At 42.4% G+C, this 61,924-nt stretch overlaps 1 protein-coding gene across 2 annotated transcripts; it reads right to left on the bottom strand.

Moving 5' to 3' along the window:
- Positions 1–8,146: 8,146 nt before the first annotated feature.
- Positions 8,147–56,650, bottom strand: phf24 (PHD finger protein 24). 2 transcript variants are annotated; one of them, XM_050053518.1, is made up of 9 exons: positions 56,042–56,650; positions 38,834–39,261; positions 35,435–35,620; positions 28,623–28,701; positions 26,233–26,435; positions 23,808–23,974; positions 15,392–15,424; positions 12,338–12,415; positions 8,147–9,681 (listed from the first exon to the last, which is right to left on the bottom strand). In XM_050053518.1, exons 2-9 carry the CDS (start codon positions 39,257–39,259, stop codon positions 9,585–9,587), a joined length of 1,269 nt encoding a protein of 422 aa, XP_049909475.1. In that variant the 5' UTR covers positions 39,260–39,261; positions 56,042–56,650; the 3' UTR covers positions 8,147–9,584. The 2 variants fall into 2 exon arrangements, with proteins under 2 accessions (XP_049909475.1, XP_049909476.1); XM_050053519.1 differs by lacking the exon at positions 15,392–15,424 and having other exon boundaries at positions 56,042–56,644.
- Between the last annotated feature and the right edge of the window lie 5,274 nt (positions 56,651–61,924).

Here is a 61,924-nt window from a genome sequence, read left to right as displayed (position 1 = left end):
ATAGTCATGGTATGGTATGCTGTACATAATCATGGAAACTGTCAGTCAGTCATTCTGTCTGTCCCATGTTTTTCTACTCACTGACGTGGTCAATCTATGTGAAACTGCACATAGGCATTGAGGATTGGCATAGGTAGAAGGTGACAAAGCTACCAATGGGTATGGACTAGTTTGATAAACTGGAGCTTCTGTGCTTCGATTACCTGCTGTGAAACATGACCCTCATCCATTTTAAATGCCTATTCCTTCCTCTGAGGTCACTTTAGTAATAGTAACGCAAAAGTAATGTAAAAAGTAACTTATTACTCTACACAGAGAGTAATATTGTAAAGTCACTGATTACTTTCAAATGAAGGTAACTAGCAATACGTTATATATTGCTTCTGCTTCTGGGAGCAGTATGTTAACGGTGTTGGCTCTGTCAGCACTGTTGTGGTTGCACGTGCGGAGTCATCAACAGCTCCTCCCACAAGTCATCAACAGCCCCACCCGTTGTGGAAGGCCGCCTCGGTCTGTTTAAACTTTAAGGGTTACGCCAATATGTCTACCCTACGAGGCGGAAAATTGGGCACCTCGGATCAACTCGCCTTTCCACCTCTGTGTGTAAAACGCTCACAGCTGGCCAGCAAATCGGCCCAACATTCGCGGATAATCTGGCAGTGTAAAAGGGGCTACTGTTAGCACCGTTAGTTGCTTGCCACTGGCTCAGCCAACTCAATGCTCTATGTTTAGAGGCATGCACAGACAACCTCTAAATCATGGCTGAGCAAAACATTAGGAACACACTGTTAAATAAAACAAGAGCAACTGGGTTTAAAGGCGTAACAAAATATACAAAAATGAAACTTGAAGGAAGGTCAGTTGAACTGGTAAAATGTTATAATTGCCCCACACTGGCAGATTTGTTCATTTGTTACAGACTGTAGAAATTTGCAGTGTATTTTAAGATTTGTACAGTCAAACAAAGTGTATTTTTATAAAGATGTTAGAAAAAGAAACAGACAAAAACACATTCTTGTGCCTTCTATTTCTTTATGTGCTGCTGTTTTCATCCCTAAAAGACAGATTCTGCCTTTAATCAACCCAGAGAGTCTTTCGACTTTCAACCCTTTCCAACATTTTGTTTCAGTCGAGCACAGTGTACTGAGCCTTTGTTTGGAGACACGAAGTCTTGAGTCATCAGCTAAGTATCCCAAATGACATGAAGGCTGCATCACAGGGCTTTAAAAACAATCTTCCTCATTAGCCCCGTCATTTGTGAGGCTATTTGGGTGGGACAACCTTGGACTAATTCAGTAGCTCAAGATCCACATTTGACTCAGCATTTAATGTCGCAATTAGCCCGGTCAAGAACGCCATCATCCAATCTGTTATGAAACAATTACATAACATCCTCATCTAAACGATTTCTCTCCCACACACACACACACACATACACACACACGCTCTCTCATCCTTTGTGTCCTTTTATCTCCATTTCCTGTTTTGTCTCTGTATGACTTTCTCTGTCTCTCTACTGTGTGTGTTTTTCTGCCTCTCTCTCTCTCTGTGTTTGACCTTCAGTTTAGCATTTGGGGAGATGCTACCGCTGGACTCCATTCAGCAGTAGCATCTTCTATTCTTTGTTTTACTGACAGATAAAAAAGTAAGACACGCTTCAGGGCAGCAGAGGCTTTATAGCCACAATGTCTGATACCATTTTAAAGCTTGACGAGCCTTCAAAGCTGCAAAGCGCTGTTCAAAACACAGTTTCTGTCTCTCCCTGGCGAAGCTCTTGGTGAGAAAGTGACCTCTTGGTGGTGTGAGATACTTCTTCATTTTAATTGTTGGCAGGTTGAAAGGTCCAGTGGCCATGATGCTCTAAGAGCCACGTTCTGTCCTCTTGATGTGAGCTTGAGCAGACACTCGGCTCTTATCTGCGCTGCAATTGCCACTTGTGACCGTCCCTGTGCTCCGACCCGCTTGACATTCGTGCTGTATGTTTGAGATTGTATGGGTAAGGTTTTCAGGGAGGGCCCTTTGCCCTTTGTGGAATATATAATCTGTGCAATCGTACTCGATGAAGATGACGTTTTCTGCTCCATCCTGAATAGTGAGCAGAAGGCAGTCACACTGAGGAACTGGGTAACCAGCTGAATTTTAAGTTTAAATTCCTACTTTATTGCTGCTGTAATTGACTGTTTGCTAATCTCCACCCCCCAGAGTTACAGTTCCTATGCCTGTAGAGCTTTCCAGTCTAGCATGGTGTGCAGTATACACTTTAAAAGGTGGCAGAATTAAGGTCCAGGGTTCGGCTTTATTGACATTAAACAAAACAGGATTGTACAATGTAATGCAGACACAGAAAATGTATGAAGAAGATAGAATATTTGAAAGGTATTCGCACAACCAACTGTCTCAGATGCAAATGCATTGGAAAACCAAACTGACATCAAAGGACTAGCGGCGATGAAATGAAACTGTTGCGTCATCTACGTCGCCGCACGTCGCCCTGTGTCAGTTGCATTTGAACACACTACACGGACTACATCCGACGGCCAAGTGGCACGTACGTTCTGCGTCAGCGTGAGAGAGAGCGGAGTGAGAGAGTGATATCAGTCAGGCAGTTGAGTGAAGTGGAGCCTGAGGAGGAAGCACCGGTTAGCCCCGGTTTCACTACAGGCAGATTCACTCGCTACAGGAGCGAGGAAATAAAATCTGAACAGCCAATCAGAGTGATCTTTCACCGACTAGCTCCGCCGCCGATTCAACATGCTCAATTGGCTGAAAAGCTGCCAACGCCGAAGGTGCGGGACACACCACAAAAACTAGGCCGACAGACACTCACCGACGGCCCAACTTTGGTCGACGGCCGACCATCGGCTTGACGTCTCAGGGCCTTAATGGTGCAGCATGATCACCTAATCATTATCAGGTGTGTGACAAAGGTGTGGTCCATATAACAGATCAGTGTGCGTGGGTCTCAATATGCTTCTTGATCTCGAAGGCCCAAAGGCACTTGTTTTCTACAATCAGACTCCATTTCTTGGACATGTGGGTTGAAAAAATTTTCCGGTACACTGAGCACTACTCTCTACAGAAAAGAAACAGCCATTTGCAAGGAGTAAAATATTTCGATCTGTCACCCCACACCCCTTAAACGTGGTCTACCAAGGAGTCAGTTCCTCAGACTCAGACCTATTTGTCAAACCACAGAGGATTTCGTCAATAAATCAGTAGATATGAAACAAAGATTTTTTGGAACGGGGTTATCCAAGTGACTGTGTGGAGGAAGTCTATCAGGGAGCCTTTCAGGAACAAAGAAATGAACTGTTAAAAAAGAATTTCCAACAGAAAAAGAAGAAACACTCTATCATGTTCAGTACAACATATACCCCCATTTGCCACAGACTGGACTCTGTTATTAAAAAACACTGGCACATATTATCATCAGACCCAACAGTATCCATGGATTTAAAATAACCACCAAAGAGGATGTAATCTTTTGCTGATGCAAGCACACAGTCTTTGTTAAAACCTCTTCCAAATGGGTGTAGAGGATGTGCTCAATGGAACAATATGGTCAAAGGAAAGTATTTTACCCATCCACACTGGGAAAAATGTTTCATCAACAATGTCATCACATGTTCAACCACGCGTGTAATTTATACGATCAAACGTCCTTGTGGGTTACGCTATGTTGGTAAAACGTCACGTGCACTGAAGCAGAGAACAAGTGAACACAAGAGCTCCATAAGGAGAAATGAAAGAGATTACCAACATCCTCCAGCAAATAACCAGCAAGAACAACGTAACAATGATCCTATCACAGGAGACCCACAAGGAAAATGAGAACATCTTCAAGGTCCCGGGGTTTACCTTGGTCGGTCACATTGCTAATAAACATTGCGGCATTGCCACGTTTGTCCGCAAAGACATGGCCTGGTCAGCTGCTCCACAGAGATCACTCAGTAGCGGTACGTTTCAATGACTTAAAACAAATGTATCTCATCCTGTAGGTTTCAGGGCATTGAAAAAGTTCGGCAATTTGTGGTCTATGGTTCATTTGGCATAAGACTATACAATGTTGAAAACTGTGACAGATTTATGAAAGCTGCACCGCTGATGTGTTCATTCATGAGATCAACATGTTTTGTGAATAATCTTGTAAATAGCATTTATTATGTAAGGAGCTTGAGGTTTCTAGGTTTTTTCCTATGTTTTGTTTCCTTGCTCTTTCATATGTGGGATATGTGACATATGGTGCACAGGCTGTTGTCAATTATTGAGAAACACACCCACAGCTGAATAATTCCCTCACACCTGTGCACACCTGTGCAAAATGGGTGGGGCAGTTTCTATTTAAACTCAATGTTGGACATAATGGTGCTGAACACTCTTGATGAAGGTCCAGGACAACCGAAATGTTAGCGTTACTAAAAATTGGTTGCTTAGGAGTGTTTCATTTTAAAAAGAATACTTACATGTTGAAGCATGAGGTAAAGGGTCACAGTTCTGTGCAGGATTTTCTGTTCAAAGACTCAAATGAAAATAGAATTAAACATTAACATTGGCTATAGAGTATATAAAAGTAGCACTGAAGGCGGATATAAAAAGGAAAACTAAATTGTTTGCAAGGAAGATATATGTGCGAAGAGAAGACCAATGATAACAAAGTAGTCCAATACAGTACAGTGTTTAGAACAGAGTGTAATCTATAACACAAGATTCTGGGCTGAGGGTCATGGGAAGAGTCATTTATTCATGGTGTGTGCAGAGGATGTGGTGGAGTTAAGGAGTCTCACAGCCTTAGGAATAAAGCTGCTCTGTATTCTGGTGGTATGGTAGCAAATACTTCTTTATCACTTGCCAGGCAGCAGCAGGGAAAACAGGCTGTGGATGGGGTACGGACTGGCTTTAAGTATCCTTTGGGCTCATCCAACCGCTGGTGCTCAATAGATGGGTACCAGTGATGTTCTGGGTAGTTTTAACCACCAGCTGCAGAGCTTTTCCAGCCCTGGGTCGTGCACATCTAATGCCAGTTTATGCTTCCAGTCAGGATGCTCTGCTACAAAAGTTAACACGAACTTGGTGCAGGGATTTCGCCTTCTTAAGTTTGCTTAAGAAGTTAAGCCGTTGTTGAGCCCTTTTTTTCTTAATCACAGTGGATATGTGTGATGGTCATGACAGGCCCTTTGTGATGCTGGTTCCCAGGAATCTAAAACTGTCCTTGAAATTCTTTGTCATATCCAGAAAAAAACCCTCAGAAGCTAACAAAGCAGGTTTCTCATTACTCATGAAGACAGAGGTTTTTGTCAACTGAAATGAAGCCTGGTGCTAGCAGATTTTATTCGCTGTAGCTAGCTAGTGGATAGTGTTAAGCATCTAATTCTGTGAATTGGTTGAAAACTGTGTCTCTAATTGACCTTTGAATGTCTCCAGTTGTTTTGTTTTAGAACAAAATGCATGTAAAAGAGTCTAAAATGTGCATATGATGGCTACATACATGATATAATGCTAAAATGAGTTGGACAGCACGGAGCATGGACAACATCAAGACCATCTGTATAACCCCTCTCATCCTCTCTATGACATGTTGTAGCAGATGGGCAGCTCATTCAGCAGATTCTAATGTTATAACTCCATTAAATGGCCATTATCAGTGGCGATAAGCATCATAGATATGGGTTCATATCCCATGTGAAACCAATATTTATGCCCAACCCTGATCTTTTTTAATTCATCATCGTTTTGGCACATGGGATAGAGAAATGGAAACCTAAGTAACTGCTAACGGCCATTAAATGGGCTAATAATGGGCTTCAGGACCTGCAAGTAGGCGTAGCAGGTCCCTACTCACCCATGAGGCTTGTAACCGCTGATAACAGCCATTCAATGGAGCGATATCATTCAAGGCAGGTGGCTCATTCAGCCACTGAGTCATCCCACCCAGGTGCAAAACAGAGCGCTCCAGGCTGTCCTTTGTACCCGCTGCTATCAGACCATACAACAGCAGTGGAAACCATGGAAACAATGAACAATTGGTGCTCAAGGGATGGTCAGTTGTATGTTTTTCCTTTTCTTTTTTTTTTGCCATTTCTCTCCATATTTCTGCCTGTTTGCCAGGTTGTATTTGTTCTGTCTGTACCCTTTGCAAAAGAATATAAAATACTGAAAAAGAACAACCTCTTTTTATTACTATAGAGGGCCTCATGGCAAGTTACTTATTTATGAGATACAGAAAATAACTTTGTTTCCCCTTTAGTTACATTGCTACAGTAGCAGTAGTGGACAGCAAGTTCTACTTCTGCATGAAAGCCAACAAGTAAGGAGAAGACCTGTTTATCTTAAAGGGATAGTGCACCCAAAAATGAAAATTCAGCCATTATCTACTCACCCATATGCCGAGGGAGGCTCAGGTGAAGTTTTAGAGTCCTCGCCGATGTCTCACGGTCTCACGCAAGCACGCACACGTGAGCTCGGTGTACACAGAAGCAGTTAGAGCTACAGGCTACAATGAGGCTTAAATGAGTTTAAATGACGTTTTTCCAAACAACTTTTTATGTCGGGGCTTCAGGACACTTGGATCACTACGGACGAGCAGTATGGAGATATTTTGTGGTTTCAATTATGTGTTTTTTGGACGTTTTAATCTGGGGCTCCCAGCCTCCATTAGGTGGAGTTGTGTTGCTAGCCCCATCTCCGCAAGGGATGTGAGGACTCTAAAACTTCACCTGAACCTCCCTCGGCATATGGGTGAGTAGATAATGGCTGAATTTTCATTTTTGGGTGCACGATCCCTTTAAGAAACAGGTGACAAAAACTGAAAGGTAATTGTCTAAATATACCATCTTATTGCAAATTTTATTGGATGAAAATACTGGGCAATTAGGCCCCGTTTCCACCAAACACTTTCAGTACCTTTGAAACCAACAGTAACCCTCCAGACATGGTACCTAGACCCTAGCGTCTCCACCACAAGCAGTACTCTTAAATGTGGGCGGGGCTGTTGTCACTCACTGCTCTGTCCAGCACTCACTGTATATCCTCATAACTAGTGACACAGATGGAAGTCTGCGCCTCGTTTATCGTCCACAGAACGAGGCTGCACGCCAACATTTACACAACAAAATAAAACAGGCTGCAGTGAGAGTCTCTCTCCATGGGATATTTAAAAATAGTGGGTTTGTGCATTTAGTCCTTCTCAGGCAAGCTCAGGGGTTTAGTGTTGCCGGAGCCCACACATGCCTTTTTTTTGCTCCGAGTGAGGATTAGGATATATGCCGTTCACATAACCCGGTCGAAATTAGTATGTCTAGTTGCTTTAAGATCCACTCATTACTTAAAGTATATGTCATATAAAAACTAACGGAGTGGTCAAGTTCATTCATACATTTTCCGTAACCGCTTATCCTCTTGAGGGTGGCGGGGGGGCTGGAGCCTATCCCAGCTAACGTTGGGTAAGAGGCAGGTCACCAGACTATCACAGGGCTGACACATAGAGACAGACAACCATTCAAACTCTCATTTACACCTACGGTCAATTTAGAGTCACTAATAACTAACAGTGCCATCCAAGGTGTGTTGTTAAGGTATGTTGATTGAATTGCCTCATCAACTCATGCATTGAGTAACATTGCAAGGTAACATTCCACCTTAAAAGTCACCGGCAGTCAAGTTTTTTCTCAGACTCCAGCTGCTGCAAGAGGCAGCAAAACCAGCCACAACTCAGCCCTGAGCAGAGTGACCATCCTCTATTGACCAATCAACAGACTGCAGTGTTCACAGCTCCACCTTTTAGTACTAGATCTGTGTGCTAGGTACCCCAACAGAGGGGGGACCAAAAATGGGGACAGTACGGAACGGTTCCATTGGTACCATCCACAACTTTTCACAGTGGAAAAGTACTGAACTATACTGTAACGTACTGCTTGGTGGAAACGGGGCTTTAATCAGTTCAATTAATGCATATTGTCCAAATCAATGAATCCATACACGTTGTAATTTGCCATTAATTTGTATTCAGTGATTATTTTGTGTGTAATTTTGAACACATTTGCAATATTTTGTCATATAGTTATTGGAAAGATACTTGTATTTGTACTGTGGTATCCCTGTGGTAAATGTTTGTTGCTGGTAGAAAAGACACAAACCCAAGATTCCCAAGAAGGAGACTATATGCCATGCATTTATTTCAGCACTGCGACATATCCCTCAGACAATCAAGATTCATGTCATAACCATACTTTATTCACTTTAAGGACCCGGCATAGGCCCCTTCATTACATGGCATAAATACTACATGAAGTTCTACTTGTTACAGTATGTTTCCAGTGACTCTATGGGCAGTTTCATGTGCATTTAAATTGTTGTATAACCTGTAACATTATAGAAATTCCCACCACGTTTTCCATAACAATGTGTTTTTTTTTTCTTTTTCTTTAAACAGTGCTTCTGCATATTAACAAAGGACAAATGTTTGCACCAGATCTCCCATTGTTTTTCAGTATTTCAATTACAGTGATTATGTCGCACAGTAGTCCATCCGCATCTCATTCCCAAAGTGCAAATAATGGCACTAGAACAGGAGGGCAGATGTTTCCACCTTGTCAAAGTGCAGCTCTGAGCACAACAGGAACCAAATGTACTATATGGCAGTATATGCATGTCATTTACTGGGCTAGCTTTCATTAACATCCTTTTTCACGGTTAGTACTTCAGAAGAACATAGACTCTTGGATGAGACTGGGGAAAACAGATGATACATCAGAGGATACAGGAATAAATACAGCTTTTTTAATGCATAATAATAATTTATACTGGCATGAATAGCAGTTCCCATATAATATCATGTACGCGGATAGCTTTCATTCCCGTTTGGTATACGTTCTGATAATGGCAGCTGCAGGGTTAAATCTCCTCCCAGAAGTCTATCCACTTGTCAAACATTACCAATAATGAATTTGCATGTGCCTCTGTGTAGTGTGATTAACAGTTTTGATGGTGAATAACACAATCCCATTACAGGAGCATGGAACTATTATTAGGACACGATGGGACCCGAAGGAATGAATGTTTGAAAGAGTAACAGCCTGTCACACTAATGTACCCGCATGGAGAGGTGTGTTATGCAGCTGGAGGGCCATAGAGTGTGTGGTATTTGTCATTTAATAAAGTGAGAGCATCCTAGGAGCTTATCTGATAGTGTGCATGATGGCTAGACCCGAAGTTTTCAGAATTATCACTGACTGGCTGACGAGTTGTGGGTGAGTGGTTGTCTTCCTCGTCCTATCTCTCGCATTTGTTGTAGGCCGTCAAGTCAATGGGAGTTGGGACCTGTGACAGCTGCTGTCGCTTGCGTCGTCGGTGTGTCAATCAGCGTGTGTGTGTTGTCAAGTGTTGTGGGGTTGAGGTGACGCAGAGGAGGAGAGATCCTGTCGATGGCTTGATCCGCTGTCTCTCAGTGCTTTATCCAGTTGGCTCAGTCGCCTTCCGCGTGTCATTGTGTCACCACGTTTATCTTCCTCCGCTCATCTGTAGACTATAGGATACACCTTCTCTCTTTCTCCCTCTCTCTCTGCTGAGGTGCAGTGGAGGATCCTGGACTATAGAGGCAGACGGATGTGCATGGCAGAACTATTGGGCCGCGCAGCCACAACATAGATGGCACTCTCCCTTAAAAAGTCTGCCCAGGTCACTGGCCTGTTGGAGAAGAGAATTTTTGTTTTATTTAAATTAGTCAAACATCACTTTGTACGACTAAAATTAGTGGTATGGATAATGTTAAGGTCAAATACTGAATACAAGAAATGGAGGACAACAATGAAAAGGCTTTTGTTTGAGTTTTGTTAGTTTTCTTCCTGTCAACAAAAAGACCAAAGCCAGCAATAAATTGAATCTACTAACAAGTATGGCCTGTGTTGCCAAAGCTGGTCTTATTCCTCTGTGCCATACGGCTCCATTTTTGCCAAAAAACTATTAAAAACCCAACAGTGAGCCACACTGTTGCAGTCTGGGACATATTCCTTCATTACAATAAGCATGAGCACTGTAGTTACCTCCGCCAAGGAGGTTATGTTTTCGCCGGCGTTGGTCTGTTTGTCTGTTTGTTTGTCTGCAAAATAACTCAAAAAGTTCTGAACGGATTTTAATGAAATTTTCAGGAAAGGTTGATAATGGGACAAGGAACATATTTGGTGGTGATCGGTTGAAGCAAAGTTGATAAAATAATAAAATGGCGGGAAATCCCAGCTGCTTGGCAGAGGTCTGCGCTCTCCGAGTGCTTTTCTAGTTTAGTTTGAGTCAGTCCGACATACATCATCCCAGGGGTGCCCCCAGAAGTTCTTTACTGGGGTGGCCAGATGGGCCCACTGAAAATCTTGGGGTGGCACACCAAAACCAAAAGCATGACTGAATTTCTGGAGTTATATTATGCTGCTGTGGTATATACACAGGCTATTGAAAACTGTTACTCATTATCTGATGTGCAGTTAACATTTTGAGTTCCAACAACAATCTTGTTTTAATGTGTTGTGTATCTATACATGTGTTGGGCAGTCCATTGTTCTTCAAATTAGGCTGGTTGCCCTTTTTGCTAATATTCATTCATTCATTTATTCATCCATTTTCCATAACTGCTTATCCTGTTGGGGGACACGAAAGGGCTAGAGCCCATCCCAGCTCTCGTTTGGTAGGAGGCAGGGTACACCCTGGACAGGTCGCCAGACTATCACAGGGCTGACACATAGAGACAGACGAACATTCATGCTCACATTCACACCTATGGCCAATTTAGAGTCACTCTCGACTGTGGGAGGAAGCCGGAGTACCCAGAGATAACCCACGCTGACACAGGGGGAACATGACGGGAGCACAGAAGGGATTTGAACCCTCCTTACTACCCTCTTGCTGCAAGGCAACACACTAACCACTGAGTCGCCCGCTTTTGTACATTGATTGTTAGGAACAACACATTTGCTGGGAACATCCACCCATTTACTAACCGCTTATCCTCTTGAGGGTCGCGGGGGGGCTGGAGCCTACCTATGACATTGGGCAAAACCTTCTCAAGTTTAGGGGAGACTCTTGGGTACCCATTGAGCCCCTTTTCACTGAGATATCTTGACATGAGGGTTCAAGGGACGTCTTTGAAAATGTCCATGCCAGGTGTTGCTTTACCAAAATTCAGCCTAAATGAGGAACAATATTTAGCCCCCTTCCCAACAAGCTATGTCGACATGGTAGATACTAATGGATGCCTTGGGTTGTCTGATTTCAAAGGATACTTCTACCTTTCCACTAGCTTAAAAAATGAGCACACCGCAGCCTTTAAAAACAGAAATGCTGACCTCCTCGCCACTTAGGGCCAGTGGTGGTAGGGAGGGTGTTAGCAAGTGTATCATGAGGGTCATGGACCCACTTAGGATCGCCACTGAACATTTTTCATGGAATTTTTTTTATCAAATAAATATAGAATAACACCAGCTTTCTCTTGACCACACTGAAGATGTAATTCTGATCTATATTTTCCCCACCCCTTATAACCACACTATATATGAACATGTGCAGGTGTTATCCCACACAGGCCACATACACTTTCCAATATAATACAGTAACCATGCAGTAAAAAAATGATTCAGTAATATCATTAAGTACCCGGCCTCAGCTGTAATTTGCCTCCCGCTGCTTTGAAAATTCATTTATAAAAACAGAGTTTGTCAGACCTCTGTCTGCATGTTCTGCTAATTAGTATTCAACTTAATATGGCTCTCTTGTGTACCTCTCTTTTTTAATTGCGGCTCCCTGTAGTCGCTGCCTGAAGTGCTGGTGCATTAGCTGCAATTATTGCAAAATGTCGTAATGTGGCATGAAGAAAAGTCTCAAATGTCATGATATGCCAAACAGGATTTGTCTTCATTATCGGGTGACAGTTAGAAAGTGAGTTTCAGGTCATTTGCAGCAGCAGCCAAGCACGAAGCAGGAAGGTTGTCGCCATCCACGCCAGAATCTTCTTGGTTGTTTCATTCAAAATTAATCCCACTTTCACCGCCCACGAAAGTCTTGCTGTCTTTGTGCAGCGGGGACTACTGCGGGGACATGACAGCCATATCCAGGCTGGTCCAGTGGGAGAAGTCTAAGCTTATTCTAATAGGGTTAACAAGTTTATGTAAATTTCTCTGCTAAAGGAAGTCTGCAGGCCTGTAAAGCCTGTTAGAAGCAAGAGTCTGTGAGACGACAGCTTCACCAATTTGGTATTCGATGCAAGGCTGTAATATTGTAAGGTGTTTCTTACAATTTTTGTCCACCTCCTCACACACTCACACACTCACACACTCACTGATAATATAAGAGGACAAACCTGCTGTCATCAGTCTTGCTCCTTTCACTGCCAGAGCTGGCCGGACTGCTCTCACATATGGGGCCAACATGACTTATACTGTGTCAAAGGATAGAAACGAATTAGTTAGATAGCAGGCTACAACAACAGTCAATGAAAGGACAAGACATTTCTGTGTGCTGGGATAAAAAGAGAAGAACAAGGGGATTAATTTTAGAAAGAAAAAAGAAAATGCATCCTGTCATTCCAACTTTTAGAACAAGGGCATCACGCATGGTGAATTAACTGGAATATAAGGACATTTACTGATCCACATCAGCAAGTCTGACATTTAAAATAAAACTCATTTGGATGGTATATTGCTGAGCCCTGAGTCGGTCAATATTTATTGGTACTTAAACAAATTAGAGCTGTAGGCAGAGGCAAGCAAGCCACCATTACTACTAACAGTAATCTTAACCCCACGCGCTATCATATATGTGCAAGGATTTTACTTTACAAACACTTTTGCCAAGGAATTAGTCCGAGAGATGCTGCAGAACTGGTTGCGTGTTGGAAATTAAGTCATCAGATGGCATGAAAATCAACCAAATGTGGTCCAATTTGAACAGACGGCGAGAAGTCTTTCTGGCCTGCGCTGCAATCAGCTGCTCCGACAGGAAACTTCGACATTGTGAAAACTGGGAAGTGAAAGTCACAAGCCTCTGCGCCATTAAAATTCATTTCACTCCCATAAATCTCCATCAAATCTTCATCTTTGGATCGCAGTCTGAGCAGCATGCTGACAAGGGATGGACCAGGAGCCAGACGGTGTAGAGACAGAGTGATATGCCTACACGGGGCCAATGGTGAGCCGCCACCACGCTGATCTCTTGTAGCTTGGTGGTCTTTTACATTTCCTGGCCAAAATTCCACTCGTGGGCATGGTTACACCTGAGTGAATGCTGGCAAGTGACTATTTGTGCTGAGTGAGGGGAGTGCCTGATGTGACGGACATGGAAATGTAGCTTATTTGTACATTTTCCCTTTTCTTACCTTCCATGCCTGTCTTCCTACTCAGGCAGCATCTCTCAAGCAGGGCTGTTTGTAGTTTTCCTGTCAGCTATACTATAGTGCTACTACTACTGCAAACTCAAGGTCCCTGAGGGAGGTTGGTTGGAAAAACCTTGTGCGATTCTTTATCACCCATAGACTTACAGCACTGCGAACAGGCCTACGGAGCCACGGAGAGAATGCAGAACCTCACTGGCCAATCATGACTGTCCCCTCCACAAATACTTCTTCCAATGCTAATTTCGCTCACGTGTGACCATGCTCTGTGTATTTCAGAGTCAGCTCACCTAGCACCACTGAGCTAGCTGACGTTACAGCTCAGCTGAGGAAGACACAATTACTGTTTACATCTCACGCTGCCATGAGCACAAGCCTCTCTTCTAGGTGTGATAAATGGAACTGCTCACAACAAGGTCTGTGGGTTATCTCAAGTAATTGGGTCATGAGCTCTGGAAAGAGACATTGCTGATGAGTTTCTCAAATGTATTTTTCTGGCAGCTTTGAGCACCACAAGCCCATCTGGCTCCATTATATTTAAAACTAATATGACTAATATCTTTTTTTTTTTCTGTTAAACCCAGTTCAGACCAAAGATTTGCTTTAAGACAAGTTGAAACAGGCAACCTATTGCAATGTGCCATTCAGCAATGTTCTATAAACCTGCCGGTTCACACCAACGCAACTAGATGAGATGGTGTATCATCTCTATGCAACAACTCTCTGTACTTCTGATTTCCAGTTTTTCAGGTATATTTTGTGGCTGAATATAATTTGTAGCTTCTTAAAATATGAATGAGGATAGTGATAGTGAGATACTGGCTACAGTTGCATCTGTAGTTGTAATGAAACGGCGAATAATGATACTAGTAAGGAGCGCCAATTAGTTAGTCAATTAGAATGTGTGTGTTGGGGGGCATAAGCACATACACCGAGCAGCAGCAGCAACACACAGTGCAACACCGGCACACCATGAGGACGGAAACAGAGGTCTCGGCAAAGATGGAGCGTGAACGAGCCGTCCACTTTCATTTTGACTTGACCAGCCAGGACTTCACTTTGCCAATTGGCTGTAGAAACAGGTGACGTGCTCGACGTTCCAAAAGCAACCGCCTGCAATTTGACCAGCTGAGTTACAGGTGACACCATCAGCCGGCTTGAGTCGAGCTCAGATTGGCCAGTTCACACCTCTGCAACCTTTCTCTCCAAAACAATTTTGTCTTGTTGCGAATCTGTGGTCTAAACTGGGCCATAGAAGATTTCCACACTCAATGTGATTTATTTCTCAGGGTGGATTTTCTTTTTAATGCCAAATCATATATAAAAACATGTAGTAAGACATTGTCACTTAACATTTAACTAGAAACCAAATTGAGTGTCTTCCCCGCCTACACGAGTCAAGAGTTTGTGGTCCTCCAGAGTTAGATAGAATCTCTGCTGATAAACCTTCTGACTGATGGCTCCTTTTCACTCTCACGCTGTAGCTTGTGAAGGTCTGTAATCCCGCGATCAAAGGCAGCAGAGTTGTCTGACTCATTTGATTTTTATTTGCTCTTTAATGAGCACCAATGAGGTTGCATTTTTAGTGTTATGTGTGGACCTGATGTGCATAGCGCACACTCAGACCCCTTTGGTTTGCAGTGTCCTCTTACTTTGATAAGTGAGGCTTTTAAAGCACAGCTTTCCTAAAGAGAACAAAAGGCTTTCTTTTGATCCCTATAATTAGAGGCCAGCCTGAATCTTACCCGTGCCTCGGTATAACAAGTCCTAATCATATGAAGGGCTCACATTCTGCTCATTAAACTTCATTCAAGGGTGCATGCATCTCTGATTGCTGTATGTTCGGAAAGAGTTCCAGTTTGCCGTTAAGAGGCCTCTCTACCCCCCTTTTTTTGGAACGAGGGTTAAATTACGAATGAAACCTAAATCGAGGGATTGTCTGAGAATACTTGAGGATGGCAGAGATCTCGAGGGTGTTCAAGTGAGGAAAAGGAGACAAGCCATGCAGTGCTGAGTCACACTCACCCACAATTCATAGGAGAGCAGAGTCCCATGAGTCTGTGGGGAATGCCGCATGTTGAACAGGCGAGAGGGATGGAAATGGTACAGCATTGGAGATTTGACAGCACAAGAAGGTTATAAGCAGTACTGAGCACATGCACACGTATACATACATATACAGACCTCACACAACAATGGTGGGAAGTACATTTATTCCGGTACAACTCTAAGGTACCTGTACTCTCTGTTAATGCTGCGTTCCAAAAGGAAATGTTTTATCATTTACTTTATAAATGCATGAGTGATAAACAGTAACAATAGTACTTTTAATTTTGATACTGGCATACTTCTACTTCTACTGTTGAAAACTGACATACACACACACACACAATGTCACAAACACACAGTGAGCACAAACAACCGTGACCTCATCAGAGTCAATCAGAGCTTCCTTTCCTTTCATCACCACTCTGATGAGGTCTGTTTGTGAGTATAACACTGAAAGGAGCAGAGATATTTTCTTTAAATATCCCATGTATTGCAAAATACTGAGTGTGATTCCTTATTGCATTTTCTGCCATAAATAATATTAATCATCAAGTAGAGACTACAGAGAATGGACACCATAAGCACAAGAGCTGTACAACGCAATAACCATCCACCACAGACAGCTTTTTTTGAAGGTTATGATGTTGGATTTTCGTTCAGACTTTGTCCGAGGGGTGTTGATTCAACTCTCTGGTCATTTTTGATGCTGTACTTTGTGCTGGAGTTGCGCAGGATTGCATGATATTGTAAAACGTATCTAACATTTTGCCTCTCCTTTGATCCAGTATAAAAGCTTCACAAAGGTGGTATTTGTTGCAGGGTTGTTGTATTGGATTGTCCTATACTGTACACAGTGTTCAGGTTATTGTGTCCATACCCTTTAGCCATTTCAGCAAGTCTTCATTGATCTCAGCCAAGCAAAGCGCAGACAGCTCTGTTTTGAGTCTCCTTCAGGAGTTTTCAAAACCAGTCGCCAAAATAAATGTTTTGGCTGATTGTACGTTTCTGCAAACCACAGATATGTAATCCTTTTCGGTATTATGGATATGCAATGCCGATACTGTTGAAACTTTACATTTCTTTATGTTTTAAAAATGCAGTGGTTTACATGTGGTTTATATCAAGGCAGAAAACACTTGGTTATAGTTAGAAAAGATCATGTTTTGCCTTAAAAGTCCATAAGTGCAGGATTTAGGGGGATATTTCAACCCAGTCTCACTCCAGAGTCATTGAAATCCGGTTGCTTTGTCAGTGCTTCTGGCGTCAAACACTGACATAAAAAGCCGTCCTTTCACGTTGGGATGATACACAGCCAGTCACGTTATTGTTTAATAGCATCCGGTGGCATCATCGGGAAATGCGCTGGGATAAGAGCAAAAGTCCAAGTAGGGCCCAAGGGAGGGGTGGTGGATGGGTCCAACAACCACCTACTTTCACCCAGAAGCCCGGTAATCGCTTCCCGTAAGACTGTAAAGCCAAACCACATTTCTTCCTTAACACAACCATGTGCACATGGTGACAAAACAGAACCATGTGTGTTTGTTGTTGAAAGAAAAAAAAATAAAAGTCCCAGAACGTCAACAACCAACGCACCCAGGGTACCTTGCACATCATGTCCATATGGAAAGTCCATGACCAAACGTCGATATGTGATGAGATCAGAGTGAGAATGTGTTGGACGTTTTGGCAGAAATGGAAAATAATAAGTGTTTGTTAAGTGTATAATCACCTGAAAATAAGAGTTTTCATTACCTTAGAATGAGCCCACCATGTTGCACTGCCATCTTTCTACAGTAGCTCAGAACGGACAACCAAACACTGGCTCTAGATAGGGCCATTCTCATTTTTGCATCAGCCACTAGCAGTCTCTCCACAACGAGCACAAAAACACTGATTACTGAAACATGACACTGCTTTATTCAGTGCTTGTACCGGCTTAATTCAACAAGTCAGTTTATTTGGGAGATGAAGAGACCTTTGCAGATGATTTAGCTTGCTATAAAAACCTCTTGAATAATGAGCATGGAGGTAATCTGACTGGGAGAGGTTTCAGCTGGTTGCAATCTTCAATCCTCACCACTAGATGTCATTTAACTCTACCTTAATCTTACATACTGGACCTTACCTACCCACTTTAGTAGCCGCCAATGTTTCTAACAGTGGTCCCTGGTGGTCTATAGCTTGGCAGCCATTTCACCTATGTGATGCCATACACCATCTCTCCAACTCCGCTAAAAGCCTCTACCAAGCAATGCCACCCAAATGAAACACAATTCAAACCCCAACAACACACATTACCCTGCAATGAATTGAACTGGTTCAAACTTATTGTGATCAGACTGGTTCAAACTTATGGGGCTCGAAAGGGCACGTGGTTGCGCAATGCATTGTGGGTTGGAAGCACCATTTTTGGAGTCATTATTGTTTTGTTTACGTTGGTAAGAGAGAGAAGAAGCGAAGCGAGAAGCGAGAAACATCACAACAAAAAATGGACCAGTCTAAGGAGAATGCTGTCAGACAGTACAGAGACAAGCTGGACCCTGTTCCAAAGGCTCGGTACCTTGAAAAAATAAAGAAAATAGGTGGAGCGGATCCTTACGAGCACTAGCCTGGAAATCCAGACTCAAATCTAGAAAGATTTTCAGTCTGGCCCTCACCGATACACCCTTCCTACCCAAGGGGCGGCACTAACTGAGGCATTTCAAATGCCGCCGCACGCAATTGGGTAGCACGATGGTCAATCAGAGCAAAAAACAAGGTGACGTATTCATTGCACTAAGCCCCATTGGTTTGCTGAACAGTGGGGCTAACTGATATATTATGCTTTTGCCGTTTCACATCGGCAAACCGGCAAAAACGTCCTTCCTGGAAGTGAAGGCTTCTAGGGCAGTCTGCTGTTCCTCTCTCAAGGAAAAAGATAAGAGTAGTTGGCGTAGCGTTTCTTCCAAAGCTAAATTGAATGGATGCGGTCCTTCAGCAGCTGCCATCTTGGCTGGTTACTTTGACTCCTACGGCGCAGCACTGTTGTCATCATGTTACGCCCGCCCAGAGCCCGCCTCTGTCAGATAGACTGATCTGATTGGTTCGATAGGCGATTCAGCGGGCTCTGCTCGTCAGGGCCAGATCCCTGTGCAGTGCAAATTAGAATTTGCTAGGGGCGGGGCATCTGGATTTCCTGGTTATACGAGCACCGAAACTGGACTCAGAATTTAAATGACCTGCCGCTGTTGTGTGAAGCGAGCTAGTCCTCCATCTTGTCAACGGAATATGCTACTGTACCGGCGACGAATTTAGGAATACCAAGGGTTCATGGTCAGACAAACTTTGGGTGGGTGCAGGACCTCCGAATTTACTCGAAAGAGAAAACTGTCATCATTTCAGAGGTATGGAAACGTTACAAGCCTTGACTTCACTGTGTTTCACCTCCGTGTGGTGCTGCCTGTTTGCTTGCTCAGTTTTTGAATAATATATCTTGGTGTCTGCTGGACCAATTTGTTTCAAACAAAAATATTTTGAAGCCTGAAATCCACTCTGCATTGAAGTGAATTGAAAAATATTTCATACAGTGCCAAAATGTGCCCAAATGGCACATTTAGTGGTTCCGCCTGGACATACTTGTGTTAAAACATCTGTAAAACTGTTCAGGTTCACTTTTTTAGCATCGGCTTTTCCACAATTACTCATCAGATGTTACTTTACTAATTCCTAGATGAACTGGGCTACTATCCCATGATTCAAAGGTGGTATTTACTCTAAATAATGTGGGGGGGTTTTTAGGCGAGGATAGAAATTTGAAATTTTCTACTGTGTTCCAGATGAATTTACTCTGACACAGTAACACATATCTTGATTCTGACACTTCTGTAGTAATCTCATGGGTCTTAGCTTTCTTTTGAGACCAAGAGTATTCATACAACCCTTGTAGTTGTGACGGTATACTATATTTATTTTGGGTAAGTCATTTCGGACTGGAGGCAGAAAAAATAGGCCTAGTGATGAAGAGGTTGCTGTTAAAAGACCACGGTTTGAGTGAGTTCCAAGCAAAAGCAACCAGCTTTATCAGTCTAATATGTGACAATTTATTAATAGCAGGAATTCTGTCATACTCCGCATCAAACTGGCGGGGAACTGAGTGCCTGCTAACGACATGAGTGGCAGCACAGACTGGCTACATTCAGTCCCTTTGCAATTTCTTTATCAGTGTTGCACTGGTGTGAGCATTCATTGCACTCTGCACTGGACAATGTTTCAGAAGAAAACAATTCTTTCTGTTCCTCAGTTATCTGGTGCAGCTGAAAGCGTCTCTGCAGAGCGACAGAAAAACAACACTGCTATGCCCTTTGTCTTGTTGCAGTGAATAGAAGACTTGGAACTAAACAAAAAGTCCAGTTTGTGCTGCATGACCTTGGGGAAGTTGTTGTCAAAGCAGCAACCTGAAGGGTCGTAGCTGTGGTGTTTGATTTGGAACACTAACCAGAGGATGTGTTAAATAATAAACATAACCAGTGGGAAAACTGGAGGACATAGCTGTTAAAATATAACATTTATGTTGTGTATAATTTATGCTGCATATGTAAGCATGATATTTTTGAGCTTTTTGAGTATTTATTGTTGTTTACTTGTCTGATTCAAGAACATTATTTTTCCTTTCAGCATATTGGGTGCAAAGCAGGATGGTATGCAAATGATGTGATCAACAAATAATACATTTTATTTAAAAGCGCCTTTCTCAACAATCAAGGACACTTTACAGAGTATTAAAAACACAATTAAAGTCATAATTAAAATAAATAAAACAACAGACAAGAGTGACAGAAAGTAAAAATGGATGTGGGCAGTTAAAGGGAATATGCAATTTGGAACAGATGGGTTTTGAGTTGTGATTTGAAATGGGGTAGAGAGTCCATGTTTCTGAGGTCCAGGGGGAGAGAGTTCCAGAGTTTGGGAGCAGAGCGACTGAAAGCTCTGCTCCCCATGGTGCTGAGCCGGGCGGAGGGCACAGAGAGATGGAGGGAGGAGGACGACCTGAGGGAGCGAGAGGGGGTGGCGATGTGGAGGAGATCAGACAGGTAGGGGGGGGCGAGGTTGTGAATGGCCTTGAAAGTATACAGAAGGATTTTGTAATGGATTCTGAATTTGACTGGAAGCCAGTGAAGCTGCTGGAGGACAGGGGTGATGTGGTGAAAGGAGGGGGATCTGGTAATAATGCGGGCTGCAGAGTTTTGGACCAGTTGAAGCTTATGGAGGGATTTGTGAGGGGCACCAAGGAGGAGTGAGTTACAATAATCAATGCGGGAGGTGACGAGGCTGTGGACCAGGATAGCCGTGGTGTGAGGGGTTAGGAAGGGGCGGAGACGGTTAATGTTTCGTAGGTGGAAATATGCAGACCGGGTGATGTTATTGATGTGTGAGTGGAAAGACAGTGAGCTGTCGAGGATGACACCCAGACTCTTAACTTGAGGGGAGGGGGACACTGTAGAACTGTCAATAGTGAGGGAGAAACTGTCAGTTTTGGATAAAGTGGATTTGGTACCGACCAGGAGGAGTTCTGTTTTATCAGAGTTGAGTTTAATGGTGCAGTGGTGCAAGATTGCCTGTATTAACTTTAATTTCCTCCTTCATTTCTAAAGCTAACATAAGCTCTGCTGTTTTGCATACAAAAAAAGACATTTACCAGACAGCAGCTTCAACAGCTGCAGCAGCTGAGCCCTGCGACCTTGTGAGGTTTTATAACAACTGATTTATGTAGATGGAGATGAGATTTACTCTACCGTAGTTAAATTACCAAAGGCTACTGTACGGATGCCTCAGTGACTGACATGAAGCGTTACCCCCTTTACTGGCGTTCAGAGCACTTAAGTGAAATACACTTAGTTGATTAGTTCAGGGTGTTATTTAAGGCCTGTCTCCTTAAAGGGAATTTGTTACTGTAGATGAACAAAATAAATGGCATGCTGATGTATTAACAGTCCATCTTAGCAATACCATAACGAGCTGGAGTGACAGATTTTTGTATTTTTTTTGGCCACCTGGGGGCAGCAGAAACATCTTGTGATCACAGCTTTGACATATCGTCACCTCTTGAGTTGCTATGGTGAACTTTTTAGCGAAGTAGGTTGGTGTGAAAGTGCTATATCGTGCTTGCGTTGCGTCCATGATATAGCACTTACGATTACCATGACCTGGATGACTGAGAATCTTCACCGACAAATTTTTAGCTAATACTTGCTTTATTATCCATCCTGCAATTGCAAAGAAACATTACCATTCATTTCGAGTCGTGTTTGTGTCCACCTGAAGAATTTAAGCCCAAAATTTAGTCTCTTTAAGACCTGTTTTTGGTTTGTCCTGTCTCTTTAGCTGCTAGATGCTCCACTATATTCACCAGCTACTCCCTAACTGTGTCTGTGAGAGTGAACCAAAACAGTGATGTTGCAGCGGAAAACTCTATAAATATTAAAATAAAATAAATTGCTTGCACTGTGCAGGGCCTCAGTGTCCCCTTATTTATTACACCAAGGTGGCGGCGTTTCAAGCATTCCTGCTCTTCATCAGACTTTTTATTTGGTTTTTTTGTTTTTTTTTCAGTCTGATGAAGAGCAGCTGTGGAGACTTCACAACCTTGGTGTAATAAATAAGTGGACTTTTTAAAAAAAAAAAAAATATCTGCTTACTTTTGCCTCAGCACCTGCCCTTGTGGGTTTGTATGTGTGTATGTACTCCTATTTGCTGAAACTCAGTAAAGCCAAGGGGAGCTGCTGCAGTGATAATCCTCTGTGGGTTCAGAAATCAGGGTAAAGTAAAATCTGAGATCTGCATCTAAACACATTATACATGAACAAAATAATACTGAATTTCTGTGTCCAAAAGCCTGCTCATTGACCCAGTGGAGCAACCCTTAGCATAAGCCACATCAGTTTTGTTGTTGTTTGAATAAATAAAAAAACTTGCCATTCTTTGCAGACTAAAGTCCAGTTCAGACCAACGATTCACAAGGAGACGAAACCATTTAAGGATATCGCAGAGAAACGTTGCAGCGGTGTGAACTGGTCGGTGTGAGTTCGACTCAAGCTGGCTGATGGTGTCACCTGCAACTCAACTGGTCAAATTGCCAGCAATGTTAGCACGTAAAACTCATCACCTACCTCAACAGCCAATCAGCTTGTAGTGAAGTCCGCTGGTCAAGTCAAAATGACCGCAGACGGCATGTGCGCTTGCTGCAGCAGGTGCTCTGTCCCTGCCAAGCCCTCTGTTTCCATCCTCACAGTGTGCCAGTGTCAAACGGTGGGTTGCTGCTGCTGCTGCTCATTCTATGTGCTTATGCCCCTTCACCCCCAAATTCTCATTGGCTGATTAATTGGCGCTGCTATATGATTGTGGCATATTTATTATGAATAATCTGATGCTTGTTTTGTTTCTGTTTTTCATGTTTAGGAAGCTACAAATTATATTCAGCCACAAAATAAGTCTGAAAAGCTGGAAGTCAGAACAGAAGTACAGAGAGTTGTTGCATAGAGATGATACACCATCTCATCTAGTTGCAGAATGGCGCATTGCAAGTTTGTTTCAACTCGTCGCCAATCTTTGGTCTGAGCTGGACTTAAGAAGAACTAGGTTAATTTCCAGGCAGGGTCAGTGTCGTCTGGCATTGATTTTGATTCTGGCTCTGGTGTTTCAAACTTCTATGGTTGTTTAAGCTGCTAGATGGAACATCCATTGTAGTGCTACAATCAAAAGAAGGTACAGCTTTCCCATGAGTGGATGTGGCTTCGGCGCATTCAGCAGACATGCCCCCAGCGTCTCAGAGCAGAAGTTGTAGCTTTAAGAAAGAATAATATACGATGTGATTTGATGCTAGTAAGCCAAATCTTGGTTAATGTGATCCCAAGTTGTATGAGATATGGTGGCAAAAAAATATCAGTATCTATTCAAAGTTCTGAGTTCTGTTACATTGGCAGCCCAGATTAAAACACTAAAGTTTTCTGTTGTCCAGCACTTAAGTCTCAACTGATTTTACTGTACGATATATTGGGTAAATAAAGATGTGTGTCATCTGCAAAGCAATCGAAATGGACACTGTTACTGCGGATTATGCAGGGGAGGAATCTGTAATGAGGAAAGAACACAGCTTGTTATCCTGCTTCCAGTCTTCTTTCTGACTGTCTCTACTCCCGAAGCAGCCAAACCCTTTTTCCCTCTGCCAGCTACAGTTTGCATACAGATGAGATCCTGACTCCCCAAACTCCTGCCAGAGTTGTATATAGATGTGTGCCTTTTATCTCAGTCTAGATATGGAATTCTTTCATTTTCACAACATATTCAAACAAATTTTCCAGGTTTGATTTCTCTAACTACTGTTGGGATTCACTGACCCTCTTTTTGGCATGCTCACCTCACATTGCACGACTGCGAGTCTTTGTTGAGCTTGTGGAACCAGGACTGCTGGGCCTGGCGGCACTCCGCTCTCGTGATCACGCCGTCTTCATCCAGGTCCAGACCCAGGAACACTGACCGTGCGTTGTTTCTCTCCTTGGCAGTCAAGAGACGCACCATAGAGTTCTAGGAAAAAAATAAAATCCGAACAGTGTTTGAGATTAGGTGGCCTAGATCTACTCATTAATTTCCTTCCTCTTTTGCTTTTGACTGCTGTAATTTAGGGGCCTGGAAAAAATGTATTCTAGGGCCGATTTCTTTGGCCTCAATCATTCTCAATCACATTAGTACTCTCTGACATAATCTGCTAGGGCTGTTTTACCCCAGAGTCACACACAGTCCACAAATTTAAACTCCCAAGGCAAAACAAAGCATAATATTGAAGCTGTTGTGAAGCGACAATAAAAATGAGTAATTCAGGAGGGTGAAGGCAAGCCAACACTTTAGTAGAAATTGCCCCTGTGCCCCGCTATCAAACTAACCTCAACATAAAGTGGTGTTTGACCTGTGGATCTTCATTCACTACAAGTCTGATTAGATAGTATTTAGGCTGACCGGAGAAAGGTATGTCTTTGCCAGACACGCCGACTATGCTTGAAGATTACAATTGCTGATCTGCCCCGCAGTAAAGGAAAGAATGTAAGCACAATTACATCGGGTTATGCCATGGCCACAGAAAATTCTAGACTCTGAATTCTTGGAAGGTGTGGGATCATTTTCACTTTGAGAGAAAGTGCAACAGAAGGGACAGCCTGTGTGTGTGTGTGTGTGTGTGAGAGAGAGAGAAAAAGAAAGAGTAAGTGCTACATAATGTTATCTCCGCTGGAAAGATGCTTTAATGATAATGTTTGGCCAGATGGAGGGCTATTCTCCTTTGTTAGAGGTTGAGTATGGTCACGACTTGAGAGCGTCTTTGTTTCCTAAACTCCTTGTTCAGCCTTGTGAACCCCTTCCTGTTTAGCTTGATGCTGCCTAGCAACACGAACGTTAGATATCCTGGGGCTCAGGAACTGTGTTTCATCATGTTTAAAACAGAAAAGCCAGATTCAGGCTGGCTGTATAAGCAAACAAATAAATTATTTATTTGATTACATATGGCATCTGTTAGAGAGTGATATAAGCAGGATAATATCCTCCAAGTTTGTATGTTAGATGTTTGTAATTGGTGATGCTTGGCGCCAGATGGTTCTTAACCTCCTCTATAGTGCCTAATAGAAACTCCAGGTCCCCAAATTTCTTCCTAGTTTACTTCAGTATTGCTGTACAACACCACTGAGGAGGAAATGTCAATATGGTCCAGAGCTCCAGGCACGGGTCCACCTCAGATACTGGGACCCATCCCCATCATTAGGACCCATGGTGGAAAATCACATCATCATGTGTGAAGTTGGAAAATCACATGTGTTTACCACACTTACTTTCCAATAAAAAAGATTACACGCCACAGGGCATGCTTATTAATAAGTAAAGTAACCTACTGAATGTATACTTAATAAATTGTATCAACGCAAAGCTCGGTAGCACAACGTTAAGCAGCAAATATCTAGTAATATCCAAAGAGTTTACAATAACATCATTTAAGGTAGTTTGCTAATGACATTAGCATAGCAAGCTAATGTAACCAACCTCATGAGGTTAGTATAAGTTACTTGCGGCTTAGCATTACATTACCTCACTTAACTAGTTACAGTTATATCAGAATATTAGGTTGTGTAGTTTACCTTGGTGTTATTGGTGGAGGGGGTGTGGCTTTTTCAAACTGATACATGCATGCTATTTTATCTCTGAGACTTCCCCCTCCAAACAGCAGGGTCCAACAGAGGAGGTGAGCCTGAGCCTGGAGCTCCAAATCTAGACCCTTCGTAGAACTTTGAGGATTGTCAGAGTCTTAGGGCTGCTGACAAGACAAAGATTTATCTTGGGTGCATCAAAGACATGCATAGGACAGGTCATTGTGATTTGGTAGTCAGGCTTCTGCTCCTCAGAGTTGATCTCATCTAATTAGTGGCACCAGCTGACTGATTCATCACACCTGGTAGGAATCTGTCTGTATCTATATCTGTTCTGTGAAGCACTGAAGATAGTCAAGGACTGAAATGTTTGCTGTTTCTATTCACTATTTTTATTAGTATTCTTTGCACTTTGAGCACCCTTCTTTTTGTGCACAGATGTCCTAAATAATTTTTTCTGCATTGATCTCAGCCTGTGAATCTTTTTTGTGGCCGTCCAGCCCAGTTGCATTGGTGTGCATGTATCTCCTCTGCCGTCCTTTCTAGGATTTTCAGAGTGCTATTGGGTGCTGTAGCATTTTCAGAGAGTGCATAGGCTCCTTTAGAAAAATGTCTTGAGTATATTTAACCCATGTCCTCATTCTAATACTTCACCTCTGTGCGAAACTTCCTCAACACTGCCAGAGACTCAAAGTAAAGGAAGTCGGACCATTCAATGTGACCCTTCTTCTCAGGATCCAGCGCCGCAAACTGGGCCAGGACTTCCTCCTCTTGCTCATCAGTCAGGTCCTTATCAAACTGCTGCTTGGATGCAAAGTGGCGGTACTGCAGCAGCTCGTCTGACACCAGGCATGACTCTACAGCGGCAAGGAACAATTCATCACATCAGCCCTAATTAGTCACAGAGCAGTCTTCCAGATGTAATTATCTTATTGTGACTCATTCGCTACAAAGGCAAGACCAACCTCCTACTGTTTGCCCTCCATTCCAAGCTGCGGAATAATACCACACATTTGCTAGTAGACAGTAGTGAGGGCAAATAACATAATAACTCTGACTGAGCAATACAGTAAATAAAGAAATAAAGGGAACAAAACAGAGTGTGCAGTATGAAAATAATTCTTTCACAAACCTGTGTTTTTTAAAGACATGTGGTACTGTGTGGTCTGGATTATACAGAGAACAAGGAGAGCACTCTTCTTGAAGAGGGTAACCAGGCTCTGATGCTTACATCTTGTATTTTATTCGTGTGGTTTTTTTGGTGTGTTTAATGCTCCTGTCATTTGTGTGCAACACTCAAGAGACAATACTGGGATCTGTCTTCAGATTACAGCAGGTTGAGACTGACACTGACACAATGGAGTTACTGTTGGACACTGACCTTTTTTTTTTCCTAAGGAAACTTAGGCTAATTAGGCCTTTGGAAATACACACCAGCCACTTTATTAGGTACACCTTGCTAGTACCTGGTTGGACCCTATTTTGCCTTCGGAGCTACCTTAATTCCTAGTGGCATGGATTAGATAGAGGCTGTGGTGTTTAAACCATGCTCAGTTGGTACTAAGAAAATCTCCCCCACACCATTACACCACCAGCAGCAGCCTGAACCGTTGATACAAGGCAGGATGGATCCATGACGCCAAATTCTGACCCTACCATCTGAATGTGGCAGCAGAAATCCAGACTCATCAGACCAGGCAATGTTTTTCCAATCTTCTATTGTCCAGTTTTGGTGAGCCTGTGTGAATTGTAGCCTCAGTTTCCTGTTGTTAGCTGACAGGAGTGGCACCTGGTGTGGTCTTCTGCTGCTGTAGCCCATCTGCTTCAAGGTTGGACAAGGTGTTGTTGCTTCAGAGATGGTCTTCTGCACACCTTGGTTGTAACCAGTGGTTATTTGAGTTACTGTTGCCTTTCTATCATCTTGAACCAGTCTGGCCATTCTCCTCTGACCTCTGGCATCAACAAGGCATTGTCTTTGAGAGATATTTTCTCTTTTTAGAACCATCCTCTGTAAACCCTAGAGATGGTTGTGTGTGAAAATCCCAGTAGATCAGCAGTTTCTGAAATAATCGTCTGGCTCCAACAACCATGCCACGTTCTGATGCTCAATTTGAACTTCAGCAGGTCGTCTTGACCATGTCTACATCCCTAAATGGATTGAGCTGCTGCCACGTGATTGGCTGATTAGCTATTTGCATTAATGAGCAGTTGAACAGGTGTACCTAATAAAGTGGCCGTTGAGTGTATAAAAACAAGACTAAGTAATTTGTGATAGTTGAGCGGGTCTGTGTTTGAATCCCGCACAAATCTGCTATGTGTCTAATTTGTCAAGTAAAAACCACCACTGTTTCACCATGTTACCCAACACTGAAGACGTGATGATTTTAGTCCCATGCGAATCAGCATCTTGGAGATTTAGGGTCTTATTAGGTTTTTTTGTTTTCCTTGCGCCTCTTTTCTGCCTCTTGCCCAGTTTGGGAATTATGGAGTCTGCATTGGCAACCACAAATGAAAGTTTTGACAGCATTTCGGGCGCTGGAGGCTTATCTCACTACACAGCATGGAGACCCATTTGCAGAAAGAGCAAGCTCAAATCCATCAGAGTAGCGAAATCTCCAAAGATGATGAGATGGACGACGTGTGACAATGTGTGGCGGAATCAGTTCTGTTTGTTTGACCCACATTTTTTTTTTTTTTTTTTAAATGAGGTCAACACTACACATCATGGCTCGTGTTGCTGTGTTGAGTAGTGGAGTTTCAAATCACTGTGCTCATCATATCACATAGTCAGTAAATTTGAGTGCAGACTTTCAATCAGTAGTGCATGAAACACAGATGTGGAGTGTAATTTCTAACTCTCATGGAGTCCCCTGGTGATACTAGCCCCATGCAAATGGGGTTTCACAGTCTACAGCCAACACTGCCATCCCTAACAATATAATAAACACTCCCCAACTGCTAAATATGTAATGAAACAGCAAACATCACCACCTCCTGCTACACTTTACCAAAATGTATTTTCTAACCATGATACAGCGACTCACCTGGGATGATCTTGCACTGCTTGAAGGTCTCCATGAGGCTGTACATCTCTTCCTCTGTTAGGAGCAGATTCAGATTATCCTGCAGCACAGGGTTGAGACGAGGGCAGAGAATTACACTTCATAAAAAAAGGGGGGGGTGCTCACATAATTTCTTTCATAGTGAAGTGGTAGCCTACATTACTCGACGTTTAATAAGCGAGCGTGGTCTAATTACATGGACTTAGCTCCCGATGGGTCTCCTGCAATTAGCCACAAGCATACTAAGTATTGGATTGTGAATCCATTTCAGCAACTTCTCCGTTTCCCGTGTGATTAACGATGATGTGCTGTTATATCTCCTTTCATAATTGTATCATTAGTGAAAGACGGACAGAAAGAAAAGAGAGATTTCCGGTTCATTTCAATTAAGACATTTACTGTAAGTGCGGAGTGTCATGAGGTTTGATGGTTCGCAAACTTTCATAAGGTGAAAGGAAACTTCAAATTGCAAAAACATGTTATAAGCTTTGCTAATACAGAGTATTATGAGTTTTTCATCCTTATTTAATGGCAAAGGGCAGACTTTAATTAATTTAACGTGACCGTCTCCTTACTTAAAATACACAAAATGAAGATTTTAATTGCTGCATATCAAAATTCGTAGCTTAAAAAATAACAAATAGGGCATTTAATCAGTGTAATGGAAGATAAACATGATGAAAGATGTCCGTGATATATAGGCTAAATTTCTTCCCACACAGCAGCAAATGCACAGGCAAGAAAAATCACTCATTTGAATATGTATATTTGTACATTAATTGTACATTATTTATTGCATAAGTGGCATGATGAAGCTTTAATGGTCCCTCCGCGATTACTGAGGTTAGTCAATTCCAGTTTGTTTACATGGGCCTTAATCACCATTACAATCTGTCAGGGCTTCATAAAATCCACATAATGAAATCTAAATGAAAAAAGCACAACCGCCCACCCCTTAAAAAATAAACGAACAAACACCCTCAAGATCAGCAAATAAATGCAAAATAAAAAGGGATATGTAATAACAGGGGAGTGGATAAAAAGCAGATATGTCAGTGTTAACCAACAGTTATTAGAAATGACAAAAAACACTGGAATTTCCCTCTGAGTATGAAATAAATTAGACAGGAAGTTCAGATATATCTTGCCTCACCCACACGCTGCCCCTTGCTGAACTCCCTCATCCATCCCCAGCCATTTCTATGCCCACAAGTTTGATTTCCCCACAAACATTGCCTCATTATATGAGCCACTGGGTGCAAAACAAGCATGCCAACAAGCTGCGTAATGTCTTCCTGTATTTCTTCAACCTGTCATTGGGATCACAGTAACTGCCGTCACCTTACTGCCCCACTGTCTGCAGCATTTACACATCAGAGACTGTGTGCATCTAATTATCCATATATTTATTTGCCCTGAATACTGTCCAGTGCTTTCTGTTGTTATCTGGGTGCTGCAAGTGGGTGGTAATATTTCAATACATGCAGGAATCTAAATCATATAAAGAAACTCACTTACTTAATGTCCCTGTGCTTCCGCCATGCATTTATTACTTTCTGAAGTTGATTATTCAGGCTTAACCTACACATATCCGCCCCTAATGGCCATTCCAAAGTCATGAAACACTGAACCAGATTAATAGACTCACATCCTGTCTGCAAAAAAAAGTGTAGGGGCGCAGTCTGGGGCACGGTGTCCTTGTTAAAGGTTTGATATATATCATTTCAGCAGAGTGGAACTATTACTATAAAGTGCCTAAGCTGACCGAGAGCTATGACCACGGAGCAGCTGACAGAGGACCATTGCTGTCACATCGAAAAACCCTTCATGCTGTCTTCCACATTCTCTAGTCGCTGCTCTCTGCAGTTTTTCGACAGTCACCAAAGCCATTCAAAAGCCCAACACGGATGCAGTTCAGTTGCCAGAGGAAAATGTTGGCATTGTACGGTTCTGCAAACCTCGGATACATCACATTTGTACATTTTATACATCATATATCAACATTTCTAAAGCAACATAATTCTGATTACATGCTGTTTTTTCATCAGGGAGTGGAAGGCATGATGAATGCTGTGACACTGAGGCAAGATGGCTGCCAAGCTGCAGACGACTGTTTAAGACCAACAAACAACAAATCTGGTAGTATTTTAGCGAGAGTATTTCCAGTGGTGATTGTGCCACCGAGAGAAGGTGTTTTGTAGCAAGACATCAGTGATATTCCAGCAGTGACTGTGCGTCCAAAAGTGGATGTTTTTTAGCAAAACATCAGCGGCATTTCTAGCCCTGATTGCACCAAAAAGTGAGGTTTTTTTGGGGAGATATTGGCAGCATTTCCAGCAGCAATTGAGCCACCTGAAGTGAATGTTTTTTAGCAAGGCATTGGTCACATTTCCAGCAGTGATTGTGCCACTAAAAGTGGGAGTTTTTTAGTGAGATATCTGCAGCATTTCTAGCAGCAATTGTGCGACTAAAAGCAGGTGTGTTTTAGCAAGACATCGGTGGCATCTCCAGCAGCAACTGTGCCACTAAAAGCAGGTGATTTCTCGTGAAACATTTGCACCATTTCCAGCAGCAATTGTTTTTGCAAGGCATCAGCAGCATTTCCAGCGGCGATTGTGCCAACAAAAGCGGGTATTTTACGACAAAAAAAAAAAAGATCTTTTCCTGACAGTAATTAAGTTATTTTTTGTGGCTAAACATGACCAAGCATAAACCACAGCATTGTTGAAACATGAAGTAACATCAAATTCAACATTTCGGATACATAATAATTTACATATGTTTGCAGAAATGTACAGCACCAAGATTTATTCTGGAGGTTGGGTTGAAATACAGCATGAGAAGCAAAGATGTAGCACCACAGTGTATCATCCAATTAAATGTTCATAGCTGTCATTATTGTGGGCAATGTATCCTATTTATAATACTATTAAAACAAGTGTGTGTTTCCCATCACTCATGCACAGCATGTTACATTGAAGCTGCTGCAGATCACTTTGAGCCACTGGTTGATTCTACCTTCAGTTCCAGTTTAGCTTCCAGTGCCTGCGTGAAATTAAACGTCATGTTTGTCTTTTACGCACTTCAGGTGATAATTTGACCTGTCCAACGATATAGGTATAATTTTCCTTGGTCATGTGGGAGGTGTTAAATATTGCATCATACTCCAAACATTGTGCTATATCCATCTTATCTCTTTTATTTCTTATTTGTCTACTTTTTTATTTACTACAGGAATTCATAAAGCACCCATTTATCTGCATGTGTCTGTCATTCTAAAAAGTGAGATGAGAATCAATAAGGAACAAAACAGATTGATTATGCCGTCATCAGGAAACTGCTTCCTCTGTTTGTCCTGTGCCAGACGTTGTTTCTGTGCATCTCTAATCTGCAACATCATTACGTTCATCAAGCGTTACCCCTGGTAACACCGACTGTCTGCAAAACAAGGAAACTTGCCATCCGCTATGGATGTTATAATTATATTGTTATGTCTGTCTGATGACATTTTCATCCAAACTTATATTAACGTCATATTCCAAAACGAGTAACCTTAAGAGAGATTTAAGGGTTTATGCAACACTCACTGACAGCATCTGGAAAATGGACACAAAAGGCCCCTGGGGGGGGAGAGAGTATAATAATAACAACATATTCTAATCTTACTCTGGCAGCTTGCATAAATAGTTATTTAAGGCTGTCCTGTTCAGAAAAATGACAGCTTTGATTGTGTCTTCAAAGAGCTTTAAATAACCCACATTTAGGCTCAGTGCTGGAGCAGGAAGTTATAAAAAAATCTCCTTACTGATCTAAAAGCTGCAGGAATCAGTATTTCTGTGTGAACAATGAATCAGGTGACTGTGTGATGTGACATATGCCGCTCGTAGTCACATATAACCCAGAATATGTCATAAAATAAGAGAATTATCATCCAATCATGCAGCTCTCCTCGTGTCTGTGGAGCCTGTGAGTAACTTTTTGCTTTCTGTTTTGCAAACTTTGCTCTTATTAACCTTATTTTCAACATATTCTTGTGAAAAAGTGAAGCTTCCTAGAAATATATTGAAGCTAAAGAGTCATATGTGTCTCAGGTGTTGCTGGAGACAAACAGGAGCTGAAAAGAGAGTGAATACTGGACTTATATTCATTATTATTGACACCAGGGCTCATAATGAGTGCTCATTTTGCTGCATGTCAGTTACAGATCCAGCATGTCTGCTAAATTATGAACGCTTTGACTGAAGCATGACCCCAGGATTTTACCTCAGCAGCTAGCAGCAAGCATCAAAAAGAAGTCAGCGCTATAGAGAGGGGTCACTCGTGTTCATGAACTCTTTCTCTGTCTGATTGGCTTCTATTGAGCCATACATGCAGCAGCTTTGAAGGCTGACTGTAAATTCACTTTCAAGGAAACCCAGTCCATCTGCCAGCAGCAGTCTACCAGTGTATGTGTGAAATTAAATGTCAGATGCAATGGAAGGAGGGGGGATTTGTAACAGCTGACTGACATGTGCTAACAAAAAAAGCTGGTTTCCTTAGCTAAGAGGACTAGAATTCGCAATTTGAATAAAACATTTCTCTCCGTCCCTCATTGAATTGTCTACTTCCGCCCCCATTCCACGCACACCGGAGGAGCCAGCCAAAGAAAGGGGACCTTTCAGTGTCCTTTCTCTGATTGTGTGAAAACACCCCCCCTTAAAGTGCAACTTTGGCAAGTGATTTTGCTTCTCAGGACTGGCAAAAGACAGCGAAGCCCCCTCTCCACTCTGAAGGGTCCTCTAGCAAAAGCGCTCTTCAACTGTTTATGCTTGAATTAGTACAGATTGCATCATGCCTCTCGACGATCACCAGAGAGTCATCAGTTTTGGCATAGGCCTTGAATTCCTGATGAGAAGTCGGGCATTTGTTTTATTGCTGCAAAAAACAGTGAAAACTCTCCCAGAATGTTGCCTCATTGTATTTGACCTCTCGTTGAGTTCATTTCTAGGGCTGTTCTGCATACCATTTTTTGGGCTGCAGAGATTTGGTAGTAATCAACTGTGAATATTCCATGCAGAAGTTCAGAAACAGCATACTAGCTCCAAGAAGTTTAAGTTTTGAGATTTGTACTTATAAGATTCTGTATTTCTGTGAACACAGGTTAGACACAGTGCTTAGCTTGAGCTAAGATAGCAGCAGTGGCTAACATCTGACACTAGTCGCGTTTCCATTACAGTTTTGCACAAAATAAATGCGATATTTCTAAAGTTTCAACAAAGTACAATTGCGACTTGCAGGTGTTTCCATTAAAAGGTGTTTTGCGTATGAGCCGTAATTCTGGTAAAACCTTGTCCCGCGAGACTCCACTTTGTTTGCGGAAGTAAGATGGACAAAGGCAAAGTCCTTATGTGTGGCAGCGACCACGGATAAAGGATTTCTGGGAGAGGATCGTGAACGAGGAATTCACCAATGTCATGTCCACTTACGTATATTTGCGAAAAAAAGTGTTTCTTTTACACTTTTGCGATATACTTCTATATTGACACGTATGAAAAACCACATGAGAAACGTAGGTGTTTCCATTACCAGTTTTTTATTGCAATATTTAGGTTTTGCGCATTTCTAGGGTTAATGGAAACACACTTATTGAGCCGTCAAATGGTCCTAACAAACTCACTGACACTAAAAGTGTATTAACAAGATGTAGCAAAAGAAAATGTAAGGCCACAAATGTTGATTTCGCTTGCTGCTATGACAATTGCCGCGCTAAATGTACTCAGCTGTAGCCAGTTAATGTTGCTAACCCACTGTCACTGAGGCTTAAAGGAAACAGAGCCATCGTTAACGACATTAGCTCCACATGTGCATTTCCTGCTATGTCTGCTGAGACAAAATGGCTGTTGCATGAGTAATATACTCTCTGCATGTCAGGGTCTGTACATTTACACACTTAACACCCTTTAAAGCTCTGAATGAGGATGTCCAGGATTGCAGGCTGTGACGACTGCCTTTATGAGTGAGTGTAAAGCTATGTTTAAATGTCATGATCAAAGTCGTATAATGGTATATTTACTTTCCTTGACTTTCCTCGAGTTCGGTTTAAGATGGTTTAAGATAAGAGCCCCGTGAGGACTTCAGGAACATGCAAAGTTGCAGTTTATCTTATCTGATTCTACTCCTGTAGAAACAAGATAAGCTTGTGATTATGCTGAGTGTATTTGGTATCACAAATATCGCCTTCTAGTTTCATTTATAGAAAATAATCACAGTTTTAGTTGCAATATTGGTCAAGAAAAATCCAAATGCTACATTTAGGGCATTTAAGAATATAGCATGTAGCATGTGCTGTTCATGATACCAAATGGAATCACTCATAGATGTATATACAAAGTAACACAAAGGGTTTGCTGCTGATCTTCAGTACACATGGCCATGATTGCTCCCAGCAAGGTAGCTGCCTCACTGTCTTGAGCAAAATTAAGAAACTGAGAAAAACACAGGCTCTGCTGGTGCCAGCTTTTCCCGCCAGTACACCGTCCACACCCATTGGCACCCCCTGTGTAAGTAAGTAAACCCTCAGTTTTTGTCATACTCCTGCCTCTGGTTCTGCATTCGAGTCCTCTCTGGTTCACGACAGGCTGAGGTTTGCTGAAATAATCCTCCAGAATTTCCTTTATAACTCACAGGCCAGTGGAACAAATTTAAATGCTGAAAGCAACATGTATTTTTTAGTACACGCTCATGCATCTGCACTTATAAGAACTGCGTGTTTGCTGTCCAGCAAGTGACGTTAGCAGTGAGCTGTGCATACTTACACAATAGTAGCAGCTCCAGCCAGTAACAGTGTGGGCCGTATCTCTCATCTCCTGCAAGGCCTCAGCACGCAGGTAGCCCAGCTCCCTCAGGCAGCCGTCGTGGAACACCCGAGTGCAGATCCTGCAGGGGTACAGGTCGTCAGCTGTCCACACCTCACACACGTCGCACATCTCGTCGCTCGTTGGCTGGAAACAGAGTCGGAGCGTGTCACTTACATAAGGATTTTTTTGCTGCAAATGTGTTCAGTCATCTTACAAACACACACAAGCACACTGCTTTGTCTCCTGTCCATCAAAGCTCTGCATAACAGGTCAGGAGGAAAGATGAGGCACCAGTCCATCCACAGTAGGAGTGTTGTCTGATGGTGGAACGGGTAGTGTATAATGCATCAGTCGTATGTGTTGTGTTATTTGCTTGCAGTAGACAGCACTGCCTTTGATATGAAAATTATATCTGTGCCCTTATCAAACATGTATTCATTTCTCTCCAACTTCTCCATAGACGTAGACTCCATTTACAGCCAGGATACACTCGGCTGTCAAGCCAGGGAAGATGACTGCTGAATGCTTGACTGGTTAACCACACAAAGATATTGTCAGTATCCATACTTGCTCTTTTTTTTCTCTATTTCAGTGTCTTGGCACCGGCTTCAGGGCTGGAGACACATCACAGATGAGACCATGACAAATTTCCTCAGTCGCAGCTTATCTCAAAGTTATGGCCTACTTCTTGTGACCTGATGACTCCATTTACATCAACAAGCTTCCTGTGTCATAGACCCAGTCAAAATGAGGATCTAGGGTGCCACCAGGGACTATAACTGATGGAGAAGGTCATTCATCAACTTCTAAGATGCAGTCATTCATCTAAAAACAATTAAAGTGGCCCTACGGGCTTCAGTTTTCATTATGCCACACATCTGCATTGGGTGTAGTAAACAGCATACTGTCTTGAGCTGCACTGACAGAAAGGTCACGGGGTCAAAAACATCCAGAGGGTTCATCCCCTTGAGTGCATGATTGCTCTAAGCAACTTCCCTTCCTGTTCCCTCCCTGTCTGTTGAAATGTGAGGCATCTTATATGCACAGTTGACATTTTGGCCTGAGGGTAGTGACAGAGTATAGCCGGCTGCATGTCAAAAGTAGAAAGGATTCAGACTCTTAGACGCATCAATGCACTCAGAACAGTTATAGCTACCTTTGATTTTGATGTCTTGCACATAGACAGGGGACTTCAAACAACAACAACAAATTAAAGACCAAACAAAAAAGAGACACCAATGGATTCACTGGTAAAAAGAAGACAATAAAATATAATAACTCACTATAATAAAATAAGACACCTCAACACAGAATAATGTAAGGATTTCGGGTTTTGTTTGCTTTTGCTGTTGCTGATTTTAGTGTTGACAATTTCAACATCATCTAAAGTACAACTGAGTGTCATCGGCATAACACTGAAAAGTGACACCATGTCTGTGGATGTTGTGGGGAAAGACGCACATACAAAGAGAATGAAACTGGTCCCAGAATTAAACCCTGAGGTACACCACACTTGACATAAGAAAAAGTTGCTAATGGAGATACAGATCTTTAAATGTGACAGATACAAGGTAAAACGATTTACTGCCATACCAGATAAACCAGGCTATTCTAATGCAACATTCATATGTACACCTATGACAGGTAATGCACCAGAATTCATATATAACCCATATGATTATAAGCCAGAAAAGTTTACATAACCCATGTAGTCGTGAAGGCTGAGATTACATGACGAATGTGCTAACAGGAGTAAAAAGGAAGAACGAAAGTTTGTGTCAGGACACAGGTTGGGGTGGTGGATGGGTCATGTCCCATGGGAAACCAAATGAACTTTGAGTTATTTTAAGGTACATTGTCAAGTCAGTTTGGTTCATAACATGACAACACCCAACCATTTTTTCTTTTCCTTTACCTAACCAATGGAAGTGTATGGTCCTAAATCTAACCTAAATAAAGTTATGTACTAACATAAATTACGTAACCTGACAATGTCCAACCATGATTCCTTTCCTGTACCTAACCTACATAACTGGACGTTCCTAAACCTAACCTACATAACTTTATTTTGCTAAACTTAACCTACTTACACTACGTGAATTTTGTAACTTTACATTAAGTACTTAACGTGACAATGCCCACCTACGATTCTTTCCTTAATGTAACCAACATAAGTGTACGTTCTTAAATCTAACCTATGTTACTTTACTTTCCTAAGCTCCCCCACGTAATTTTATTTTACTAAACCTAACCTACGTACCTTTACTTTCTGAAACCTAACTTAACTTTACATTAGTACGTAACTGTGTGTAAAGTATGTAACCTGACGATGCCCAAGCATGATTCCTTTCCCACACCTAACCTTTGTAACTGTGCGTTAGTGTGTAACGTGATGAAACCCAACCATGATTATTTCCTTAAACCTAACCTGCTGGTACGTAACATTACTTTCCTAAACCTAACCTATTTATCTTTGAATAAAGTTATTTACGAACGTTAAGTACGTAACCTGACAATGCCCAAACATGATTCCTTTCCTATACCTAACCTATGTTACTGGACATTCCTAAACCTAACCTACATAACCATGTTTGAGGATACGTTAAATAAACCCACCCATCAGCAGCATTAACCTGCCAAAACCATCCCATAATACTGCTTTGTGTTCGAGATACCATTTGTGTTCAGTTTCAGCCTTTAAAAAATCCCAAGTACATATCTATTATTATTGCGAGGTAGACACTTTTATTTCTGTACCTCTTGTTAAAGTGCAGCAGTACAGTAAGTTGCCAGGCAATGTTTACTCTTTGCAAAATAGAAAACCTGATGGTGTCAGCGCCCCTGTGAACTCCATCCCCTGTTAGTCAGCGTCGCCCTGGATATGGTCACCTCTCTGAGCCAGCCAGCCCGCCCACAAGATGCTCGCTGTGAAGAGCCCTCGCGCACAACAACAACACATCTCGCAACTAGTGTGGAAATAAAAGGCCTTGCAGAAAGGGAAAAAAAATAAATCAAGCTAATACTTTCTCACCTTCAACAAGGGTGTTTAGATAAAGTTTAAAAGTCCCTTTACAGCCTGACTGAACTGCTTTATCATAATGCCTAACGTCAGGGAGGAAAAGAGATAATATGCTGCTGTTGCCATGGAGATCCTTTGACATCTTGCAGACATCTCTTTAATCCCAGGACTTGGGGATTTATAATGTGTGTTTTGTCAGAGTAAAAGGTGTATGTATATGTATGGATGTATGGATGTATGGATGTATGGATATAGATAGACAGATAGCTTTACATCACACCCTGGCCATGACTTAAGATCAATAGCCGCCGCTCCATATTCAGGCAAACAGTTAATACCTGCTCTTTCTTTTTCAGCTCCACATCTACAGGCTGGTCATCATCAGCTTCCCTTTTGGGCCGCACAAAAGCAGGCGGCGTCAGCTGATGGCTCTTGTCAAGATCCTCAGGCTCCACTCCTTTCCCATCCCGTAACCTCGACCAAGCCTCCTGATTGACCTTACACTCATCCCTCGCCGACGCCGAGGCCTGCTGGGAGGTCGACGGACCGGCGCTGTTGTCTGTTTCATCTTGCTCTGTCTCCTCTGCGTTCTTCTCATCATTGTTGGTTGAAGGTTTGGCCGAGCCTTGGCCTTCCTCCGTTTCTCCCTCTGCCTGTTTGGGTGGGGCAGGACGGTCCTTAATGCCCGCCTGGAAGGCTGAGACGACAGCGTTGCATTTCTGCACCTTCTCCACCTGCTGCTTCTTTGACATGAGCACTCCCATGGCTGCAGACAGATGGAGAGAGAAATAGACAAAGAATAGTTACACATTTATGCCTCATTCACAGCAGTACAGTTATTATCTGAGATTAAAGCCCCTAAAAACTTCATTTCAAATGAAGCATTTCAGTTTATTGTTAAATATTCATGACCAAATGGGCAACAATTAAAGTTGAATGTCTAGTGTGTGGGATTTAGGGGCATCCAGCAGTGAGGCTGCAGATTGCAACCAGTAGAAACTTCTCCCGTGTGCCAAGTGTGATGGAGAACAATGGGGGCCAATGTGAAAATGTGAAAATACAAATGGCCCTATCTAGAGCCAGTGTTTGGTTTATCCATTCTGGGCTACTGTAGAAACAACATGCCGGACTCCATAGAAGAGGACCCCCTCCATATGTCAATGTAAACGGCTCTTTCTTAGCACGATTCTTATTTGTTAAGGTGATTATATTCCATTTCTGCCAGTGAATCCACCCTTACTCCCACACACTGGGTCTTCAAAGTAAACATCAAACATCCCTGAGTATCATTCATTGAGAGATAAACTCTCAAAAAGTCAGCAAGTCTGCGTCATCAGGACTCTGCGGGTGTTGTTTGTTTAGAATTGATTGCCAGAGCTGTGCACATAAGAATACAAGCCCACAATTGTCATCAGATGGTGATTCAAATATTGCTAGATCGTGATTGGTGCATGGAAGTATGTGACCTTTTCCTGACTGAGCTCCACCCACTTAAAAGTAAGAGGAGCAGAGTGAAAGAAAGGACACAAATACATACATTGTCTCTCTTAGTGAAAAGGTTTTCAGGGCCTTAAACTAACCTTGTTCTCAAGACCAGTACACATTGCCATAGCTACAGTACATGTCAGTGAATATACAGCAATGTACTAGTGGTACCTCCCATCAAAAACAATTGTACTAGACCAGATAAACCATTTCAAGAATGAATACCCTGAAAGGAAGAGCTGTTAGACGTACAAAGCATGGATGATAAATCAGCCGAAGAACTCTCTGGTGCAATCACGTTTTTGTTGTAAAAGAATGCAATAAGGACAAGGTAAGAACTTGCTGCAGTCGTGCAGATGAGATTATCAACCAATGAAAATATTTACTCGCTTTGCACGTCGCATTTTCGAGTGACAGTGTCTTTTCTCTGTCTGTACTCACCGAACAGCTCGCTCCCTTTCAAATCTCCCAAATCTCTTTCCATCAGCAACAATGTCCCTGAACTCCTCTCCTTATTACTAATAAACCCTGCCCATCTGCTCCCGCTCCCACATTTCTGTGACTCACTGCTAGTATTTCACTCTTCAGTACACATGAAAATGTGGATATTGACTGAGATTAGTTTTTTGCCTGCATGATTCAAGTGACAAATAGAAAGGTGTAAACCAAGAAAGTAGGTCCCTCATCTTGCAGTGCACTGAAACAACACTACATTGCATATCTTTATATGCAGCCGGTTTGAGATTTCAATTCCCAAACAGGGCCCCTGCAATGGTAGTGGATGTTTGCGAAAACATTAGCAAGCGTGGCTGTGTTGCCTTGAAACATACCATTAAGAGTAAGGGATACTGTACATATTGATGCAGAGATCTATACTTTGGCCTAATGTGTCTGCGGCTCCCCACAACTCATGTGTAGGATGACATGCATCTTAACGCCAATAAATACCTGCTCATCAGAGTTCTGCGAAACACTGCCAAACAAAAATCATTCCAGTTTCCGAAGGTTTGGAAGGTCATGTCTCCCCATCATCATGTCTCAAACTGCAGCACACACACAGAGCATGTAAATAACATAGCTACTGGTGATCAGTTTATATTAGGGGTGGGAATCACCAGAGGATCCATGATACAATATTATCACGATACTTAAGTCATGATACAATATATTGCGATATATCACAATTTATTACCTTTTTTTTCAACTGTAAATTAAGTCCCCAGAGGAAAACTTTGTCATTATTAGTTTCATCTATATTTCAATTTGTCCATCTCACTTCAGCCATTTTTTGCATCAACAAAGTGTATCTAGCGAGCATGGTCTCACTCCGAAGTCGTCGAAATTCGGTGCTTGTGCAGTGACTTGGGGCGTCAGAAACCAATGAAAAAAGCCATCCTTTAATGTCAGCATGATACATGGGCAATTGCCGGTATAGTTTAACAGCACTTGGTGGCGGGACACCCAGCGGCAAAAGGATGAAAGTTAAGGCAGCGAAAGTCCGAGTGGTGGATGGGTCCAACAAACACCACAAACGACCTTTACCCGAGAGAGCGGTGTTGGCGCCCCCTAAGATTCTAAAGCCAAACCCTGCTCTTTTTTCCTCAACCTCACCATTGTTTTATTGCCTAAACCTAATCACTTCCTTTTGTTGCCTAAACCTAACCGTGTTTTTGTTGCCTAAACCGAAACCATGTGTTTTTGTTGCCTAAACCCAACTGTGTTTGTGGCTGAAGGAAAAAAACGTCAAGTCGTGGTGTTGTACCGATGTAGTGCATTTATTGTGAAATACACTGTATGTAAACATTAAATTTCATGCGAAAATGGAAGTGTATTTTGAAAGAAGAGATCTTGACATGGTGTTCCCAGAACGTCCACAACCAATGCACCCAGGGTACCTTGCACATTGCATGTCGACGTGGAAAATCCATGACCAAAATGTCAATATGTGATGATATGGTATTGCCAAATATTGCGATATTTTGCTGTATCGATTTTTTCCCCCACCCCTAGTTTATATCGTACAAAGCTGATCAGCTGTGTCTTCCAGAAACAATGTCCTGAATACTTTTTGGAAGAGCTCACTGTGAAGAGATGTTGAAAACTGATGAGCATCAACAGATTTTCAGTCAATGCTTATACACATGCTTTCTTTCCCCAGCAATGTTTCACATTTATGAATGCACAAGGGAGCTTTGATTTTATGCTGAGCAATACGTTTTCCATCCAGTTTTCCTCCAACCTAATTGCCTAAATTCATCAGGGATTCATGCACATGTGACCTTCCAACCAAAAGTCATCCTCATCAACCTGTGGGCCAGCAAGAAACATCACCTGCTGTCTGATTGGTTAATTAGCTTCCATAATTATGTCAGAAGGCCACATTTTTCTTTCTGTTCAGGGATTTCCAATAAAGTTAACCTTTGGTGCAAGTGCATATGAAATATGTGCACCTTTTTTAATGGTCCCTCAGTGGAATACAGCGCTCATACACAGCATCAGTCTCCACAACTTGCTGAGTTCAGCCAGCCATCGATATCTGACATCGCTTCTCCTCAATTCCGACTGCTCACCAAATGAAATGAGTCGAGATAAGATAGGATAAGATAAGATCGACTTTATTGATCCCCGAGGACAGAATTAACTTCGCCCTCTCTGCAGGTTCTCAGTGAGTTTCTGCTGGTTATTACAGCGAACGCCTTTAGACTGCTAAGGATTTGGCTGAAACCCAAGGACTACTTGGTTTTCACAGTTACTGCTCTGGTTTGATTTTGTCAATGAAAGAGTGAGGTCTATGAATTCACATCATTAAAATGCAATAAGCTATTTATTATGATACTTAATGATGGCGTGACTCTTTTCTTTTGTCATGCTGGAATCTGCAAAAACTGCAGACCCCTGCTTTTGTTAGGAACTCTGTCCCAAATACTTTCAAGTGATTGCATATTTACTCAACATATCAAGATGCTGTATACTGTTCAGTAAAGTAAAAGAAAATGTAGAAGCTGTCTTAGTTCTCACTTCCACTTAAATGAGACACAACCATGAATTCCATTATTGAAAAAAGGCGCCTGTTGTGGATTCAAGTTGATTACATGGTACTTATGGGACATGTGTCTTTGCTCTCAAATGCAATCCCATCCATCCACGCTCCACATAAGTGCTTGAGTGAAATTCAATCGCATTTATCTGAGGTGAAATGGGAGTCATTCCATCTCTCTTCCTCCCAGGCTAACGCTCTAATAGCCTCCCAGGCCTTATGTTCTCAGACTGCTGGTGGACTCCAGGCGCTTCATAGACTGTGGAAGGTACAACACTCATTTGTATCGCACAGACTTCAATACAGGCTGCACTGTCTCTGGTTTCATGCATTTAAACGATCCAAAGAATATACATATATATTTGTCAGGGGGATGCAAACAGTGAGGTGGCATGTTGTCACAGTTCAAACAAATCAAAAGCTTCACGGTTTCTTTGTTCTGGCTTGGTTTGCTTTCATGCAGTCAAAACAGAGGCAAAGTGATACTTTATTGATTGCAGCACTGAATATCTATTTTGGCTGGTGTCTTTATAAAGGGAGGTCAAAGGTCAAATCAGCTGAAGCATAGCACTCCTGCAGCAACATATCCTCATACAGCCATTTGTATATTTGTTATCTGAAGAATTAGCGCCCTACAGATGACTTTAAGAAGGTTCAGTTTAGGCAAATAAAGTTATGTAGATTAGGAAAAGAAATGTGGTGACAAGGTACCTTAAAGTTAGGGCTGTCCCCTAATAGTCGACCGAACGTTCGTCAGTCAGAAAGGCTCCTTGACCTCACATTTTCTACGTGGTAAAAGACTCGGCATGTGTACGGCCCCTTATTTCCAGGGCTGGTGCCTGCGGTTATTCCACAGGGTAGTTAATAACATGTCGGGCAGGAAATCCAAAGTGTGGGGTCATTTTGAGAAGGTGAAGGACGAACCCAAGGTGATATGTAAACTCATCTTCATTGGTCGACTACAAACATGACTTATCATCTGAAACATGGAAGTAGCTACATGCCCATTAGCCCACAGCGTCATTAACAGGCGGCTCGCTCAGTGTGTGACGTGCACTTGTAGATAAAATATAGGCCTATATTAATGAAGGTTCATTAGTATGGTTTTGTATTTCTCTGTAATGTAGCACAGTGTTAACAATGTTACTGATACTATTCTTTCTCACACCTTCAACTCAAACCATTTTGTTGCCCGCCCAAAATATATCCTTTCATGATCAAATTAATATCATAAACATGCGGGCGACTAGTCGACTAATGGCCCTAAATGACGACTATTGGTCGACTAGGAAAATTCTTGGTCGGAGGTAGCCCTACTTAGGATAACTCAAAGTTCACTTGGTTTCACATGGTTCTGAACACCGGCCTTTTAGGGGAAAGTCCTGTGTTATTTGACTCATCCAAAACCCCACCTTCATCATTGCAGAAACTTTCAGTCTTTATACTACTTCTTTCTTTAGTCCCGTCAGCGCATTGGTCACATGACTACATACACAAATTACTGGCTCATGATGACATGGCTTACTTTTCTGAAATATATACGTACAAATAGTGCATGAGAACAGCCTGCCTGCAGCATGTAGGGATTTATGTACTATGTCCAATCACTCATTTTAACTTTGTTTCAAGTGTGACATATTTCCACACTGGAAAAACGACTAAATAAAGTATACTCCCAAATGCCAGCGTGCCTACTAAAATCAGTCAAGTGTGTTGTTGATAGACTGTGCCACAGTGCGAATTAGGAATGCAAGAGGTGCTCAGAGTTGGACAAAAAAAGTGAAAAATTAGCGCATGATGGTGAAAAACCTTCAGTTGCAGGCCAGAAAACAATAAATAATGACAGTGAAAAAAACAGCTTTACAACATTAATACTAACTGCTCGGCTTTGCTCTGCTCTGCGGGCTGACTGCCTTCCTCAAGGACAACCACTTCATTTAAAAGGTCAGTCTTCCTAGTTACAAAGCCCTCCTGCTGTCTAATAAATGACAGCAGCATGCTTTGAATATACAATGATTAAGAATACACATATGCAGGCCTGTGGAATACCAGATAGGCTGTTATCCTAACTGCAGGAATGACAATCAGCTCAGTGGGTTTAGCACAGATAAGCTCAGGCTGAAACGTTCAGTTTCATTATTTTAATGCAGGTGTAGTTTGGATTAGTTCTGGGATAACGGGGAAAAGAGGAAATAAGGACATAATGTGTATTTACAATGAAGAATTTTCAGTAACAGAATCCAAATGTATCTATCTCCAGCAGTACCTCTTACTGGAAAGTATATCTGTTCAAACATGATACATGGTGCACACTGAACAGCAAATTTTTAAGGTCCTTTCTGGCAATGAAGTCTGAGCATGGATGAGAGGATGACGTGTAACATGGCCCCAGGCTGAAACTGGAAACAATGATAATATAGGGTACGTACTGTATCTTAACCTTTCAGCCACCCCAATCAACTACTGCTACACCAGCCACTTTATTAGGTACACCTGTTCAACTGCTTGTTATGCAATGCAATACCTAATGCATTAAGGCATGTAGACATGGTCAAGACAACCTGCTGAAGTTCAAACTGAGCATCAGAATGGGGAAGAAAGGTGATTTAAGTGACTTTGACGTTGTTGGTGCCAGATGGGCTGGATTGAGTGATTCAGAAACTGCTGATCTACTGGGATTTTCACACACAACCATCTCTAGGGTTTACAGAGGATGGTCCCAAAAAGAGAAAATATATCTTGACGACAATGCCTTGTTGATACCAGAGGTCAGAGGAGAATGGCCAGACTGGTTCAAGATGATAGAAAGGCAACAGTAACTCAAATAACCACTGGTTACAACCAAGGTCTGCAGAAGACCATCTCTGAACCAACAACACGTCCAACCTTGAAGCAGATGGGCTACAGCAGCAGAAGACCACACCAGGTGCCACTCCTGTCAGCTAACAACAGGAAACTGAGGCTACAGTTCACACAGGCTCACCAAAACTGGACAATAGAAGATTGGAAAAACGTTGCCTGGTCTGATGAGTCTGGATTTCTGCTGCCACATTCAGATGGTAGGGTCAGAATTTGGCATCATGGATCCATCCTGCCTTGTATCAATGGTTCAGGCTGGTGGTGGTGGTGTAATGGTGTGGGGGAGATTTTCTTGGCACACTTTGGTCCCCTTAGTACCAACTGAGCATCGTTTAAATGCCACAGCCTACCTACTAGTCATATTTTGATGCTTGGGCAGAAGCCCCCAGCGGCAGCCTTTTGTGTTGTATCTTGATGTAGGGTGTTGCCAGTAAGGTTTAGACTACAACAGTACTTGGTTTGGATTAGGAAAAGAATGTGACTGACCTTAGTCACATCAGCCAACTCGTGACTAATGAGTGATGTTACAAGATAACTCAACATGACTTTTAGATTAACACAGGGCATGACTATCGGTCTCCTGGGTCAAAGTCCTGTGCTTGTTGGTGCTCCTCTCCCACCCAACCTCAGTGAAGTTTTGTGCTCTTAAACTTCAACTGTTCAACGTCTAACGTGGATTGCTTTCAGCTCAGTATAATGTAAACCAAACCACATTTACATTGGACTTAGCTGAAAGCTTGGTTCATCTCATACAGATGCTAAAGGGTACATTGTGCGTCAGTATCTGATGCCAAGGGCCACTGCCTAAGCAGTGTTTTTTTAATATCCTGGGAGTGAGGCCAGGCAAATCTTCGCTTAGGTCATGCATGTCCAAAGTCTGGCCCGGGGGCCAATTGTGGCCCGAAGACCAATGTTAATTGGCCCTCGGCTTGACTTTCAAAATATACCATATGTGGCCCTTTACACAATAATGGTTAATCGAGCAAGATCACTTTGCATTTTTACCTTTCACCTCACAATGATAGGACTATCGTACAGTTTGTCGACAGGCATCAAGTAGTAATAAATCATTAAAAGATAAAAATGGTTGCATTTGTCTCACTTTTTTTAAAACCCATTTGATGTGAGAATCAGTTGGCCCCCAGTAGCCTGGTTCCAGACCATAGACCCCGCCCACTCAACTGAGTAGGCTTGCATCTCTGGTCTGGCATACTGCAATGAATTTGCGATTTATCTCGTCCAAACGATGGACGGACCAATGAACGCCGGGGGTCTAGCGATTAGCCAATCAGCGCCACACTAATGTCAAGCTGTATGCCGGTGGGTAACTGGTAAGGATAGCAACAATGGCGACCGCTACAGATCCTACAGACCACATTAACGATGCTATCGAGGTATTTCGCCACTACTCGCGTTAATGGAGGACCAAATTAAGGAAGCTGCTAAACTGGATTTAACGGCGATGCAGCACGACGATGGAGACATTTTAAACGGGCAATGCTCGCTTGTTTTCGGCACCCCCGAGGCATGGATACTAATGACGTCAGATTCTGGGTGAGTCGTTGATCTCTACTGATTGGTTAGGGAAAAAATCAAATTCCCTCCCCCTTGTAAATCGCCTTCAATGGAGGCGATGTCAGACTGAAGGTTCTGGGAGCTTCAGTCTGACACTCAGGCTAGGCCCCCAGGTATTTTCACATTACTTTATCTGGCCCCCATTCAAAAAAGTTTGGACACCCCTGGCTTAGGTTCTTAGATTTCTACCTCTTTGCATACATCTATGAAGGAAACATCATTCAGTGGTTGAACTGGTCATAGGTAGTAGAATATGCAACCTGGGGTCACAAGTGGGCATTGATCACAGAAGCATCACGAGAAAGACTAAAAGGCTGAAAGCCTGCGATGAAAACTAGGAGGCATCATCAAGTCCGATGAATATTTGTGAGAAAAATTTCACTCAAACCCGCATGTGTCAAACTCACTGCGGTGCTAGAGGCAAAGTCAGGATATCACATCCTCTACACGAGCCATGAACGTCTGTACAACATTTCATGGCAATCCATCAATATTCAAGTGTTTGTTCAAACCAAATGAACATATAAAAATCTCTTAGCAGGAGCTTCCAAACAGATGCACTGTATAAACACAGGCTACATGGTGACGGCAATACAGGATGGCAGACTGATTATTATAGGGACTTAATTATCCACTGAAGTGACCTTCCCACTCTGGCTCGGAGCAGCGCTGGCACAGACATGAGACAGTAACAGCCTTTAGATGCCAGAGATGCCAACTAGTAAACTGCCGCCTCTCTCACATAAACCCGAGGAAAGGAAAAAAATAAAACAAGTTTGAAAGCTTTTGCATGCTCGGGGGCAAGGCTTGAAATAATGGTATGGTTGATGTATTGGTTAGATGCTACCACCACAGCTGGATCCACAATTACTGTGCAGTGCAGATAATGGACCGTGCCATTTTAAATGAGATAATCAACAATAAACAAATTGTTCTTTAATAGCCAGAAAAGGCTTCATAAACACTAGGAGGAAAATGCGAAACAATAACAATAAAGTAAGTGCTATTACAAGCCCCAAGGTCTTTGTACACTCCATCAAATCAATACCAGCAGTAAATAGCACAAATATATGACCATTATTCTCTGAACAAAAATATATACATAAAACATCATTTTACGACAATTCAAAAACAGGTTTTGATGGAAATTTACACTCATGTACACACAGTTGTATTATATGATGCCAGAGGGGGGATGAAAACAGGATGCTAGAGAATCACACACCTCTCACAATTTGCATTCTTCAAACAAAGCTGGAAGTAAAGCCACTGGTGATGAGGAAATATCTTAGCACGCTGAAGACCTTGTCATTTTCAGGTTAACTTATGAATTTTAAATAAGGGCCTTGTGTTTTTTTTTTTTCTCTCCTCCCTCCGAGTACAAGTCGATTCTGACACAAATGGGTCAGTCCTTGGCTTTGATACCTGAGTTTATTAGATAGCGCTGAGTAACCTGACACTTGGTTTCTTTTGGCGTGTCTGAGATGCTCAAGCCTTTGACCACAATCCTGTCAAACTGCTCAACCCTTCTTCCTGCCAGACTGACAGCAACATTTGTGAAGCTTAACACCCGTGTGCACTTTATACTCACAGGAGAGATAGCTGCCGATGTGTTTGCTTGCCATGCGTGGCTGTACTCTAGTGAGTATTCACAGCAAAGACACGTATATCTGTGTCAATCAAGCTGTTTATTACAATCTTATTTTTTTAATTTGGGCTATTAGTCTTATCTGTAATAGCCTAATAACATTGTACTCCCCAAGTCAACTGCTTAAATCTGAAAACACCTTAAAAATATGCATGAGACGATTGGAAACACAAGGAGTCATGCAATCATTCAGGTTTTAAAAACATGCCCAAAGTTATTTGAAAGACAATTAAATTTGCAAACTGTAGCCTAAAATTATTAACCTAATTCTCCATTGTAAACACCCATTACAATATACAGATTTGCAGCCATACTTTATAATGTTTTATAATATCTATTTCAGGAATAGGTTGTAGCGTTTATGGTTTGGAATTAAGTTGAATTACAGTCACAAGTCCCAGTAATGCTGCATTACGTTGACAATTTGGGGCTCGGTTTGCTCACTGCTTTATGGGACGTTTGATGGTTTCTATCGGTCTGCTTTGGACTCAGTTGACAGACTGATCCAGTAAAGATAGGACCCGCCCTACTCTGCCTTTCTCTGTTTCTAAGTGGCTAACCATGATGTTCTTACCCAAACCCTAACCAATTTCACTCCTCACACCTGAACCTAACCAATCCAACCAGCAACAGCAATGAGTTCTAGCCAATCAAAGGGAGTAGGACAGGTCATGCTTTCGCCATCCTAGCAAAGAAAATGTAGAGCCGGTACATATGTCAGCTTGGCAAAGGAAGCTAAGCTCTCTTGCTAACTGTAAATGTTGTATAGTCCGTGCTAGCTTGCTAATGTTAGCCCCTGCTAAGCCTACAGTATCACAATAACCATTCCTCTTTGTTCAAAATTGTTAAGACCTTTGCACACTTTCTTTTGTCCACAATTGTTGCACGTTTAAAAATAAATACAACCTCACGTTGTGTCAATCACATTTGCACACTGAGTCCGAAACTTTCATAAAACATTTCGGAACAGGTTCAATTTTCTGCGTTTTTTTTTGCATCTGTCAGACTTGTATACCAGTTACTCAACCCATGGTCTGGCAAATTTTTAAACTTTGTTCTTCTCGCATTTTTCTTTGAAGAAAATGTGGCTTCAGGACACAGCCATGACAAGACAGAGGACTGGGGTGCACAGAATCATTTCATAACTCAGATAGCTCACTTCCAACAGGTCAGATAGTAATATTCAGGTGGATGATGACCAAGAGGAGGATGTGGACCGCAAAACACAGGGAGTGAGTGATGACAGCCAGATAGGTCACTCCAGAGAAGAGAGGCAAAGGAGGGAATGTGTCTTTTCATTTTGTCACGAATAGAACAATAAAACGCATCAGAATCAGTGTGCAAGGTTTCCGTGCGTAACAACCTTTTCCAGGTGACAGATTCAAATGACGCATCCAACTCAGTGTGCAAAGGCCTTTAGGGTGGGACTTTGGAGTGCTGCCTAGCTAACATTGCGCTAACTCCTCCCCGTTACATGTGGTGTCCCTCAAGGATCTGTCCTTGGCCCACTTCTATTCATTATATACATGCTCCCCCTTGGCCGTGTCATCAGACAGTGCGGGATTTCTTTCCACTCCTACGCCGATGACACTCAGCTGTATCTCAGGACTGACCCAACCCCTTCAACTGCTCTACCATCTTCATCTTCACCTCTGTCCACACTCACCAACTGCCTGGAGGAGATAAAGGCAATAAGATCCTCTATACTATTGGGCCAATAGAGCAAGTGGACTAAAGACTTCCGCCAGCTGTGCAGCTCACTACTGGTTCATCCCTCCACTAACTTTCTCAAATTCTGAAATGTTATCAGACCAAATGGATCAAATCCAAAAAGTGAAACGAGTCATTTTGCTTACCCCCTGATTCACGCCTCTTTCCAAGTCCTCTTTCAAGCCTATGGGAAAATCACATGACGGACCTAGAAGTTGTAATTCCAACATTTGGCCACTATGTCAAATCGGCTTCAGAGCCTGTTCTTGCTTCCTTTAACAGGCTATACTGCCACACCATAGGCTGGCTTGCATGTTTGACCAAATCTTTTTCTTTCCCAGCAAATGTTAACTACAAAATGTGTGACATGTGGATACAAGGCTGAGTGACTAAACTAATGGGTAATTTAAGAAGGCTATTAATTTTTCAGGTCATAATTTGTAATGAGTGGGACTGAGTGATAAAATTTTTAATTAAACTGCTCAACATTGCCGTCTTCCTAAACATGTTTCCTGTGCAATAGGGGATCATTACAGACATTTGGTGTTCTCTCACAAGCTCTTGATGATGTAGCTAAACTCTAGTTTGTTTACAACCTGTTTGATCATCTGTCTACTCGTGTTTTCAATTTGTTTTCCCCCTTGCCACATTCCTAGATTGCTATTACTTTGTCAGTTACTCTGACTGTTGTGATAAATGGCAAATTTTCATTCAAGTGAAACACACATCAAAAAAAGTGATGCCACCAAGACTCAGCAGTCACCCAAATTCACCCCCCATATTGCATTTGAGGGCAATACAAGCTGAGGAGGAGGATGGGATAAAACTCCCTCAGGCTTGACGTTCAGTCGACTCCTGCAGGAGCAGCTGCCTCGGCTGCTCTGCTCTCCTTCCCGGACCCCTCTGAATGATTTAAATGCCCCTGGATAAAAAAAGATCTGGACGAAGGGAAGGAAAACAGGGCCACTCCTTGGGGCAGAACCTGACATATATGGCAGAGGAAATGTTATTCTGTCAAGCTGCACTGCGACGGAATATTCTCGACATGGTGAAGTATAGCAGCAATTCACTCGTTTTATTTTATGTCTCATGCGACGTGATCTCAGAAATCTCCAAATATTCATTCAAATTCCAAACACAGAAAAGTGAATCCTTCATTTTGTCTCCTCATTTTCTCTGACACTTTATTTACGTGACTCTAAGAAGCATTTTAGGTTTAATATTCAGGTTCTTGATTTATGTCAGCAATTGAGTGTGACGAGCCCTCAGATGATGAAGCTCTCTGGAGCATCTTGGTTTAATTAAATATTGATGATTTCAGAGGGAGGTGGCACCAAAGTGCTCTTCAAATCCTTGTGATTTTTTTCTGCTCCTCTGAGTAATCCTTTTGTAGCCCATCCACACTTCACTCATTAATTTAACACTACCAGACCATGTCGGGCAAAACACACTTCCTCTGACTGTATCAGTTCACAACAACAGTAGCATCCAACACACTGGACTGACGCTCCATCGTCGCTGCGTATGTGACGTTTCACCTGAAGTCATTTTGTGAATGTTTTGCATCTTAGACAGAAAAAAATATGTCAGTGGATCTGTTTTTGTCAGAGTATATTATTCTTAAACAGGAAATTCCTCTTTAGTTTGAACTGGAATGCTTTTTTCCTCTAGGCACTGCATTAGAGGCCAATGGGGACACCTTAAGGTCTATATTAGTATTCAGTCCTCTGCTGCCCAGGTGTCACCATGGGGATGTTATTGAGATCTGCAGGAGCTCATATAACAGCCATTCATTAGTCTACGGAAAACAGTCCACCACTACTACCACACGTCACTGTCAACACTCGCTCACTCAGTCATTTCTTTTGCTGAAATAGATCGTTCTCTCAGTTAGACTTGTTTATATAACCAGACCTGTTGTCATAGTTGCATTTGGCTGGCCAGCTGCCGCAGAGGATACGGCTGTAAGACATGGCACAAGTTCACCATGACTACGTGACTGAAAGCCACATTCGACAATTTAGTTTTTGTCATTTCATCTTTGAAATTGGATCTTATAATGGTACATGCTCCATGAAGAAAACTGATTGTGTTGTTGTCAATAGACTCATATCCACACACTGGCACTGGAGGTTGTCTCTGTAACGTTTTTGGCAAAACAGCCTAAAAATATATTTTTGAATCATCTGTATCAACACAGCATCTCAGTAACACCAGTGTTTTCACCTGTGAACCCTTTAAACCAAGCAATTTTGCAATCATTCATCACAGGTTAAGTGTGGATTTGTGTTGTTAGCGGTTCAAGCAGAGAGTGTTTTTTCCCTCTCAGGTTGTATTTTCAGGGTCATGGAGAGGTAAATGTATCCAGTGCTGCACTTGAAGAAAAGTAAAAAAAGAAATCTGTAATTGAATTTTTTTTCTTTTTGATCTTAAAGGAGCAGTTTGTAGGATTTCATGGCATCTAGCAGTGAGGATTGCAGATTGTAACCAGTGGAAACTTCGCCCATGTGCCAAGCGTGAACTCCTGGTTCTGATTCCTTCGGAGTTCAGTGAGCCAAATAATCAAGAGAAGTCTGTCTCACTCCCAAACAAACAGACCAGGTGATAAAAAGCAGCTTCACTTTACAAACGGGCCCAGCTAGCCCAGCAGCTGCTAACGCTTGCTCGCCTTTTTTTCTCTGATAACCTAAAAACCAGGCTTTCAGTAGGTTTTTACCAGGAGCCGAATTATCAGCAGAGGTCTCCTTTTCTCCAAAACAAATTGACCTTGTGATTTAGACCGCTAAATACACTGAATAAAGCAGTTTCATGTTACAAATTAGTGTTTCCCCAATGCTGTTCGGCTGCTCCCAGACAGGCTGCTAGCCCAGAAGCTGCTAATGTTTGCTCTGCTTTTTTCTCTGATAACTTAAGATCCAGGCGTTCAGGAGATTTTTACCAGGAGCCAAATTATCACCAGAGGTCTCCTCTTCTCCAAAATCAACAGACCACGCAATTAAAACTGGTAAAAACACTGAATAAAGCAGCTTCATGTTACAAATTAGTGTTTCCCCAAGGCTGTTCGGCTGCTCCCAGACAGGCTGCAAGCCCAGCTGCTACTTATGTGCTCACCTTTTGTCTCTTATAACTTAAGATCCAGGCATTCAGGAGGTTTTAACCAGGAGCCGAATTTTCAGCAGAGGTCTCCTCCTCTTTAGAATAAAAGGACCCTGTGATTTAACCTCGTGAAAACACAGAATAAAGAAGTTTCATGTTAAAAATCTGTGTTTTTCGAATGGTGTTTGGCTTGTTGTGGAGGTGCTGCCACCTACAGTGGCCAACACAAAAACACAAATGGCCCTATCCAGAGTCAGTGTTTGTTTTGTACGGTCTGGACTACTGTAGAAACATGATGGTGCAACATGGCGGACTCTGCAGATGAGGACCTCCTCCCTATTTAGATATAAATGGCTCAATATAAGGTAACATAAAAAACGACAATTCTTATTTTCAGGTGATTATACATGTCAGAAAACATACTTATATTCTATTTCTGTCAATAAATCCCCCTAATATACATCACACTGGACCCTTAACTGTATTGATTTTATCTCTGGGATCCCTTGAGTGGACAGGTTGCGTTGCGTGACAAACAATACAGCAAATACAATCATTTAAATCTGCAGTTTTCAGATTTTATTACACCACCAGACAACAATCATAAAAGACCCCATACTCAAGCCACATTTGTCTGACACACTGTTACGTTAACATGCGTTTTACATCATAAAAAGCTTGTAAAGGATCCTAATCTGTATCTGGCGTCACTCCTATGTTATGTGAGTTAGTGTTCCTCAGACTGTATGATTCCCTTCCCAAAGCTGTTGAATGTCACTGTTATGTGCTGATTAGAATCCCAACCAGCCCTCCTTTTCATTCCTTGTTTCAGGGGAGGATGGGAGGGGGGGGGATTTTTTGAATGGAAGCACCACAAAGCATGCCTTTTCATGGGAATGAATCCCCCCCTTTAGCCGAGGATCTCACCCACAGACCAGGGAAGCAAAGACCTGGAACTAATTACACTAACGAGTTCACCCTGATCCCTGTAATAGCGAGTGAGTGGAATCATTAACAGCCATTTAAAACACGCAGATGGACGTGCACTTGGACACACAAAGCCAAATAAATCAAATACAAGAGCTTAAGTGTGGTTCTCTCGCTGCTCGCTGGTCAGCTGGTCAGCTGGTCAGCGCAGAGTCCTCATCTCTTCTGTGTGCATGAAACAACAACTCTCCCTCTGGCATGTCATTGCCTCCTCTCCCATCCTTGTACCTGAGCACAACAACAACCTTCTCCCCCCAAAAAATCATACACTCACAGCTCAACGAATGCATAGGGGAGGTTGAAATTCGGACAAAAAAAAGTGCCTGAATGGAGGAGGAATTTAAATCTCAATGCATCGTTAGACTGGAGACATGGCATTCAGGCACTGCCAGGCGGAGAGGCTGTGCCAACCAAAAACGCTCTGAGAGGAGTCTGACAATAACCACAGAGCAGGCGGCAGTGAAGCAGCTCGGACTGAAGGGATCTGTCACAGACTGAGGAGCAGGACTCACTCCAAGGTTAACACCGAAATTGGCTTGTTTGTGGACCTATGTGGGCTGGGAGATAACAACAATAGGCTTGTAAGCAAACACTGATGGAGGGCTTAATGGACAGCAGCACTCCCCTGTGGGACAGCGCTGTGGAAAAGTGGACAGAGCGTCTGGGGACGGAGCAAAGTACAGTATGTCTGCTGCAGAGAATTACCCAGCCATGCCATTAGTTGCAGAATCTCACTGATACAACTTCCTGTGTAAGGTCATCAGTAGCCTGGTGCTTTAACACTGAGTCTCCCAATGACGTACATGCACCAAGACTCCAAGAACTCCTCCATTTGCGTCCTATCACTCCAGATTATTGTTACTTCCCCTGCATTGCACTGCTGTGACACCAAAGGGAGCACTGTGGGTAGCAGCAGTGTGAACTCCTGTAGTTTGATAACCGCGACGCGCATCCACACCCATGTGGATGCTGACCTAAATATTCATCCCATGCAAGCATCTGTAATGAGGCTTCCCAGCAAGCACCTACACGAGTCCCGTCACAGCCTGTGGTTGCAACAATGAAAATAAAAAGGAATCTAGCAGTTTTTAGTTTGTTATGTAACCCTTTAAAAAAGCAGTGCAGAGCGCATGAGAAGTGTGGACTCACCGTGAAGAGTAAAAAGGCTTGTTTTTCACCTCGACTTTATGTGGAGACTTTATCCTTTCTGTCTCACGCCCGGGCGTCCAGCATGGCAAGACTTTGCTCGAATGAAGTATGTGCGCCGTTACGCGGCTGTCCGAAGCCCCGCAGAGAGATGATGGCACGGCAGTTTATTATTCCTCTCTCCCACCCCCCTCTCTCTCCTCACAGTCCCACAGAGAAAATTTACAGTCGGAAGCAGCTTCCTCCCTTTTCGCAGGAATAGAGACTTCTCCAAGAGCTGCGGACAGCTCCGGTGCTGAAATCTTTCTCCTTTTTTTTTTTTTTTTTGGTCTCAGTCTCTCTCTTTCTCCACCCTCCTTACTGAGCTACTCCCTCAGCATCTGAGGAGACGCACGCAGCTCGCAGGCAGTTAGAGGCAGGAGAGGAGGAGAAGACCTTGGTGCAGACTCACGGGCGGCCACTGAAGTTCAATCACGGATTTATAACCGTCATATTTGCAGCCCCCCCTCCCTCTCCTCCCTCCCTCACCCGAGAGCCCCCCCTGCGAGCCAGTCGTGATCATTTGAGGTTAACAACTTGTGGTGCTCCTCCGAGCTTGGACCTGGGAGCGTGTTGATTGGCCGGGACCACCAGGACCCCAAAAATAATGACGTTTGGAAAGATGCTTCCTCAGCAGCCAATTATTTCTCACAGACATTTAAAGCGTATAGCAGAGGGGATCATTAGGAGAATGGGTGTGCTGCTTCGATTGTTGAAGCCCCATTTGAGTCACATTTTTTGGCATAAGAGAGAGAGAGAGGAAGGGGTATGTTTCACAGTAAAGGGAGCCTGGAGTCAGAATTTAGCATAAGTGTGACAGGGAGGCATCTTATGCACACTGAGCTGCATCTGCACAGTACAGATTAAATATACTGCTGTGATGCTGAGAGGAGAGCCTGGGACAGATTTTTAAAAATCTGCTTTACAGATTTAAAATTCAGATTTTAAAGCACTTTAATTTGGAGATTAAACAACTATTTATGTTGCTCTAAAATGTTTCCACATAATTAGTGTGTAAGTCTTGTATTTGGTAACTGCAACAGTCCCAAAAAATATAATCTTAAAGGGACAGTTCATCCCAAATTCAAAAAATCTGTAGAGCTATTCATCAGACAAATTATTTTGATGTGAGTTGAAGATATCGACTGTAGAGATGTCTGCCTTCTCTAGAATGTAATAAAACTAGATGGCACTCAGCCAACACATTCTCACTCCGACCTTGGTCGTGGACGTCAACATATGATGTGCAAGGTCCCCAAGATGCCTTGGTTGTTGATGTTCTGGGATGCAGTATCAAGTTCTGCCTGTTACATGCATTGTCTGTTCTCAAAATTCTCTTCAATTTTCACAGGAAACGTACAGTTTGCATCCATTCTCGTTCGAAATAAACACACTACTTCGGTACAACACTGCAAATTGTCATTTATTTCCTTCAACAACAAACACACGTAGTTGGGTTTGGGTAAAAAGAACAGGATTTGGCTTTACAATCTTACAGGAAGTGAGCACTTGCCTCCCGGGTGAAAATCCTATGGTTGTTTGACCCATCCACCACCCCTCACAGACTTTAAGCCCCGTTTAACTCACGCTGTTGTCCTGCTGCATTTTCCCCTGATGTCGCTGGATGATGCATCGTACCAACATGAAAGGACGGCTTTTTGTCGGTGTCTGACGCCAGAAGTCGCTGCCCAAGCACTGACATTTGAAGACATCGGAGTGACGGCCTATTTCCACCAGATGCGTGTTGGTTGTGCCTCCACTCCGGCACGGCAGTGGAGCCGATAGCATTCAATTTTAGTCAATGTGTGTGTTTCCACCGGCTGCGGCTGCGGCTGCGGCTGCGGCTGTGCTGCGTTCCGGCTCCGTCTCAGCTCCGGCACTCTGGAGCCCTCCGCAACAGATATGCAGGACTTCTATTTTGCCGGACGCCGGAGCACAACACAGCAATTCAGCATAGAGCAGATCGTGCGGGGCAGGAAGTTGTGCACAGAAACAAAATAAAACATCCGGTTAATTTTCAAAATAAAATACACAGTGTTCACAGCGGATCATATTTCCCTGCACTACACCTTGAAAACTACATAATGGGCAGAGGCAGGCCTGAAGTCAACAGGTCAGAGGTTTTCAGACGTCATTGACACATCTGAAAACGCTGACACCATGGACGAGGAGATATTAATCATTGCAGTGCACCGAGATGTCTTCCGGCGGAGCTGCACCGCTCCACACGGCAAACGCAGCCGGTGGGTATTGACGGACGGCGGAGCACACAGCGGATAACCAGCGCTGCCGTTCCGCAACGGACACGCATCCAGTGGAAGCTGACTCATTTGAAAAACTCAACAGCAATGTCTCTTTCCAGAAATGAATGACCTGGTTACTCAAGATAATCCACAGACCTTGTTGTGAGCAGTTTCATGTAGGAACTATTTTCTCTTTACATAACTACACCCACCAACCGTATCACTATACAAAAGGAAGCGTGCATCTACTGCTAGCTCCCCTAGCACCACTGAGCTAGCTAACGTTACAGCTCAATTGAGTAGGGCGGCAATAATGTTTACATCTTGGGCTGTCATGAGCACAATACTCTCAATCATTAGTAGATGCACTCTTCCTTCTTGATACGGTTTACGGGTGTAGTTCGGTAGTAGTGGAAAGAAAATAGTTCTGTTTAGTTTTTTTTTGTTTGTTTGTTTTTTGGGAGTTTTTGGCGCTTTGATCGAGTGCCATGTAGTTACATTAAATTTGAGAGAAGGCTAACATCTCTACTGCCAATATCTCCAACACTCGGCGAGTGTTGCATCACAGGTAAGAGGTAAAATATGAACTTTTCTAATGGACAGTGGCCGAAATATAACATAATTTCTCTTTGAAAACAAAAATATGTGTCAAAAAAAGGCAGAAAATAGTAAAAATGGTCGACACAATTTCCCAAAGGCCATTGTGACGTCTTCAAATTGTCTGTTTCAGTAACCAAAGACATGCCAAACAGACAAAAACAGCCAATCCTTATACTTAAGAAGATGGAATCAGTAAATGATTGGCATTTCTGCTTTATTAATGCCTTAAACAGTTAGCAAATTTCCCATCAATCTACTGTATGATTAAATATGAATCCCCTCAGTATGTCTCAAATGCTGCTAAATTATAATATGAAAAATGTCTACATTTGTGCTTCCAAGTGAAAACTTTACCCCAAAATGATATATTATCTCAGTCATATTAACATACAGGGGGATTAATTTTGCAGACAGTATAACTTTTCATCTTAACATGTTCAATAATTAGATTTTCTTCTCTTTTTCATTATTAAAAACTCTTAATAGCTGGAGCACGGACAGTGCAGGTTGTACTATAATAACCTCTGCTTGGTGCTGTGTGCTTCGCAACACACTTGGTTCCCTCCGGCATCAGTTCCACATGAAATTGATTTACATACAGTGACATGTTTGTGCAAAAATAATGAATAATAAATAATCTATGGGGAGACTAGTAAAACTTGAAATTCACCTGCACGTCAGCATTTTTTATTACAATCATGGCATCTATACATACAGTATATCAAAATGTAAATGTGTTACTCTTTGCACATAATAAATAAAAACCCAAGCATAGATAAAATAGGTGTGTATGTGGTGCGACAGCTCACAAATGTAAAGAGCTGAGTCAGTATCATTAAAGCAGGTTCCCCAGTGCTTGTCTACAGCTGGGTATATGGTTAATGTATGAACAACTGGTGTGCAACGTGTCCCAGTGCGTTGTTCCACAACCTGCTGGTTCAAATGGAAGTCCATGCATTATTGATGAAGATGTAAGTGCACACTGACCCATTGGTCTTGAGGGGAAGAGGAAGGAATGGCCAGCTATGGCATGCCACGAGGGACACCTGACCCCTCACCTCCCTCACAGTGACACTTTTCCCCTGCAGTCACCTCTGCGCTTTACAAAACAAATAGGATATAGATTTTCTTTCCACGCCGGCTAGATTGTGTTAGGCTGCTGTGGACTTCTTGTTTAATGAGAGTGAAGCATTAAAAGAAACATTTACCATAGAGAAATGCATTAAATAGTTCAACTAAATTATTTTATTTCTACATTTTGAATACGCCATTGTGAACTTTGACGTGAACATAAATAAAGCAAAGTCTTTAAGAGGAGAGAAAAAGTATTAAAGCTCATGATTCAATCTTAAACTCTACTTTTTACAGCAATGGGATCTAAATGAAGACAAGTGGCGGAGGCAATGCCAAGCTTGGAACGTATTTAAAAGAAGAATTAGGCTGGGAAATCAAATAGCAATGGCCTCAGTTCCCCTTTTCAGCATAGTTGTAATGGTCTCAGTGGGACAGTGCGTCACTATTAGCAGTCCATTCACAGTCCGGTTGCATTCTCACCATAATAGCATTCCCATGGATTTGGAGTTGGATTTTGGAACACTGCAATCACCGCCTTTTCAGCGCTGAATGGCTTTCCCTGCGGACGGAGAACAATGGACGTGATGGTACCTGATTGGTCGGTTCAAGTGAACAGTAATTGCACCTTTCTTTTTATATTCTGTCACTTGTTCCTGTGATGAAGGAGCTTCACTGCAAGAGCACCAATTAGAGAAACGACTCCTTGTTCAGGGACTGTCACGTTATTAGTCTCCCCCGCCATAGTTTAATTTTTTACAATCCTTTAAGTTGAAGGTACAACATCTATCAGAATCAGTGCGTCAGTTTAACTATAATGTTCTGGGGTGAAAATTTATGTTCAATTAGCATTTGGAGATATTTGATGGCATTAAAAACATTTGGGGGGGGGGGATTTCCATTTTCCATTCCCTATTATTAGGCCCTCAATAGAAAGCATTAGTTCAGTCAGACAACTCAGGTTTGAAGTGTTTATTACAATGGCAGAACATCGTGAAGACTCACATCACTCCCCATAGATATGTTTACATGAGATATTGGGGAGTGATGATTAAAGTGGGGCCTTAAAAAGAGTAGGAGGATGCTAGAGTGCAGCAGCGTTGATAATGCCACGAGAGATCTGGGAACTTTCTTACATAGACCGCCAAATTGGGAGGGTGTTTTGTAGATGATACTTGCTTGTACAAACTCCATTTGAGAGTCTATTGCAAACATGGAATGTAGACAAACACTGATGTAGCTTCAGTGACGCCGCCCCTGAAAGCAATGCCGTATGCTACGTTGAGGTGGTCAATGACAAGAGCTTCATACATTATCAGATTCAACAGCCAGGAGACAATTGGCTTAGTTCAGCATTAGGACTGGAAGCATGGGAAAACAACAAGCCTGCCTCAGTCCAAGGGTTAAAAAAAAATCTGCCGACACCAACAAATCTAAAGCTCACTAATTAAGGCATTGTGTCGCTTCCAGCAAAGAGTTTGGGAAGTCACTGCAGCCGGCCAAGAGGTGGCTGTCACATCTAACCCCCAGACCCAGATAGCACACATACATCTGGCCAACGTCGGCCCGATGTATCAAGTTTACATCGTTAAGACGTAGCAGGGAGAGCGTTTGCTCATTGCCAAGACGTCGCTGAGACAGTGGCCTTTAATCGAAAATGACCACCACGCGACGTTCAAACGATCAATAAAAAGCTGCGCTCAGTAGGCGCTCCTTCACTAATATTCATATGCTTCGTTAACTACGACCTTTATTCATTTAGGTCGGACCTTTCAAACTACAAATATTTCACCATCCAAAGTGAGAAATCAATGCTAACATTCAAAAATAGCTGACTGTTACCATATTTCGTGTGTAGTTGTGCACAATGAAGAGACAAAAGTCAATTTGACAAACTTTATTTTCAAATTTCCACAAACAATATCTGACGGCC

Source organism: Epinephelus moara, chromosome 9 (assembly GCF_006386435.1).
Source record: "Epinephelus moara isolate mb chromosome 9, YSFRI_EMoa_1.0, whole genome shotgun sequence".
Classification (NCBI taxonomy): Eukaryota; Metazoa; Chordata; class Actinopteri; order Perciformes; family Serranidae; genus Epinephelus; species Epinephelus moara.
The sequence above is the reverse complement of the archived record's forward strand: the minus strand, read 5'-3'. Positions and strand labels throughout refer to the sequence as shown.

Coding starts and splice junctions, on each gene's coding strand:
- phf24 (XM_050053518.1), bottom strand. CDS start 39,259: ATGGGAGTGCTCATGTCAAAGAAGCAGCAGGTGGAGAAGGTGCAGAAA. Junction 23,975..26,232: donor TGAGGAAGTTTCGCACAGAG/GTGAAGTATTAG, acceptor TTTTTTTCCTAG/AACTCTATGGTGCGTCTCTT. Junction 9,682..12,337: donor AGCAAGACTGATGACAGCAG/GTTTGTCCTCTT, acceptor CTTCTCCAACAG/GCCAGTGACCTGGGCAGACT.